The sequence below is a fragment of the Zingiber officinale genome, chromosome 2A, assembly GCF_018446385.1.
Source record: "Zingiber officinale cultivar Zhangliang chromosome 2A, Zo_v1.1, whole genome shotgun sequence".
NCBI classification, from domain to species: Eukaryota; Viridiplantae; Streptophyta; class Magnoliopsida; order Zingiberales; family Zingiberaceae; genus Zingiber; species Zingiber officinale.
The window spans coordinates 129,924,000-129,996,088 of record NC_055988.1 but is presented as its reverse complement, the minus strand read 5'-3'; the positions used below and the strand labels follow the sequence as shown (position 1 = coordinate 129,996,088).

General features: G+C 40.6%; 2 protein-coding genes across 3 annotated transcripts; both read left to right on the top strand.

Moving 5' to 3' along the window:
• Window positions 1-31,019: 31,019 nt before the first annotated feature.
• On the top strand, window positions 31,020-67,471 carry LOC122042318 (vacuolar cation/proton exchanger 2-like). 2 transcript variants are annotated; one of them, XM_042602359.1, is made up of 11 exons: window positions 31,020-31,033; window positions 40,682-40,784; window positions 57,594-57,661; window positions 57,743-57,771; window positions 57,876-58,072; window positions 58,144-58,356; window positions 59,048-59,179; window positions 61,309-61,422; window positions 61,530-61,583; window positions 61,966-62,082; window positions 66,230-67,471. In XM_042602359.1, the coding sequence occupies exons 1-11, from the start codon at window positions 31,020-31,022 to the stop codon at window positions 66,452-66,454; spliced, it is 1,266 nt and encodes a 421-aa protein (XP_042458293.1). In that variant the 3' UTR covers window positions 66,455-67,471. The 2 variants fall into 2 exon arrangements, with proteins under 2 accessions (XP_042458293.1, XP_042458292.1); XM_042602358.1 differs by lacking the exon at window positions 31,020-31,033 and having other exon boundaries at window positions 40,545-40,784.
• Window positions 32,055-35,269, top strand: LOC122042320 (transmembrane emp24 domain-containing protein p24delta9-like). The gene is made up of 4 exons (XM_042602360.1): window positions 32,055-32,325; window positions 32,412-32,621; window positions 34,685-34,761; window positions 34,888-35,269. Exons 1-4 carry the CDS (start codon window positions 32,101-32,103, stop codon window positions 35,030-35,032), a joined length of 657 nt encoding a protein of 218 aa, XP_042458294.1. The 5' UTR covers window positions 32,055-32,100; the 3' UTR covers window positions 35,033-35,269.
• Window positions 67,472-72,089: the final 4,618 nt, after the last annotated feature.

Genomic DNA, 72,089 nt, shown 5'->3' with positions numbered 1-72,089 from the left:
CGCTAATTATTCTCTTTTTGTTGTTAATTTTACTCTTTCTCATGATAGTTATTTGTTTTATATAAATGTGTCCAATGTTGCTCGGTTTGTTACCATGCAATTTTTCCCAACAGGTTGTCACGTCTCAGATCGTTTCCTTATGATCGGACGATATATATCAAGATTGATAAATATCGCCCGATATTTCATAGCGTAGTTATGTCTCTCCTAATTTAACACAATTTTATCATGATGTCCCTAATATTGGTCGATTTATTTCATTTGATCGGTTTACCCCTATGTCTTCATATGTCCTTTTTACGTATTAATTGAGTCTCACATGGTTTTATCATAGTGTATATTATTTGACTCATTATGATAAGCCTTTGGTCGATATATTTGGGTGATCTTTGTCTCGGCCGATCTATCAGAACCGTCCGATTCATATCTACAGACCTCATCCGGTATCCTTTAACCAAGGCCCGTCTGTTAACTAATATCTGGTGCTCAAATTTTGTTTTATTACACCTGTACCCTAGACTTATAATTGCTGGACTAATTTTTCTCTGTACTTGTCAGACTCTCTTAAGAATTACTTCTAGGGAAACTTCACACATTTTCCGAGGTAGATTACTTAACTTTGCTTCTTCCCCTTGATTTTATTCTTTAATATTATTACTCATTTATGACGATTGGCATTCTAAGTACCTTTTACTCTCCTTTTTCCTTCTGTCGTTTCTGTTTGGGGGTTTTAGCACAGGGTCAGAAGAGAAACAAGGGTTTACGAAGTTTTCTTCCGCTTTCCTCCATCTATTGCCTTCTTCCTTGATTCCTCTTTCATTCTATCGTCGCTCTATGGTCGTTTCTCCTCCCGCATGGTTTCTCTTGTGTGTTTCCAACCTTATAGATACAGAAGAAGTGGACTTGCAGGCGACCTATGATTTTCCTTCTTATATAATCCGTCCCGCTCCTCATGAAGGTCCACATCTTCCTCCTTTAGGGTGTATATCTATCTTCCGAGACCAAGTCCTATAGGGTTTTCGCTTTCCTCTTCACCCTTTTTTCTGTAATGTCAGCCGTTATTTTAATATCCCACTCAACCAGTTTGTCCCTCAATCCTTTTCCATTCTTATGGGTTTTATTGGGGTATCTAAACTGTTAGATTTTCCCTTGTCTCCACGTCTTTTTCATCACTTCTTTATTCCTCGTCGAGTGGATGTTGGTGTTTTTAAATTCCAATCTCGTCCCAAAGCTATTTTGTTCAACTGCATTCCTCCTCAAGGGGAATGGTATCATAAATTTTTCTATATGCGTCTCCCTTCTCCCCCTTCGTTTCCTATTCAATGGATACATGACTTACCTCCACTTCCTAGCACCCATGATCTTCTTGATGATCCCTCTGTTGCTTCTGCTCTATCTAAACTGAAGGGAGCAAAATTCAGCTTGCCGCATCTAATTGTGGAGGGTTTAATGTTTCCTTTCGGAATAGGCAAGATTGACACCCCTTTAGATGGATCCTTTGGTATGTAAAAACATCTCAATCCATATTTACTGATTAATACATCTCTTTTATAACGGTGTTTAATTCCTGTGTTTCAGCTGATGTTCTTCTTCCAGCCTTTATGTACAAGAATCCTGCCATGACTAAGTCTTTTGTGAATAATCTTGGAGAAGAATGGTTACGCGACCGCCGATCGGGTCCTAATTTTTCCACCTTGGGTTTACTATCTGAAGAAGAACGACGAGCAGAGGCTGTCACAGCCATGGACGAGGAAGAAGAAGAACCCTTTGTTACCTTGGTTAAAAGGCCAAATCTTACTGAGGCTTCTCCCTTTAGTGATTTCTTTGGTACTTTTGTGCAAACTCCTCTTGTCCCGGCGCCCATTTCTCTAGAGAGAGGTAAGGCACCGATAACTCCAACCCATATTATCTCTAATCCTGCTCTTAGGATGATGAGACCCGGTCTACTTATCCCTTCTTCTTCTATTATTTCAGCTCCCTCTGCTTCTGCTTCTGAGACGGCCGTTATCCCTTCTGGGTCCTCTATATCTTTGGCATTGGCCTTGCCTCCCTTGGCTTCTAGACCTCGAGCAAAACGGACACCTTGCCGGAGATCTTCTCCCGGTGCCATTCCCTCGACTGTTAGTGTTCCCACAACTGCATCAGCTCCCCCTACACTATCACCTTCTATTCCATCTAGCTCTTCCTTTGCTTCTCTTGTTTCTACTATTCCTTTCCCTTCTATTGCATCTTCTTCTTCTTTGCCTCCTTCCTCCTCCCTTCCTCGTCCTTTATTTAAACAGGCTGCGGGTTTACCTTCTCAATTGGGACAACCCTCTAGTCCATCTAGCTATGGCTCTGTGCAACTACAAGGTCTATTAGCCGAATCTTGGATGCAGGGTTACGAACAACTAAGAGGCCTTAGTCTTCCACATTGAGCTGATCGTCATAGTCATCAGGCAGTGGCTGTAAGTATTTCTAGTTATATGTTATCAACTTTGTACCTTTATTTTTAACTTACATCATCCTTTTGTTTAGTTTCTTGCCTCGAGTCTACATATCGACCAGCTACTTACAACTAAGGACCGTGAGAACAATAAATTAAAAGCTCAACTGGAGACATTGAAAGCTACTTCACCTTCTTCCAACAGCGATATAGCTCAGCTGCAAGAGAAAGTGACCTTACAAAATCAACAGTTGGGGACCTTGAAACAAGAATTGGAGGAGTGTCAACAATCATTGAAAGATAAAGAGCTTGCCAGAAGAACTTTAGAATTACAGGTGGATCAGCTACATTCTGGTCTTCGACTAGAGATGACTTTAAAAGAGAAAGCTCTCTCGGATGCTTCTCATAAAAGTCTCCTTTTAGAGAAGTAGAGAAGCTTCATAATGCCTGTCTTTATGACCAAACTCAAGACCTAGCCTCTCATGATTTCACTATCCTACAGGAACAAGAACAAAGGAAAGCTCAAGATGTCGAATTGTCACTGCTACAGAAGGAATTGGAGCAGCTTAAATCAGAGAAGGATGCTTTGAAAGATCAAAACACAAAGCTGCAAGCTGATTTCCAAAGCTATAAGGAGCAAGAGAAGAGTCGATGGGAGGAGTGGCGACTGACTTATTTAAAGTATTCAGCCATTGCCCAAGAATTTGTCCGCAGGATAGTGGGTGCTTTGAATTAATTCGTATCGGGAGTTCTTCAACAATTAAGAGAGAGTGGCTATCTACCCAAGGAACCTCCCTTCTTTTATAAATCGCGTAGACTTAACGAAGAACTGTCCGCCGATTTAAAAGGTCCTTTTCCAAATGTCTAAAGAGATTTGTTCATAAAAGACTTGTAATAGAAAAACTAGTAATGAAAAGAAGTGTAATTAAAGCTTGGTAATTAAGTATTTGCGATGTATAAAAAATTTTTGATACTTACTTGCTTCTTTACGATGTTTGTTTAAGAACACTCCTTCTGAAATGCTTTCGAACATTAAGTATAAACTTTATTCGAGAATTCCTTGTTCATCTCGTGAAGGTAAGCCTCATCTTGATGAATCCTTCTGCAGATAACATCTGGTGTGCTTCATATTTCCCAAAAGAATACATAATTTCAATTGATTTCTAGATAAAGAACTGTATAAAATTCCTGAGTTTCAAGCTGATCATACTACTCCAGGCGATTTTTAAGTGAAGACTTCCAGATAGATGGGCTTCTAGATGAATAATGTATCATATGCACAGAATCCCCTTTTGAATCCTGGCTTCATGTCTGGATAACCCCGGTCGATTAGTCTTTGAAATTATGAGATTTCTTGATCAATTGTGTCTTGTGATGGTTTAGAGTCTCCAGTTCCTCCCATGAAGACCCGTCCGAGTTATTTCATGGGATTTCCTGATCGACTGATGTTCTGTGATGGTTTAGAGTCTCCGGTTCCTCCCATGAAGACCCGTTCGAGTTACTTCATGGGATTTCCCGATCGACTGATGTTCTGTAATGGTTTAGAGTCTCCGGTTCCTTCCATGAAGACCCGTCTGAGTTATTTCATGGGATTTCCCGATCGACTGATGTTCTGTGATGGTTTAGAGTCTCCGGTTCCTCCCATGAAGACCCGCCCGAGTTATTTCATGAGATTTCATGGAAAATATGAGGTTTGTACTAACCTTATGACAGTTTTTTAAAGTCTCTAGGTTCTTGAGGGGAGCTGCGTAGACCTTTAGGGTTCCCCCTGTAGATTGCTTGAAATAGATAATGAAAGTCCTCTTGATATTTATAAATCTGTATGAATCATACTTATTTCCGTGGCGGTATTTGTCTTGCTTGACTTTTATTAAAGGAAATAATGTACATAAACTGTAGGTATACTTGTCCTTAGTCACCGAGGACCTCAAATAATTGTGATTTGTTTTTCCAGACACATTCTTGAGTAGTAGAATGCAATTAGGTTCGATAAGGCTGTAAGTGATTTGCACTCCAGGGACGCTCTAGAATTCTTCCATCAGTATCTTAGAGATAATATGAACCTGATGTGAGTTTTTCTATTACTTTGTAAGGTCATCCCCATTGTGGTGCTAACTTACTGACATCTCCGACATGTTTAATTCGCTTCCAAACCAAATCTCCTACTTGGAAAAATCTGGGGATGACTCTTTTGTTATAGTTTTGTCTCATCCGTTGTCAATATGATGCCAGACGAGTAGCAACTTTATCTCTAATCTCCTCTATTAAATCTAGCTCCATGAGTCGCCGACCTTCATTGTCCCCATCATATAATTGTCTTCCGTCAGATTCTACTCCCACCTCGATGGGAATTATTGCTTCTCCTCCATAAACTAATTGAAAAGGAGTGATTCCTGAAGCCTCTCGAGGCGTAGTACGATATGCCCAAAGAACGCTGGGTAATTCATCTACCCAACTACCTCTGACATGATCCAATTTGGTCTTTAAACCTCTTATGATTTCCCTATTGGTTACTTCTGCTTGACCATTACTTTGCGGATAAGCCACAGAGGTGAAATCCTGAGTAATGTCGTAACTGTTGCACCAGTCTAAGATTCTATCCCCTTGGAATTGCCTTCCATTATCAGAGACTAATTTATGAGGAATGCCAAATCTGCAGATTATATTTTTCCATAAAAATTTAATAACTGCATCTTCAGTAATTCGAGCAAGTGGTTCTGCCTCCACCCATTTAGAAAAATAATCCACCGCTACCAATAAAAACCTTTTCTGTGCAGCTGCCATAGAAAATGGACCTACTATGTCCATGCCCCATTGATCGAAGGGACATGCAACTATAGAGGTTCTCAATAACTGTGTAGGATGATGTAAGATATTTTGATGTTTTTGACAAGAAATACAAGTTCTCACCAACTTGTTAGCATCTTCATGTAAAGTAGGCCAAAAATATCCTGCTAGCAGAATTTTGCGAGCCAAAGATCTCTCTCCTATATGACTACCACATGAACCTTGATGAACTTCTCGTAAAATAAACTGTATATCTTCTGTGCCAATACACTTGAGCAAAGGTCTAGAAAAAGCTATTTTATATAATTGTTCTCCTACCATAGTGTATTGAGCAGCTCTCTTCTTAAATACCCTTGCCTGTTCTATATCACTGGGAAGAATACCTTGCTGCAAATATAATATGATTTGAGCCCTCTAATCACTTTAAATTTCTGCTTCAGCCTGTCTTTCAATACAAGATATTAACAGAGTCTGTTCTACGGGCTGATCTAGACTCCATGGCACTATAGCAGAGGCCAATTTAGCCAATTCATCTGCTATTTGATTCTCAGATCTAGGAACCTTTTGTATATTTACTTCTTGAAACTGGGACTTCAACTTATCAAATGCTTCAGCATATAACTTAAGCCTGTCATTATTAATTTTAAAATTACCTGATAGTTGTTGAGCTGCTAACTGAGAATCAGAATAGATAAGGACTCGAGTCGCCCCTATATGCCGAGCGGCCTGCAATCCTGCTATCAGGGCTTCATATTCTGCTTCATTGTTCGTAGCTCTGTAATTCAATCTGATGGAGAGTTGAAGTCTGTCTTCCCTTGGAGATATAAGAAGAACACCAATTCCGCTACCCTGTCTAGTTGAAGAACCATCTACATAAACTTTCCAAATGTCTTCTTCCTCAGGGCTTTGAATTTCTATGATGAAGTATGCTAGGGCTTGTGCTTTGATAGCTAAGCGAGGTTGATATTGAATGTCATATTCCCCAAGTTCAGTTGTCCATTTGATCAGTCGACCTGACGCCTCTGGATTGAGTAACACCCGTCCAAGAGTACTGTTGGTTAATACAATAATCTCATGTGCTAAGAAATATGGGTGCAACCTTCGAGCGGTCAACACTAGGGTATAAGCTAATTTTTCTAGTGTAGTGTATCTACACTCAGCTCCTTTTAATAAATGGCTAGAAAAATATACAGGTTGTTGTTCCTATCCTTCTTGTCTGACTAATACTGAGCCCACAGCGTTTTCATTAGCCGACAAATATACCCAAAGAGTTTCTCCTACTATAGGTTTAGCCAATACAGGGATAGTAGACAAATAATCTTTCAATTCTTGGAAAGCCTTATCACATTCCTCATTCCACTGAAATTTATTGGCCTTTCTAAGTATTTTAAAGAAATGGAAGCTACGATCGACCGACCTAGAAATGAATCTAGACAAGGCTGTAATTCGGCCTGTCAGTCTCTGAGCTTCTCTCATGTTGCGTGGTGGCTCCATGTTCTGCAGTGCTTTGACCTTGCTCGGGTTGGCCTCTATCCCTCGTTCAGACACCATATATCCCAGGAACTTCCCCCCTTTCGTGCCGAATAAATATTTGCTCGGATTTAATTTGAGTCCATATTGCCTCAATGTTTTGCAGGTCTCTTCTACATCCCTGCATAGATCAGCAGCTTGAAGAGACTTAATTAAGATGTCATCAACATATACTTCCATATTTCTACCAATCTGCTTCTGGAAGACCTTATTCATAAGCCTTTGATAGGTTGCTCCTGCATTTTTTAGTCCGAAAGGCATAACATTATAACAATAAGTACCTTCAGATGTTATAAAACTGACTTTTTCTTGATCTTCTTTAGCTAAGGGAACCTGATGATAGCTTTGATAAGCGTCCATCATAGAGTATTCGCATCCCGCAGTGGAGTCTACCAATTGATCAATCCTGGGTAATGGATAATAGTCTTTTGGGCAAGCTTTGTTAAGATCCCGGAAATCAATGCATACTCGCCATTTGTTTCCAGGCTTGGAGACTAACACCACATTAGCTAGCCAACTTGGAAATTGTACTTCCCTGATGTAACCGACTTCCATGAGTTTGGTTATTTCTTCTTTGATGATCTGGTTTTGTTCCGCGCTAAAACTCCTTTTTCTTTGCATGACCGGGCGGGCATCTGGGAAGACATGCAAGGAATGCTCCATGACTGTAGGAGAAACGCCCGAGACTTCTTTGGGAGTCCAGGCAAATACATCATTATTCTTCTTCAGGCATTGCACTAATTTGGCTTTCAGAGCAGGATTAAGATCAGTCGCGATATATGTAGTAGCTTCAGGTCGACCGGCCTAGATCTGAACTTCTTCCTTCTCTTCATAAACCAGGACGGGCTGCTTTTCCCGAATGGCATTAACCTTCATTCTTTGAATCTTTCGGGCAGTGTTAGCTTCAGTTCGAATTATTTCTACGTAACATTTTCGGGCTGTCTTCTGATCACCCCGCACCTCCCCAACTTGGTCGTCCACCGGAAATTTAATCTTCTGACAAAAAGTAGAAACGACCGCCCTAAACTCGTTTAAGGTTGGTTGACCCAGTATCACGTTATAAGAGGACGGAGCATCTACTACCATGAAATAAGATCTTCTTGTTCTCATCAAAGGCTCTTCTCCCAGAGATATGACCAACTTTATTTGGCCTAACGGTTGTACTTCGTTGCCTGTGAATCCATATAGAGGAGTAACGATCTGTTGAAGTTCATTCGGATCAATTTGCAGTTGATCGAAAGCCTTCTTGAATATAATATTGACAGAACTGCCCGTGTCTATGAAGGTACGAGTAATGGCGTAGTTGGCTATCACAGCTTTGATGATCAGGGCATCATCATGGGATATTTCTACCCCCTCGAGATCTCTGGGCCCGAAACTTATTTCGGGACCGGCCGCTCGTTCCCTACTACATCCCACAGCATGAATTTCTAGTCTTCGGGCATGTGCCTTTTTGGCTCTATTAGAATCCCCATCTGTGGGTCCGCCCGTAATCATATTGATATTGCCCCGAGCAGCATTGCTCATGTTTTCTTCCTGCCGAGTTGTCACAGCTTCAGAAGGTGCTTTCTCTGACACTTGGCTGGTACCGGCCGGGACTGGTATTGCCTCCTGCCGAGGCTCGACCGGGCGATATTCAAGTTTGAGTGGACTTTGCTGCCTGGGGTACTGCTGTCGATAATAGTTCTGCCTCTGATAACGCTCCCTATTAGCTCGTTTATTTCTTAAAACAAAACAGTCTTCAGTATGATGACTGCTAGTTTTATGATAAGTGCACCATCTCCTTGGTGCCTTTGGCTGTATCTCCACATGTTGTACAGCTTGTGGACGATACTCTGGTTGTCGATGGGGTGGATGAGTTATTCTAGGACCTCTTGGTGGAGGCACAGGGGCCGGAGCTTTCTCCTTAACCTTGGTAGGAGAAGAGGTAACACCCTCCTTTCTACAAGCAGCTTGAGCTTCTTCCACATTAATGAACTCGGTGGCACGCTCAATCAAGGAATCAAAATTAATAGGAGGATTCCTTACTAAATCTTTAAAGAAATCATTATCATTTAAACCTTGAGAGAAAGCGCTAACTAATATTTCAGTGGTAGCATTAGGTACATCAATATCTACCTGATTGAATCTTTTGATGTATGCTCGGATAGACTCTTTAGATGCTTGCTTAATTGAAAACAAGCTCCAAGGAGTCTTATGATACCTTTTGTTGCTGGAGAAATGGTGTAAAAAGACTTTCTTGAAGTCTTTAAATTTTCGAATAGACTTCTCTGGCAATCTCTTGAGCCAGCGCTGTGCAGCTCCTCCAAGGGTAGTGAGAAACATCCGACACTTCACCCCATCAGAGAATTGTTGTAATAATGCTACATTCTCGAATTTCAATAGATGATCTTCTGGATCTGTTGTTCCAGTGTATTCCCCGATCTGAAGATTTTGATACCGCTTAGGAAGCGGGTCATCTAGTACACTTTGAGAGAATGGGGAGATGACCTTCTCTGGTGAGCTATCACTAGTTATCATTTTGATCTTACGCTTTTCCCTATCTGGTGCTTCACCAGAGGACTCTTGGAACACAGGCCTCTTGCCCCCTTGATCCATGGGAGTGAGAAGAAAGGCTCGTGGATGCCTTGTCGGAGAAGCAGCAGCTGGAGGAAAATACGCATGTTCTTCTTCTTCCAGCTCCTTTCCTTTCCGATGCTCGGTAGTCGATATTGCTGGATGATGAGATGTTGGTAGAGTAGCTCCAGTGTGGGCTTGAAGTTGTTGTTGCTGCTGTTGTAAGGCTTTCTGAACGTGAGAATTGATGAGGAAATCCAAATCCTCATGACTGATAGTGAGTAAGTTTGATTTTCCGGCTTCTTCCATCCTGTAGTCTCAGATTCAGGTGAAGTTCCCACAGACGGCGCCAAATTTGATCCTGTCTGAGAAGCTGGGCAGGACGGAGATCCGGAAGAAGGAAACCCACCGCGCCGATGAAGAACAATGTCCGCCAAATGCCGATCCGAGAAACCCAAAGCGGATCGGGAAAAGTAAAGTCGCCGAAAGTCCTCCTCGCACAAAGACCTGATAACGAAGAAGAAATCCCAATCTGAAGAGGAGAAACCCAGATCCGAAGCTTCCAAGGCTTTCTGCACACAAAAGACCAACCAACACTATCGTTAGTGACCTAGGACCGGGGTGGGAATCCCTGGCTAGGCCCTCCGACGCTCAAGTCAGTGATCTTTCTCCGTGTGGAAGAAGGAAGAAGAAAAACGAATAGTAGTTGAGAAAATTAGGGTTATGAGTGTGTGTGATGATGTCAACTTACTTTGCCCACGGAGAGGATTCCTCTTTTATACCACTTCATATAACCTCCGTAGTCATGAAGTGGACCCCGGTTTGTTAGAGTTTGTTATGAGATGACATCAGCTATGTACTTGTGGTAAATGTCTTTTAAGGAATCTTTTTTGTACCCCAGATGTACCTTCTTTGTCGTTTAGTACCTGTAAAATAATATAAAAACACATTTCCCGCCAAAATATATAACACCTGTCATGGAGTCATGTATTGTGGATATCTTTATTAATTATCTTATTTGAAATATTTATCTCTATTCTTCCTCATGAGGCTTCTGTCTGCGCCCTTCTATGTTATTTATCCTACCTAGCAATAAGCCATATTTTATCAGGTATTTTTCCAAGGTGTTGGTCGACCTGGCTTATATTAACCTTCTTTCTTCAGGGCATGTCACAATCGATACTATTCTACATGCTTTCAAAAGTATCCCCCGGCCGATATTAGCCTTACTTCTTATGTCTCGGCTGATATTAGCCTACCTCCTTTGAGGTATATAGATCTTCCTCCTGGGAAGTATATTTCGGTCGATATAGCCTTACCTCTTATGTCCTGGCCGATATTAGCCTTCCTCCTTTGAGGTATATGGATCTTCCTCCTGGGAAGTATATTTTGGTCGATATATAGACTTACCTCTTATTGAGGTATGTCTCGGCCGATATTAGCCTACCTCCTTTGAGGTATATAGATCTTCCTCCTGGGAAGTATATTTTGGTCGATATAGCCTTACCTCTTATTGAGGTATGTCCCGGCCGATATTAGCCTTCCTCCTTTGAGGTATATAGATCTTTCTCCTGGGAAGTATATTTCGATAGATATAGCCTTACCTCTTATGTCCTGGCCGATATTAGCATTCCTCCTTTGAGGTATATGGATCTTCCTCCTGGGAAGTATATTTTGGTCGATATATAGACTTACCTCTTATTGAGGTATGCCCCGGCCGATATTAGCCTACCTCCTGGGAAGTATATTTCGGTCGATATAGCCTTACCTCTTATTGAGGTATGTCCTGGTCGATATTAGCCTTCCTCCTTTGAGGTATATAGATCTTCCTCCTGGGAAGTATATTTCGGTCGATATAGCCTTACCTCTTATTGAGGTATGTCCCGGCTGATATTAGCCTTCTTCCTTTGAGGTATATAGATCTTCCTCCTGGGAAGTATATTTCGGTCGATATATAGACTTACCTCTTATTGAGGTATGTCCCGGCCGATATTAGCCTACCTCCTTTGAGGTATATAGATCTTCCTCCTGGGAAGTATATTTTGGTCGATATATAGACTTGCCTCTTATTGATGTATGTCCCGGCCGATATTAGTCTTCCTCCTTTGAGGTATATAGATCTTCCTCCTGGGAAGTATATTTCGGTCGATATATAGACTTACCTCTTATTGAGATATGTCCCAGCCGATATTAGCCTACCTCCTTTGAGGTATATAGATCTTCCTCCTGGGAAGTATATTTCAGTCGATATAACCTTACCTCTTATGTCTTGGCCGATATTAGCCTTCCTCCTTTAAGGTATATGGATCTTCCTCCTGGGAAGTATATTTCGGTCGATATAGCCTTACCTCTTATTGAGGTATGTCCTGGCCGATATTAGCCTACCTCCTTTGAGGTATATAGATCTTCCTCATGGGAAGTATATTTCGGTCGATATAGTCTTACCTCTTATTGAGGTATGTCCCGGCCGATATTAGCCTTCCTCCTTTGAGGTATATAGATCTTCCTCCTGGGAAGTATATTTCGGTCGATATATAGACTTACCTCTTATTGAGGTATGTCCCGGCCGTTATTGGCCTACCTCATTTGAGGATATCTCAGCCAATATTAACCTATCTTCTTCGTTTGATCATCTCCTTTCCCTTCCTTATCGGGGACCCATGAAACCTAATCCATATCATCGGTATTGGGCTTCCTCGTTAACTCCGTCTCGTCTTGGTCGTAAATTGGATCACTGATTATTTCTATCTTGTCGTCTATATCTTTCTCATGAAAAAAATTATTCAAATTAAAATAAAATAACTTACGACTTTTAAGATCTCGAGCACTACGATCACAATATGAGACTTCCTCATCCGGAACCTATCTATCACAACCTCGACTATGCACTCCACTATCTTCAAGATCTTGAGCCGCTAGATGTTGCAATAACTTCGCAACTTGCTTCTGTAAATCCTCAATCATCATCACATCCTGGATATTACGATCATGGTGTTGGGCTTCCTCATTCAGAACCTACCTATTGTGACCATGACCACATCCACGATGACCCTCCATTGGATCTTAATGAGCTTTGATACCAACTGACTGATGCCGAGTAGAATATGTATATTATTATGGGGTGTGAAGTTACAGAGGGATTAACAAGAAAATAAGAGAGAAATACCAAAAAAAAAAAAGGAATAGCCTAAATTAGGCTTAAACCTAATATGAAATCAAGAGCGCAAAGAAAAATGTAGTCATAACGTAGATTAAGTGAAATCAGTTGATTCAATATCAAAATAACTTATCCTAAACATCATCTAATCATAGGTTTATATATCTCTCAAAACTCTAAAAAAAAATCTAAATGAAAAAAATAACCAACTAGACTTATTCCCTAAAATTTGGGATAAATTAATTAACAAGACTTATTCCCTAAGATTTAGAATAAATTAAATAAGAGGATTTAGTTCCCTAAGATTTAGGACCAAATTAAATTTAATTAAGAAAAAATAAACTAAACTTAATTAACATATTACTAATTAACAAATCTCAAAAGATGTAAATATGAATACTTTGGATTCCCTCCTGCATCAAAATCCTGGTCAACTGGGAGTTGAGCACTTAGTAGTGGAAGACCTAATAGGTAATAGGTGGTGGAAGTCATGGTGAATTAGATAGGAGCTACGTACTTGGTAATGGAAGTCTTGGTGGGTCAGTTGGGAGCTACGTACTTGGCGGTGGAAGTTCTGGTGGGTCAATTGGGAGATGCACACTTGGCAAAGGTAAAGTCCTAATACAATAAGGTAAGTTGAGTTTCGAAACCTCCAACTTGTGTTAGTATTTTTGTACTAACTTTGCATCGTAGGAAACTACTTGATGTTTCCGGGCACTTAGAGGGAGTCTGGGCGATAGAGTGGCAATAAGTTCTAATTGATCGAGTCAAGAACTTCTAGGAGACTAGAGTGAGGTGCGCGCGACCTCAGTGTCCGGGTGACCAGAGCAACTTCTAATCGACTGAAGAAGGTGTTATCCAGCAATCCAGAAGAGACAGTCAAGATATGCATTTGACTATGCTCCAGGCGTACGGAGGGAGTCCAAGCGACTGGAGCTCATGGAGCTATCCTGATCCAACATCAAAGTGAATCGATTTTGCAATAAAGCTAGCATGTTCTTGGTGATGAAATGACTTCTAATCGACCGAAAGAGTGTCACATCAATATTTAGTTGGGCTCTAAAAAGGAGAATCGAGGAACTTGTTTTTCATAATTCACTACTGTGAATCCTTCTTCTAAGTGCTCATATTCTCTCTTTTGTGTGTTGACATGCTGCATTCATGCTCATCAAGATCAACGGGTAAGCTAGGGCGTGTCATTTCTATTCCTTTTATGTTGTCATACATTTTCATTATTATTTGTTCTTAAATCAAGATTATTGTTAAAACTTTTCGGAAAGGAGATTGTTTATAAAGAATTTGTATATTTTATTAACTTGAGTCTTGCCATAATAATGACATCAAGTGTTATAAATATTGATTCAGTTTGATCTTGCATGTTTATATTTGGTCAAAGAAACTTGTTCTGCTTAGTTAAGTTATTTATCATTATTCAAAAACATATTTAACTTAGTTTATGCTTGTTAATCTTATTTCCATTGCACATTTTGATCGTTTGTTTATTTAATTGTTAAACTATCAACTCGTAAAATTGTACTACTATTCACCCCGATGGTATACAACTCGATCTTACACATAAATCTTTCCTATAAACATTCTATTTTTTTTTCATATAATAACTCTATCATACTCAAATATAATGTGAAAATCATGCTTACTCAGGAGTGATTCGAACATTAGATTATTTTTTTTGAATTTCTAGAATATACAATACATTGTTGAGGGGCATTCCTTTCTAGAAGTCATCTACAAAACTACTTTACTCTAGCCTTTGATGTTTGATGATCCTGTTCGAACCAAGGATCAACGAACGCTGGGGATGTGGCGCTCCTTGCTGGGTCCTCGAGTGCTCCGGTGAACCTGCAGCAAAACCGAGCCGGGAGGGGTGTCCCGGCGACGGCCCTCCGACGCTCAAGTCAGGCGAGGAATAACAAGAAGGTGGTCTCCAGATCAAGATTTCTCATACCTCCGGTGAAGAAATGGAGGCCTTATATAGACCTCCCGAAGAAGCCTGGGCGCACCAATCAAAGTAACCACCTGCCTTTGACCATGCCCAGGTATGGGTCTGTCAGAAGGGCCATGCCCAGATATGGATATGTCAGGAAGATGTCCATGAGGCCATACTGTTACTGTATCAACCTTTCCATGATGTGACGGCAAGGTCCTCCATCGTGCGATCTTGTGTGCGGCCTAATCATCAGACATGCTTTAGCTGATATCCCATATCCCGAGCCGAACGCATAGGCCGCTCGGCCCCCTTTGTGCCCTCGCCCTTATCTTGGCCGAACGGACGACCCGCTCGGCCCTTCGTTTCCAGCCGAGCGGCATCCCGCTCGGCCCTTTGATCCTCCTGCCTTGGCGTCGGAAACCCAAATCCTTGGATGGGTTATGTCTAGCTCCGCTCGGACTTACTCAGCTGCTCGGCGTGGCCATTAACCGCTTAGTCAGCCCTTCATCGGTCCTCAAGCTGAGACCCTTCAAAAAATGGGTCCCCCATTCTTACCGCCGGATCACTTGCCTTCCCTTCAAGTCTAGTCGAAGGAGGCAGTGAGTCCGACTGACTGGACTATATGTGTCCGAGCGGGCGGTCGCTGCCTTTCCGTAGCTTATAATATCCCTGGGGCCGTTCGGCCCTTCTGTCAAATTCAGTCGTTCGGCTCTTCATTCCGGTTGTCTTGTCGCTCAACATGGATGTTTGCTTGTCTAGATCTTCTCGAAAATCACGCAAATCTTCTCCATTAAGTCGAAGCATGCGCGGTATGGGCGAATTAATTGTGCCTGGCGACAGAGCGCCACGTGGCTCTTCTCGTGTGGCGGCGATGATCCGTACGATGGGACGCTGGTCATTTTAAAACGGACGGCTAGATGATGACTTCATCTTCCGTGACCTGCATCCGACGGACGAGGCTGACCAGCCTCGTTCGTATAAAGCCCTCGTCTTCGCCTTTTACGCCGCATTTTCTGTTTCATCGCGTATTCTCCGTCGAAGGTGCCCGCTGCTGCTGCATCATTCCGGTCGTCCCAGCTCTCGCCTCTTGTTGGTCTTCGGCTCTTTGGTGATCCTTTCTGTCTACCTTCCCTCAGTAAGCTTCTCCCTTCCCTTACAAGATCTTCTCTGCTCATTTCGCCCCTTTCGTTTCCCTTCCTTCGATTTCTTGCCATTCTTTCGCTTCTCCGAGATGGCAAGCTCCTCTGCACCCGCTGTTGGTGTTCATGGCCCTTGGTACCTGACCATGGAGAGTCGATTTGATGAGGAGGGTGCTCGGCGTCTTGTTCGAACGTATGGAATTCCCGATAACTATGAAATAGTCGTAGCCGACCCGACCGACCGACCACATGACCCGCCGATCGGCACAATCTATTTCTTTTTAGACCAATTCCAGGGTGGCCTTAGATTTCCTACCCATCCCTTTATTTTAGAGGTTTGTAACTATTTTCGCATCCCGCTCGGCCAACTTGTGCCGAATTCCTTTAGGCTGCTGAGCGGGATGATCGTCCTCTTCAAGCTGCACAGTATCCCTCTTGACCCTAAAATATTCCACTTCTTCTTCTACCCCAAACAATCAGTGGGGACTTTTATTTTCCAAAGTAGAATAGGCTTTAAATTTTTGACAATATCGACCTCCAACAAACATTGGAAGGAGTTTTTCTTTTATATCCGACTTCGGCGACAAGATTCAACCAAATGGCGAGACCCATGTCTTGACTCAGCCGGAGCTCGGCAAGTTCAGAAGCAATCCAGCCTATCTTCATGCGGTGAACTGGTTGTCCGGTCAGCGATACAAGATCGATCATCTGTGCTCAAGGGGTGTTGTATATTTTCGGATTGTCTCCGTTCAGGCAAATCTCCCGTCCGCATGAGTAAGGATTCTTTACTCTCTTAGTCTTTTTGTCTAATTGATTTTAATTTCGTTTCTGAAGTCATGTGGCGCTCTAAGGCTACCGCTCATTTAAGGCGGAAGTGGAAATTGAGGCGGCCACCAAGGAGCTCGTGGCGGGGTCTCATTCCAGCCCGTGAGGCGGGAGGGGGCGCGGTCGCCCACAAGCAGATCTTGCCCATCCGCTAGCAGAGGTTGATCCTCGGCCTCCGCCGAGCTGGGGGTCCCTCAAGTCGGGGATCCACCGCTGGAAGTTCGGCGAAAGCGTCGAAGGGACTCCAGCCTTCCGCCACCACAAGAGGGAGCACCACAGGTGCCGATCGGCGTAACTTCGCCTGCTCGCACGTCATCACAGATCGGGACTCCAGCGGCCTCGCCTACCGCATAGCCTTCCGGCTCTCCTCCCCGGACTCGTCGCCGTTTACGTCGGTTGGGCGAAACTTCCACCATAGGGGAGTCTTCGCAACAAGCGGCTGCAACTGAAGAAGCGCCCTCCGGCCATCCGACCATCAAGACCACCCTCCGATTCCCATCGGAGGAATATTTACTGTCTGTCGATCGGCCATCGAGCCCTGTTCACGAAATAACCTTGACGGGTCCGCTCGCCAAGCTTTTTGAGGACGCCCAGATTCAGGTTGCCCTCATGACGCCCAAGCAGCTCGGCGATAACAATATGCAGCAGGCCACACAGGTGAATTCATCTTTCTTCATGTGCCATGCTATTGTTTGACTCCTGATTTTATTATTTCCTTACAGCGTTGGGCTGAGCAAATCGCCACCAGCCACCGGCTGGCCGAGCTGGAGGATCTCCTGGAAAAACTCCAAGTATCAGGGGGTCCATCGGCCGAGCGGGAGAAACAAACTCTCGAGGCCGAACAGAAGAAGGCTGCTGATCTGGCTGCAGAGGTGGCCCGACTCGAAGACTTGGTGAAGAAGCGGGACGGGGACGTGAAACGCGCCAGTGGCCGGAAGAGGCGGGCGATTGCTGATCTGGACAAAATGAAAGTCGAAGTCCGGGCCCTAAATCAGCAGTCTAAGAAGCTAGAGGCCGATATGAATGCCGAGCGGGAGATCCGTGCAGCCGAACGCACAAAAGCTGAGATGGACTTGAAGGCTGTCCAAGATACCTTAACCGCTTCCCGAGCGGCACTCAAGAAATATAAGGAGGGAGAGTCAAGTCGGCTAGCCGCAGCGCGCCAGGAATACCTCCGCTCGGAGCGCTTTGGCGAAAAGTTTGGTGGCAACGTCTCCTCAACCTTCCTCGAGGCGGTCAAGGTCACCACGGCGTACTTTAAGAAGGGGGGGCATCTTCCTGCTGACCTGAGCATTCCCCCTCCCGAACTGGCAGCCATGATTGACGACATCCCAGACACCTTTTTTAATTTTGAGGATCCGGAGTGATGCGGGTTATTTCAAGTACTTTCTGTATTTCATCCGCTCGGCGGATGTAAAATTTTTGTACGTGTCGTTCGGCTCCCTTATGCGCCTTGTATTTTTTGTTTGCCTTTCGTTGCCCCTTTTTAATGCGTTGCTGCTCATTCGTATAATCTGTTGGGCTCCCCGGGTTTCCTACTAAACGACCGATCGGGTTAATCAATTGACTCGCTTCCTCAAAATCACTTAGCGCTTAACCATACTGCTTGCATTCAGTGCACGCGAAGTATTGGCAAACCGACGGCCGACCGGCATTAATCAATCTGGTACTTGTGAACGATCATGAGCTCGTCGGCGTGGATGTTTATAGCCGATCGGCGCGGCTCTCGATTTTTAACGACGGTGCTCGTCGGCGCGGATGTTTATAGCCGGTCGGCGCGGCTCTCGATTTTTAACGACGGTGCTCGTCGGTGCGGTTTTATAGCCGATCGGGCGGCTCTCGATCTTTGCGGGGCTCGTCGGCGCGGATGTTTATAGCCGGTCGGCGCGGCTCTCGATTTTTAACGACGGTGCTCGTCGGCGCGGATGTTTATAGCCGGTCGGCGCGGCTCTCGATTTTTAACGACGGTGCTCGTCGGCGCGGTTATTTATAGCCGGTCGGCGCGGCTCTCGATTTTTAACGACGGTGCTCGTCGGCGCGGATGTTTATAGCCGGTCGGCGCGGCTCTCGATTTTTAACGACGGGGCTCGTCGGCGTGAATAATCCATATGCCCCTTTTACCCAGCTTGGAGAACGTACTCCTGGCCGAACGGCTCAGGGTCTGCTTCGAGCATTTTGGCTCGAATAATTTATCTCCATCCGGAAGGTACTGGGTCTTTGATCCTCGAGCGCTTGGCTCGACCCATTTACCTCCGGCTTAGCGGCTCGTGGCCTTCGTTTCTTGCCAATGCCTTATATTTGTTCTCTTGATTCTTCATTTCTGCATTTCCAGTATTAGTTGAAAGAAGTACATAGGATGATTTACATTGGCACACCTCTCACCCCGCCCGGTAAGGCTGGAGGTGATTCGCGCTCCACGGCCTATCTAGCTGCCGACCGTCCTCGTCCTCCAAATAATACGCTCCCGAGCGGAGCTTTTCGATGATTTTGAAAGGACCTGCCCACGGAGCTTCAAGCTTGCCGACGTCGCCGATCGGCTTGACTTTCTTCCAAACAAGGTCGCCGACCTGGAATGATCGGGGGATGACGCGCCGGTTGTAGTTTTGCTTCATCCGTTGACGGTACGCCATCAGCCGAACGGATGCCTTTGCCCTCTCCTCTTCTACCAAATCCAGCTCCATGTTTCTCCGTTCGGCGTTGTCATCGTCGTAGCTCTGGATCCGGGCTGACTCAACGCCGACTTCAACCGGAATGACGGCCTCACCGCCATACACCAAATGGAATGGTGTGACTCCTGTCCCTTCTTTTGGCGTTGTTCGGATGGCCCACAAGACGCTCGGCACTTCATCCGGCCAACTTCCTCCCAAATGATCGAGCCGAACACGCAGAATGCGGAGAATTTCCCGGTTGGCCACTTCAGCTTGACCGTTGCTCTGAGGATAGGCCACGAATGTGAAATGTTGCTCAATGCCGTAGCTCTTGCACCAATCCTCTAACATCTTCCCTGTGAACTGCCGCCCGTTGTCGGACACTAGTCGGCGAGGGATGCCGAACCGACAAATGATGTGTTGCCAGATAAATTTTTTAACCATTTGTTCAGTGATCTTTGCTAGCGGCTCGGCCTCCACCCACTTGGAGAAGTAGTCTACCGCCACTAGTAAGAATTTCCTTTGCCCGGCCGCCATCGGAAATGGACCCACGATATCCATTCCCCATTGATCGAACGGACATGAGACGGCTGACGCCTTCATCTCCTCTGCCGGTCGGTGGGAGAAGTTGTGATATTTTTGGCACGAAAGGCATGTAGATACTGTCCGAGCGGTATCTGTTTGTAAAGTTGGCCAAAAGTATCCGGCCAAGAGGATCTTCTTGGCCAATGAGCGTCCGCCTGGATGACCCCCGCATGATCCTTGATGTACTTCCTGGAGGATGTACGCTGAGTCCTCCGAGCTTACACATTTCAGCAACGGGCGAGAGAAAGCCTTCTTGTAGAGCTGATCTCCGATGAGTGTAAACCGATCGGCTCTTCTTCTGAGGAGCCGGGCTGCACATTCCTCGGAGGGGGTGATGCCCGAGCGGAGGTGCTCTATGATGGGGGTCCTCCAGTCGCTTGGAAACGTGAGGTTTTCCATCCGGTCGATGTGCGCTACCAGCAGTACCTTTTCAATAGGTTGCTGAATGGCGACAGGCACTATAGAACTTGCTAGCTTGGCTAAGTCATCTGCTGCCTGGTTCTTCGTTCGGGGGATCTTTTGAACAAGGACCTCTCGGAAAGTGGCTTTGAGTTTTTCAAAGGCTTCAGCGTAGAGCTTAAGCCGAACGCTGTTGATTTCAAAGGTGCCAGAAAGTTGTTGAGCGGCCAACTGTGAGTCCGAATAGAGAGTCACCCGACCAGCCCCTACATGCCGTGCTGCCTGGTTGGTAGCTTTGTAATCCAGCCGGACGGATAGGTGCATCTTCTCTTCTTCAGGTGAGAGCAGCAATATTCCAATCCCACTCCCGAGCCGAGTGGAGGACCCATCCACATATATTCTCCACGTAGCTTCCGGCTCTGGCCTTTGCACTTCGGTCACAAAATCAGCCAAGGACTGGGCTTTGATCGCCGAGCGGGGCTGATATTGGATATCAAATTCACTTAATTCGGTCGTCCACTTGATGAGCCGTCCGGACGCTTCTGGATTCAACAGTACTCTTCCAAGGGGAATGTTGGTCATCACAATGATCAGGTGTACGAGGAAATACGGGTGGAGGCTCCGAGCGGCTAGAACCAAAGCAAAGGCCAACTTCTCGAGCCCGATGTAACGAGATTCAGCATCTTTCAAAATATGGCTTAGAAAATACACGGTTGCTCTTCTACCGCCCTGCTTTACAAATGCTCAGTTGACGACAGATACATATAAAGTGACTCACCCCCGATCGGCTTGGCCAGTACAGGCAGAGAATTTAGATATGTTTTCAACTCTTCAAATGCTCGGTCACATTCTTCATCCCACTGGAACTTGGTAGCCTTGCGCAGAATCTTGAAGAATGGAAGGCTCCGGTCGGCGGTTTTGGAGATGAATCTAGACAAAGCAGTTATCCGACCGGTCAACCTTTGCACTTCTCTTGTATTTCTTGGGGGCGGCATGTCTTGCAGAGCTTTCACCTTGCTGGGATTTGCTTCGATTCCCCGCTCGGTCACTATGTACCCCAAGAAACGCCCTCCTTTGGCTCCGAACAGGCATTTCTGGGGATTTAGCTTGATTCCGTATTTGCGCAGCGTTCGGAAGGTTTCTTCCATATCCTTGAAAAGATCGGCCGCTCGGGCGGATTTAATAAGAATGTCGTCCACATAGACTTCCAGATTTCGCCCTATCTGCTCCCTGAACACTTTGTTCATCAAGCGTTGATAGGTGGCCCCAGCATTCTTTAATCCGAACGGCATCACATTGTAACAATACGTGCCGTCGGCAGTCACAAAGCTAACCTTTTCTTGATCGGCACCTGATGATAGCCTTGGTATGCGTCAAGCATGCAAATTAATTCGCAGCCGGCCGTAGAGTCCACCAGCTAATCTATCCGGGGCAGAGGATAGAAGTCCTTGGGGCATGCTTTGTTCAAATCCCGAAAGTCAATGCAGACTCTCCACTTGCCGCCCGGCTTGGAGACCAATACCACGTTGGCCAGCCAGCTCGGGAACTGCACCTCGCGTATGTGGCCGGCCTCCAGAAGTTTTTCTACTTCCGCCCGGATGATGGCATTCTGCTCGGCGCTGAAGTCCCTTTTTCTCTGCTTCACTGGCCGAGCATCCGGTCGGACATGCAATTCATGCTGCGCTAGGCTTGGCGAAACCCCGGGCAACTCATGTGTCGACCAGACGAAGATATCATGATTTCGTTGGAGACATTGGATCAGTTCCTTCTTCTGTTCCTCCTCCAGATCAGAGGCGATAAAAGTTGTAGCCTCCGATCGGGTCGGGTGAATCTGTACTTCCTCTTTTTCTTCATAAATTAAAGAGGGCGGCTTTTCAGTGATGACATTTACCTCGATTCGGGGTGCCTTCCGAGCAGAGTTGGATTCTGCTCGGACCATCTCGATATAGCATCGCCGAGCTGCTAACTGATCACCTCGTACTTCTCCCACTTTGTCCTCCACGGGGAACTTTATCTTCTGGTGGAAGGTTGAGACAACCGCTCGGAATTCGCCGAGCGCCGGTCGTCCCAAAATGACGTTGTAGGACGAGGGAGAGTCGACCACCACGAAGTTTATTGTCCTGGTCCTCCTGAGCGGCTCCTCTCCCAGTGAGGTAGCCAGTCGGATCTGTCCGACCGGCTGAACTTCGTTGCCCGTAAACCCGTAGAGCGGGGTCGTCATGGGCAGTAGCTCGGCACGATCAATTTGCAGCTGATCGAACGCCTTCTTGAATATGATGTTGACCGAGCTCCCTGTGTCAACAAATATGCGGTGAACAGTATAATTTGCTATTACCGCTTTAATGAGCAGAGCGTCGTCGTGGGGCACTTCTACTCCTTCCAAGTCTCTGGGACCGAAAGTGATTTCCGGTCCACTTGCCCGCTCTTGGCTACAGCCGACTGCGTGGATCTGTAGCTGCCGGACGCCCGCCTTTCTAGCTCGGTTGGAGTCTCCCCCGGTCGGCCCGCCAGCAATAACGTTAATCTCGCCCCGGGAAGTATTGCTTCTGTTTTCCTCTTCCCGAGCGGGCGGTCGTGACCGTTCTCTGGACGCCCGGCGATTCTCCTGTCTCGGAGATCGGTGTCGATCGGGTGTCTGTTGATGTCGCCTTTCAGTGCGGGTCCGGTCAGCTTCATGGGTCCTTTGTCTCCTGTCGATGGGAGGAGACCGTCGTTCGGCATTCCTGGGAACGGGATTGGCCACGAAGGGAAGACTTCGACAATCCTTCGTGTTGTGCGTATTCGTCTGGTGGAAGGAGCAGAACATAGGGGTCCACCTCTTTTTTGGCTTGGGCCGAGCGGCAGCCACTTCTTGTACGTGCGACCTGGCGTGGGGGGATCGGATTGCTTCAGCTTTCGGTCCTCTAGGTGGCTGCTGAGCGGCGTGCTGTTTCCGCTCGGCATGAATAGGTGCCCGCTCGGTGGGAGTTTCCTTTTTCCGGGCGGCTTGTGCTTCTTCCACGTTTATGTATTCGTTGGCCCGATGTAGCATATGATCATAATCTCGGGGCGGCTTTCGGATGAGCGACCGGAAGAAGTCCCCATCCACAAGGCCCTGAGTGAAGGCATTCATCATCGTCTCCGATGTGGCCGTTGGGATATCCATCGCCACTTGGTTGAATCGCTGGATGTAGGCTCGAAGCGATTCTCTCGACTCTTGCTTGATGGCAAACAAGCTGACACTTGTCTTCTGATAACGCCGACTGCTAGCGAAGTGGTGGAGGAAGGCCGTTCGGAAGTCCTTGAAGCTAGTGATGGATCCGTCCGGCAACCTCCGAAACCACCGTTGAGCCGATCCCGAGAGAGTTGTAAGGAAGACGCGGCACTTTACTCCATCTGTATATTGATGGAGCGTAGCCGTGTTATCAAACTTACCCAGATGATCATCCGGGTCCGTTGTTCCGTTGTACTCGCCGATCGTCGGAGGCACGTAGTGCTTGGGTAGAGGGTCTCGTAGAATAACCTCCGAGAATTGACGATTGATCCGCTCGGGAGATGAGTCCACTCGGGGAGCTTTCCCCTTCCTGTCATCCCGCATTTCGTCTGAAGAAGAGCCTCTATCTCTTCGAGCTGGTGCGGCTTCAGGGGTGCGAAATAAGGCCCGATGGAATGCGACGGTGGCTTGAGGTGCTTCCGCTCGGCCACCAGACGCAGATGTTGCTTGTTGCTCCGGCCGTTCGGCTGATGCTTTTTGTTTTTGCTCCATAAGTTTGGCGGCCCTCATCTCGACTAGAGCATCGAGTTCTTCTGTTGAAAGCGTCACGGTGTGTTGTCGTCCAGCCTCGTCCATTGTTCCTGTTCGAATGCAGGTGCGTTCCCACAGACGGCGCCAATTTGATCCTGTTCGAACCAAGGGTCAACGAACGCTGGGGATGTGGCGCTCCTTGCTGGGTCCTCGAGTGCTCCGGTGAACCTGCAGCAAAACCGAGCCGGGAGGGGTGTCCCGGCGACGGCCCTCCGACGCTCAAGTCAGGCGAGGAATAACAAGAAGGTGGTCTCCAGATCAAGATTTCTCATACCTCCGGTGAAGAAATGGAGGCCTTATATAGACCTCCCGAAGAAGCCTGGGCGCACCAATCAAAGTAACCACCTACCTTTGACCATGCCCAGGTATGGGTCTGTCAGAAGGGCCATGTCCAGATATGGATATGTCAGGAAGATGTCCATGAGACCATACTGTTACTGTATCAACCTTTCCATGATGTGACGGCAAGGTCCTCCATCGTGCGATCTTGTGTACGGCCTAATCATCAGACATGCTTTAGCTGATATCCCATATCCCGAGCCGAGCGCATAGGCCGCTCGGCCCCCTTTGTGCCCTCGCCCTTATCTTGGCCGAACGGACGACCCGCTCGGCCCTTCGTTTCCAGCCGAGCGGCATCCCGCTCGGCCCTTCGATCCTCCTGCCTTGGCGTCGGAAACCCAAATCCTTGGATGGGTTATTTCTAGCTCCGCTCGGACTTACTCAGCTGCTCGGCGTGGCCATTAACCGCTTAGTCAGCCATTCATCGGTCCTCAAGCTGAGACCCTTCAAAAAATGGGTCCCCCATTCTTACCGCCGGATCATTTGATATTGTCGACTTGCCCATGAACAACTTTTCTCTATCTTTGAATTCTTTAAAGTTCTGGAGTAGTTTTTTGTTGGAGCACACATGTTTGGTGATACCAATATCAATCTACCACTATCTTAATTTTGAACCCTATAGTTCACTTCTGAGACCATAACACAAAGGTTTATGTCTGGCCCCTCATTCTGGTCTATAAGTTGACCTCTCGCTTCTTCCTCGGCTTCTTGCATTTCAAGGATTTGTCACAGACTCCATCAGAATTGTAGTATTTTCCAAGGAATTTCATCTTATTGATGTCTCATCTTGGTCCCACTTTAACCCTTTTTTTGGATGAACTAGGGGTCTTCCATTTCGAGATTTGACCATGCTCAACCACATTGGTTTTCACAGTAGTTTGAGATAATGGTCTTTTTTCTGAACTCTTGTTACCTTCCTTAATGCAAAATCTAATAATGAGTTCCTCGATATTCATCTTCTTTCACTTATGCTTCAAGTAGATTTTGAAGTTCCTCCAAGAAGATGATAACTTTTTAATGATAATGACTACCTGGAAGATTTTACTTAGCATCATATCTAATGATATTTTTTCTGAACTCTTGTTGCCTTCCTTAATGCAAAATCTAATAATGAATTCCTCGATATTCATCTTCTTCCGCTTATGCTTCGAGTAGTTTTTGAAGTTCTTCCAAGAAGATGATAACTTTTTAATGATAGTGGTTACTTGAAAGGTTTTACTTAGCATCATGTCTTCTAAATGAATCTCATGGAAGATCACTCGAAGCTCTTAAACTTGATTGATCACTATTTCAAAATCAGCTATCTTGTAGTCTAGGAATTGACCAATGATAAATTTCTTGACCCCTACATCTGCCATCTTATACTTCTGATATCCAAAGATTCCCACGTTCTTTATCCATTCTTTCATGCTATGAGCATTGTAAATGAACTAACTTTGCAATTAAGGATGTCATTCTAGCACAGGAACTTTGAATGATTTCATGCATCCACAACACTAGCAACTTGAACATCAGAATCATTTTCAATCATCTTGGGAGCTTCCTCCATTAAGAACTAGGCCAAATTTAGCATGGTCAAGTAAAAGAGTAACTTACACTACCATCACTTGAAGTTCAAACTAGTAAACTTCTCAGTTGGGGCTGAGGGGGTTTGCATGAGTTGAGTAGTTTCTTCAACACCATTAATGGTCATCTCAACAGAATAAATATGTTTTAAACTTGTTAGACGCTAGGAGCAATTATAAAACTATAAATGAAATATTGAATATAAAAGATCCTTGCTGAGATGAGCTTAACCTACTGAACTCAAGGCTGCTAAGATGGGAAGGTTGAGCTGTTAAGGAAGGCCTAGTTTAGGGGTGTCAAAAATGAATTTGACCGGACGACTCAACCCGAATTGATCCGAAAAAAATCAGGTTCGGGTTGGATATTTTCGGGTTCGGGTCGGGTTCGGGTTGGAGAGTAAAAAATTTTTGGGTCGGGTCGGGTTCGGGTTGACCCGGGTTGACTTAAAAATAGGGTTTTGTGGGGTTTTTTGGGGTTAAATCAAATTTTATTTTAAAAATTTAGATGTTTTTATGTATATTTGTATGATAATGATGGAGTATTGAGATAAAAGTGAAGAATTATAGGGAAATAGTCCAAAAAAATCGTTTTGAATCGAATTTTTGGGTTATATGGGTCGGGTTCGGGTTGGGTTAAAAAAAAAACTCAACCCGACCCAACCCGATCCGACCCACCCGAATTGACACCCCTAGCCAAGCTGCTGAGTTGGCCAAGTGTTAAGTGGCTAAGGGCTCAAACTGTTGAGTGCTGCCAAGCTGGTCAAGTTGCCAAGTGGTCGAGCTGTTGAGTAGCTAACTGTCGAGCGCCCAAGCTACAGGGTAGACTAAGTGGCAAGTGGGTCGAGCTACTAAGTGCCTGAGTTGCCTAGTCTATTGAGTGTCGAGTGACTGACTATAGAGTATGCTGAGTGTCGAGTAGCCCGAGTATGTCAAGTGTTGAGTTGCTGAGTAGGCCGAGTGTCAGGCTATCGAGTGGGGAGGTGTGCTAGCATGAAGATTGTGTTAAACATAATTTCTTTAAACAAATTTGTCTCCTCTAATGATGCTTAGAGGTTTTGTAGGACGTTTGTTTCTTAAGATATAACGACTTAATCACATTCGCAATCAAAAACTATTTGTATGTGGCGAATTGAATGTGTACTCAAACGCTATCATTAGGAAAGCAACTTACTGTCAAGTAGGGCTGCCTAGCAGGGAGGTGGAGAATGTGGAGAAAAAAGTTGAATGGATTTTTCACTATACGCTCTATGCATGCTCTCTCTTCTACCAAAGGTAGGAGCCTCATTTTATATGCTTCGAACTTTGGTGGCATTAAATCAACATTTTCATGGTCAAGTAGTGGCCATTCATTGTCTTCACTTTCTCCAATTGAAATGCCAGCATTTGGCCATCAATTGCCGATGGTCACTATTCGAGCGATTATAAGTCGATCATTAACCTCCGAGTGTTTCGGGTTGACTATTAGTATGTGATCCTGTCTGAACTTGGGTCAATGGACGTTCGGGATGTGACGCTCTCTGCTGGATCCTCGAGCGCTCCGGCGAATCTGCAACAAAACCGAGCCGGGGGGGGGGGGGGGGGGGGGGTGTCCCGGCGACGGCCCTCCGACGCTCAAGTCAGGCGAGGGAATAAGAAAGCGGCTCCGAAAATGTAGACTTCTGTACCTCCGGTTGAAGAAATGGAGGTCTTATATAGACCTCTCGAAGGAGCCTGGGCACACCAATCGAAGCGATCACCTGTTTTCGACCATGCCTAGGTGTGGGCCTGTCAGAAGGGCATCCATAAGACCATACTGCTACTGTATCAGTCTTTCCGTGACGTGATGGTGGGGCCTTTAATAATGTCATCTTGCGTACAGTCTAATCATCATGCCTTTGCTGACATATCATATCCTGAGCCGAGCGAATAGGCCGCTCGGCTAACCACTGTTCCCTCGCCACGATTCCGGCCGAGCGGACACCTCCGCTCGGCCATTCTATCCTCGGCCGAGCAGACACCTCCGCTCGGCCACTCGGCTCTGGTTCTTCTGCTTTGGCGTCGGAAACCCAAACCTTTGGCTGGGTAATCTCTGGCTCCGCTCGGACGGGACCCCATCTGTGGGTCCCCCATTCTTACCGCCGGATCACTTGCCTCCCCTTCAAGTCTAGTCGAAGGAGGCAGTGAGTCCGACTGACTGGACTGTGTGTCCGAGCGGGCGGTCGTCGTCTTATCGCTGCTGCTGATATCCCTTGAGCCGTTCGGCCCTCATGCCAAATTTATCCGCTCGATCTTTAACGACGGAGCTCGTCGGCGCGGATATTTATAGCCGGTCGGTGCGGCTCTCGATCTTTAACGACGGAGCTCGTCGGTCTTCCGCTCGGGGATTTATAGACGCCGGCTCGTCTCTCGATTTTTAACGTCGGAGCTCGACGGAGCGGATATTTATAGCCGGTCGGCGCGGCTCTCGATCTTTAACGACGGAGCTCGTCGGCGCAGATATTTATAGCCGGTCGGCGCGGCTCTCGATCTTTAACGACGGAGCTCGTCGGTCTTCCGCTCAGGGATTTATAGACGTCGGCTCGTCTCTCGATTTTTAACGTCGGAGCTCGACGGCACGGATATTTATAGCCGGTCGGCGCGGCTCTCGATTTTTAACGACGGAGCTCGTCGGTCTTCCTCTCGGGGATTTATAGACGCCGGCTCGTCTCTCGATTTTTAACGTCGGAGCTCGACGGCGCGGATATTTATAGCCGGACGGCGTGGCTCTACGGTTTAACGTCTGGGCTAGACGGTCTTCCGCTCGGAGGGTTTATTGACGTCGGCTCGTCTCTCGATCTTTAACGACGGAGCTCGTCGGCGCGGATATTTATAGCCGGTCGGCGCGGCTCTACGGTTTAACGTCTGGGCTAGACGGTCTTCCGCTCGGAGGGTTTATAGACGCCGGCTCGTCTCTCGATCTTTAACGACGGAGCTCGTCGGCGCGGATATTTATAGCCGGTCGGCGCGGCTCTCGATCTTTAACGACGGAGCTCGTCGGCGCGGATATTTATAGCCGGTCGGCGCGGCTCTCGATCTTTAACGACGGAGCTCGTCGGCGCGGATATTTATAGCCGGTCGGCGCGGCTCTCGATCTTTAACGACGGAGCTCGTCGGTCTTCCGCTCGGGGATTTATAGACGCCGGCTCGTCTCTCGATTTTTAACGTCGGAGCTCGACGGCGCGGATATTTATAGCCGGTCGGCGCGGCTCTCGATCTTTAACGACAGAGCTCGTCGGCACGGATATTTATAGCCGGTCGGCGCGGCTCTCGATCTTTAACGACGGAGCTCGTCGGTCTTCCGCTCGGGGATTTATAGACGCCGGCTCGTCTCTCGATTTTTAACGTCGGAGCTCGACGGCGCGGATATTTATAGCCGGTCGGCGCGGCTCTCGATCTTTAACGACGGAGCTCGTCGGGCTTTTAAGCCTAATTTGGACAACGTTTACCTGGCCGAACGGCACAGGGTCTTCGGAATTGAGCCTTTGGCTCGTACAATATACCTCCGGCTGAGCAGCTCGGGGCCTTCGTCGTCGAGCGCTTGGCTCCGATAATTTACCTCCGGCCGAGCGGCACGGGGCCTTCGGTTTTTTATGCCGATGCAAGGATATCGCACGCCCGTCCGAACGGCTTGGGCCTTCGTCCTTGAGCATTTTGCTCGAATAATTTACCTCCGGCCAAACGGCTCGGGGCCTTCGATCCTCGAGCCTTTTGGCTCGGCTAATATACCTCCGTCCAAACGGTACGGGGCCTTCGATACTCGAGCGTTTGGCTCGGATAATTTACCTCCGGCCGAACAGTCCGGGGCCTTCGATCCTTGAGCCTTTGGCTCGGCTAATATACCTCCGTCCGAATGGTACGGGGCCTTCGACACTCGAGCGTTTGGCTCGGATAGTTTACCTCCGGCCGAACGGTCCGGGGCCTTCGATCCTTGAGCCTTTGGCTCGGCTAATATACCTCCGTCCGAATGGTACGGGGCCTTCGACCTTGAGCATTTTGCTCGAATAATTTACCTCCGGCCGAACGGCTCGGGGCCTTCGATCCTCGAGCCTTTTGGCTCGGCTAATATACCTCCGTCCGAACGGTACGGGGCCTTCGATACTCGAGCGTTTGGCTCGGATAATTTACCTCCGGCCGAACAGTCCGGGGCCTTCGATCCTGGAGCCTTTGGCTCGAATAATTTACCTCCGGCCGAACGGCTCGGGGCCTTCGATCCTCGAGCCTTTTGGCTCGGCTAATATACCTCCGTCCGAACGGTACGGGGCCTTCGATACTCGAGCGTTTGGCTCGGATAATTTACCTCCGGCCGAACAGTCCGGGGCCTTCGATCCTTGAGCCTTTGGCTCGCCTAATATACCTCCGTCCGAATGGTACGGGGCCTTCGACACTCGAGCGTTTGGCTCGGATAATTTACCTCCGGCCGAACGGTCCGGGGCCTTCGATCCTTGAGCCTTTGGCTCGGCTAATATACCTCCGTCCGAATGGTACGGGGCCTTCGACCTTGAGCATTTTGCTCGAATAATTTACCTCCGGTCGAACGGCTCGGGGCCTTCGATCCTCGAGCCTTTTGGCTCGGCTAATATACCTCCGTCCGAACGGTACGGGGCCTTCGATACTCGAGCGTTTGGCTCGGATAATTTACCTCCGGCCGAGCGGCACGGGGTCTTACCATCGAGCTCGGGGCTCGGCTAATATACTCCCGGCCGAGCGGCACGGGGTCTTACCATCGAGCTCGGGGCTCGGCTAATATACTCCCGGCCGAGCGGCACGGGCTTCCCATCGAGCCCTTGGCTCGGTTTATACTCCCGGCCGAGCGGCACGGGCTTCCCATCGAGCCCTTGGCTCGGTTTATACTCCCGGCCGAGCGGCACGGGGCTTTTAGCTCGAGGAACTATAATAAATCTTACAACGAAAAGAGGATAACTGAAGAACTGACCTGCCGACCAGCGAGGGTTCTGACCCAATTCCTCGACTCCCGAATACCCGTGGAGTGATGAAGAATATATATACTTGTCGAAACGCATCATGGCTCCCTCGTCGGACCGATATCGGGGCATGAGTTACTCTCACTTGAGTGCTGGTCGGACCCTTATTTTGCCCCCATTTCTAATGCTTCTCCGGTCGTTCCTCCTGGGCCGCTCAGATATCCGCTCAGCTTGAGCCTTCTGTTTCTGTTGCTCCACGAGCTTAGCTGCTCTTGCCTCAATTAGAGCGTCGAGTTTCTCCTGGGAGAGCGTCACGGCGAGGTCGTCCAGCTTCGTCCATCTATTCCGCTCGGATACAGGTGCGTCCAAACCTGGGTCAATGGACGCTGGGGATGTGGCGCTCGCTGCTGGATCCTCGAGCACTCCGGCGAACCTGCAACAAAACCGAGCCGGGGGGGTGTCCCGGCGACGGCCCTCCGACGCTCAAGTCAGGCGAGGGAATAAGAAAGCGGCTCCGAAAATGTAGACTTGTGTACCTTCGGTTGAAGAAATGGAGGTCTTATATAGACCTCTCGAAGGAGCCTGGGCACACCAATCGAAGCGATCACCTGCTTTCGACCATGCATAGGTGTGGGCCTGTCAGAAGGGCATCCATAAGACCATACTGCTACTGTATCAACCTTTCCGTGACATGATGGTGGGGCCTTTAATAATGTCATCTTGCGTACAGTCTAATCATCATGCCTTTGTTGACATATCATATCCCAAGCCGAGCGAATAGGCCGCTCGGCTAACCACTGTTCCCTCGCCACGATTCCGGCCGAGCGGACACCTCCGCTCGGCCATTCTATCCTCGGCCGAGCGGACACCTCCGCTCGGCCACTCGGCTCTGGTTCTTCTGCTTTGGCGTCGGAAACCCAAACCTTTGGCTGGGTAATCTCTGGCTCCGCTCGGACGGGACCCCATCTGTAGGTCCCCCATTCTTACCGCCGGATCAGTATGTTTGTTACCCACTTAAAACATTCATAAAAAATAATTCATTTAGCAAAATATTAATGGATCTATTTGAGTAATTTTTATCCTAACCGATCTAATATTTAATTTACGTAAATTATACTCACACATAAATCAACTGAATTTAATATAATTCGAATCCTAAATTTGCATCCCAACAACGATGCATGTGAGAGACCATCTCATCCTATAAAGTCACATCTAAAGTTAATAATATAGTCTCATTTTTTGTTTTTGTATGGTTGGCGCAGAGGTATTAGAATTAATTTTTAATAAGTATAAAATATCACGTTAAACTCTCCCATGTAAAAAATAATTATACTATGACAAAATGTCAAAATTTACCGTTTAGGTTTAGAATGAATAATATCCCATAATTATTTTAATGTGTTCATTTCCAAAAATTCCAACCTGCTTCGCGATTCACGAGTCACAGCAGAGTAACAACCAGTGACAGCGATGGGAGAGAGAAGCACGTCCACAAGTGGAGCAGGAGGCCTCTTCCTGGCCTCCCTGCTGTTCGCGGCGGTTTCTGCCACCGCCCTCCGCTTCGAGCTCGAATCAGGCTTCACCAAATGCATCTCCGAGGACATCAAGCTCCACGAAGTCGCCGTCGGCAAGTACTCCCTCGCCAGCCTCTCCGATGACGTCCCCCTCCCCGACTCCCACAGGGTCTCCGTCAAGGTCGCCCTTCCACTTCTTTCCAAACCTATTCCATCCCCGCGCCTGTTTGATCTATAGCTCCTTACCATTGGTGGATGGATCGCTAGGTTACCTCACCGTACGGGAACAGCATCCATTACGCGGATCAGGTGGATTCGGGCAACTTCGCCTTCACCTCGAACGAGGCTGGCGACTACCTCGCGTGCTTCTCGGCCCACGACCAAAAGCCCCCCGTCAGGATGGCGGTTGAGTTCGAGTGGCGGACCGGCTTTGCCGCCAAGGACTGGACTGGCGTTGCCAACAAGGGGCAGATTGAGGTAAGGAAATTGCATTCCCTTTCCTTCTTGATATAATGCACTTCAAGTGTTGCAGAACTCTTTAATTATTCTATTGTTTCAGCTCGTACGAAATAGATATGAGCTTTTCCTAATCTTGAAATATAAATGAACTTGATGATCTCAATGTGCTTGAATTTGAATGTGGATTTTATAGAATATGTTCTGATTGGAGCAAACAAGAATAGGTTTTCCTGCTAGCTAGGCTCATGTAGATATTACATAGCACAAGATAGAGATCGTCAAACCACAAAGAACGATGCTATGATTATTTCCTGGTGGTGTTGAAAAGTTATGTTAAGAAGGATCATGGTAATAGCACATACAGTTTGTATAAAATGCTCAAGGTGCCCTCAGCCTGGCATGTGAGTTTCTATTTTAGGACCTACATCATCCCATATATAGATGGTTCCTGTTTAGGAAGCTATAATAGTACGAGCTGAGAAACAAGATCTTCAAAACATCACCACTGTGGTTTTTGTGTAAGAGTTCATCGATCATGGATGCAAAATTGATGTCAATTCTTCTATGCAGCTGTTTTACTGAAGCTCAAATGAATAACTAAATCCTCCTGGTTTTAGTCATGTTACTATCAAGTGAACTACTCACGCATTGGGATCAAGTGAGCTACCCACACATTGAGAACATGATTACTTGTATGATTAAGTTTGGGTTCCCTCCCTTGTCATAATTGATACAGTTTTCTAGTCATTTTGGAGGTTTTTTATGGACAATGTATTGCTAGCAGAAGGAGCTTATCCTAACTAAGCTTTAGCCTATGAGGCCATGACGGATTTGGCTTTGCAAAGGATTACTAATTTGGATATGCAAGTGTGAATCTAGCATCCTCAGTAACGTGATCATACATTGTGGAGTGGATCAAATCTGATATGAAACCCCTATCATCTATTGAAAGTCAAGTCACTTTCAGAAGATGCCCAAAAGGTGTAATTGCACCTAAAAGTGTACTCAATTAGTTATGAGGGATAAGGCCCGGCGTCAGCAGTCTGGCTGTATGGAGTAAGGACAAAGAATCCAAATGCTTTTGCAACAAATTCAGTTTACACTTTAATGCGCGAAATAAAGAACAAATTCAATTCTTACTAGGGAAATATATGAAGGCTATATTTGCAAACCAGTTGCTTCAAATAACAAGCCAAAGTGGTCACCTACTAATGTTTTTTGGATGTCCAAATTTGCTATGTATTGCAGGGATTCCTATTAGGACTGATACAGACCATTACAGAAGTTTGAAACTCCTCTGAATGTGGGCAGAGATCTAAAAGGAAAAAAATCTTTGTTTTCATCATGACCTGGAATATGCTTCCATCTACCTTGAAATACCCCACCTAGTGATAATCCATTAGAAGGCAACATTCAGAATCACAATAACGAGAAATACTACAAGATAAGCAGTACTATACAACAAAATATATTTTTTATTTACTTCTACAGAATCAGAAAATGTTTTAGCATATAAACAACAACATAAAGGGCAGCCCGGTGCACGAAACTCCTACCATGCGGGGTCCCGGGGAAGGATCCATTGTACACAGCCTTACCCTGCTTTTTGCAAGAGGCTGTTTCTAGGATTCGAACCCGTGACCTTTTGGTCACATGGCAACAACTTTACCGTTGCGCCAAGGCTCCCCTTCATATAAACAAGAACATCTCGTAAAAATTAAAGAAAAGCTCATCTGTATAAAAGAAAGTACCTCATGCATTGTAAAAACAAAATGCTAAAAGAAAGAAAATAAGTCAAAGAATTTGCTTGACAAAAAGTAGGAGAAATCATGAAAGTTCTTGTTTATAGAGATAAAAGTGATCTTAAAGATCTAAATATTACTAGCATGTAACCTTGCTTTGATTTCAATAGAAATATAAGATCCATAGAGCTATCCCAAAATGATTGAGACTAGCATGGCATGAAGGCAATCAATGGTTATTTTATTATTTACTTTATCAGGAACCAATACGGTTCCAAGTACAGATCTCAACAACAATCATTTTATTACGATGTTCCAATACTTCGTTCTCGTTGATAGGCTATGGAACTGGAGTTGAAGAAGCTGGAAGATGTCGTGAAGTCCATCCATGACGAAATGTTTTATCTCCGCGAAAGGTAAACATGCTGTTTTAAGCCTGCTTGGGCTAGTTTTCGTTGGTTACAATTTTTTTTTTTCAGCAGCTGAATTTCGTGATTATAGTACCACAATCAACTTAGTATCTCGGTGGCTTTGTGGTGCAGAGAGGAGCAAATGCAGGACATGAACAGATCGACTAACTCAAGGATGGCTTGGCTGAGTTTCCTTTCACTTTCTGTCTGTCTTTCAGTGGCTGGCTTGCAGCTATGGCATCTGAAGAAGTTTTTCGAGAAAAAGAAGCTTCTTTAATCATAGATTTTTGCCCTCAGTTCCTTCTTTACTTGCGTACATGTATCAATAATATGGTATCACGGACGTTGACGACAAGTTAAACTAGGAACCCTCCTGTTTTGAAACGAAATGAGGATCAGCCCAGCAAGTTAACTGTGCAGCTTCGAATCAATCTTGATTGTTGATCAATCAATTGCTCAAACTGGTTTGCACTTGGTCCCTTTGTTCCCAGTCATATAAGTTTTGTTTGTTTCACACCTGAGTCTATGCCATAAGTAGGTTTTAACCAATTCGAGTCATGTCGATCGTAGTCTAAACTTTGGTCATATTTATCTTATTAACCCAATTAGCTTGGTTTGATTCTATTATGACTTGGTCAAAGTTCGGATTGAGTTTAGTTAAATTATGATTGATTTAGTCCAATTTAGGTTTAATCAAATCAAATTATGATTTTCTTATGCTTATCTTAATTAGGTTGACCTAATCAGGGGTTTGACTTATCCAAATAGGATCGAACTTATCTAATTTCACCAAGTTAAAATTACCAGATGTTTATCATTCGCAGGTCTACTGAAGACACTAGCGCTAGTGTTGCCAGAGGAAAAAAAAAACTAGTTTGTATTTTTGAATTTATATATTTTTTTGATGCTTAATGTGAGTTATCTTGTTTTGATGTATAATATATTTGATGCATTTAGAAGAAATTCGAGTTCAAGTTATTTAAATTTTATTTTGAATATATTAATATTTGAATTATGTTAAAATAATCAGACTATTATGCGTTTGAATTTAGTTCGAAAATTTATTTTTGAATTTAGTAATTTTGAATACGAATATTCGAGTCTGATTCGAAAAGCTAGTAGTTTGCACCCCTAAAATTTCAGGCAATTACTAGCGTTGCTACCAAACAATATTGTAACATGGTATGTGTCGCACGGGGTTTAAACTTCAAGGGTTGATTTCGGTTTATCGCTGGATTTTGTTTCAGTTTATTACGAGTTGTTTTTTTTTAATTGATTTTCAGCAAAAATCTACTACAATCGTATATTTTAAAGGTAAAAATTAAGAAAACCTTCTTTTCTTCTAAATCACGAGAGTATCTCATTTTAATTTTTTTTTATTCAAAAGAGTATTTTATTTCATTGTTATATGTATAATTATTTAATTATTCTTTAATACTGTTGTCTGTCTAAATTTTGAGTCTGTCACATGTATTGTAACGGTTACGAAATTATTGTTATACTTGTTATAGCAATTGCACTTTTATAATTATTATAAGGTAAATATTAGATGAGTAAATTCAATATACATGGTAATAATTCAATTTTCATAATTTTTATAATAACAATAATAATTATAGTTTTATAACTATTATAATATGAATGATTTATAGTAATTATGAAATTGTATTTGTCATAGCATAGCATGAATATTTTTTAATAAGTTGAGTATGTATTAGACCCGACCCCGGGCCGGGTCTGGCCCGGACCCGGCCCGGGCCCGTAACCAGGTCAACGGGTCGGTTGCCCGTTGACCCGGTTCGCCGGGCCGAACCGGAACCGACCCGGCAAGTTGCCGGGCCGGTTCCGGTTCATTGGGTGTAAAAACCGGCGGGTTGAACCGGCGTTTCAGCTGCAAATTTTTTTTTTTTTTTTTAAACGGCTTGAACCGTCGATTAACCAGCAGTTCATAGCCGTTGGAACCGCCGGTCAACCGGCGGTTCGTAGCCGTTGGGAGAGTTTTTTAGGTATTTTTTTTCAACGGTTAGGATCATTTGACCGTTTTTTGATCAATGGCTATGATTTAGTGTCCGTTACTATCAAAACTCTATAAATAGAGAGCTCATTTCATCATTTTTCACACACATCTTCTCTACTCTTAATCTCATTTTCGTATTCTCTAATCTCTATGCGCTTTCGTTTTCAATTTTCAATTACAATGGAAGGAGGCTGCGGAGGTGCATCATCTCGAGCTCGGAAGGGAAAGCAAATAATGAATCCGCGGGAGGAGGACCCCAACATTCAATCCACCGATGATGAGATCGAGCATCTTCCGAATCCAACACCCGAAACACAAGGAAGTACCGATGCAATTACTTCTAAGGTTCGGGAACTTCCTCCTCTAAAGTCTTCTATTTTTACTAAACATTTTGAGAAGGTCACTCTTGCTCAAGAAATGTACACAATGTTGATGCTTCCTACAAATTCCAAGCCGGCGGCGGCTATGGGTCGTTGAAACGACATGTAGAAACGAAGCACCCGACGGAATATGGACTCGACCGTTCTCAAACACAATTATCAAGATTTTCTTCAACTAGCGGTAGTACCGATTCCGGTTTATTTTTATATTCGGATAATAAATTAAGAGAATCATTAGCTAAATTTGTTTCCGTAGAACATCTTTCTTTTAGTTTTGGATCTAAATGCACATTTGAAGATTTTTGTAAAGAATCTCTTAATCCATGTGCTAAACGTGTTCCTAGGACTACACTTACTCGTACAATTAAAAAATTAGTAAAACAAGGAAAAAAGAATTTAATTGATGAATTTAGTAAATTAGATAATAAAGTTTCTTTATGTTCCGATATTTGGAGTGATCATTGGCAAACACATTCGTATATAGGTGTGACTTGCCATTAGATCGATAACTCTTAGAACCTCCAAAAAAGATTATTAGCTTATAGAGTTTTTGATGAATCACATAATGCTCATAATATCGCACAATTATTATGTTTAATTTTAGAAGAATATGGTTTAACTCATAAAATATTTTCAATATCATTAGATAATGCTAGTTCTAATACCGCTTGTATAGATGATCTAAAATTTGTTTGTCAACCTATTATTGGAGGTTTATTTTTTCATATTCGTTGTGTATGCCATGTTTTAAATTTATGTGTTCAAGATGGTTTAAAAATTTTAGAAAGTTATATTAAACCAATTAGAATTGTAATTTCTTATTTATGGTCTCATCCATCTATAATGAAACAATGGGGTAGGTTTTGTAAAATTAATGGAATGAGACCTAAAAAATTTTCACGTGATGTACCAACACGTTGGAATTCAACATACCAATTATTACAAGATTCATTTCAATATAAAGAATTATTATGTTCATTTTTTGCACAAAACACTAATACTAATATATATTTATTTTCACAACAATGGAATATTTGTAGTAGTATTTGTGAAATTTTAAAAGTATTTAATGATACAACCGAACAACTTTCCGGTGTTTATTATCCCACTGCTCAATTAGTTTTAGAAAAATTTTCTAATATAGTATTAGTTTTAAATGAACATATTAATAATGAATCTTTATCTCCTTACATCTTAGCTATGATAACTAAATGGGAAAAATATTTTTATTTAATTCCTGAAATTTATTTAATTGCATTTGCTTTAGATCCTAGATTTAAATTAGAAGTTTTACAAGAAATGTTAACTTTATATTATGATGCTTTAATTCCAATTAAAGATTCTTCTTCCCTGATCCAGCTAATATTATATATAATGTTAGAATTTATTTATATGATATTTATAATCAATATTATGCAAAATATGGAACACAAATTAATATTTCTGAAATTCAACAAACTACTAGTAGTAATTTAAAACTTACAAAAGCACAACTCTTATTAAAAGAACGGATGAAACGTCCACGAGAATCCTCAAGTTCCATACAGGAACTTGAGAATTATTTTATGACTTCTTTTGATTTTAATGAAACAGATAGCGAAAATTTTTATATCTTAAAATGGTGGTCACAGAAGGCTCAAAGTTTTCCCGTCCTCTCCGTAATTGCCAAAGAAATTTTAGCTTGTCCAATGTCAATTGTTACTGTGGAGCATACATTCAATGTCGGCGGCAACATATTAGATGAACGACGATCAACTTTGTCTCCCGACTCCTTGGAAGCCCAAGCATTACTGGACGATTGGACCAGAGCGAAGAAAAGAATCCAAGGAATGCAACTTTCAGATGACGAAGTTGAAGATTTTGATACTGAAGGAACAAATACGACAGGAACAGGAAATGGAAGTGAATGAAAATGTAAAAGGATAAAAAATGTAAAAGAACTACGTGGGATTTGATTCCCCTAAAGGGATACGTAGGCAACTTAAATAAGTGCAAGCCCTTTGTTAAATAAATTTTAATTTCTAATTTTTAATGTTTAATGTTTAATGTTTAATTTTAAATTTTAAATTTTTTTAACATATTAATCTTGAACCGTGACGAACCGTGAATCGAACCGTGAACCGTAACCGTCTTGGGCGGTTAAGGTTAAGGGTCGACCTGTCTGGAACCGTCGAATCGGCGGTTTTGAACCGTGGTCAGGTCTAGTATGTATAGATGAATAAAATTAAATTCAAATTAAATAATTATATGTGATTGTACACCAAAAATATGACGGTTTTGTGATAAAATAAAATAAAATGCGGTGGTAAAAAACACACGTCCTTTGCCTTGCTTTAAATGCATTCATTTATGAAAGAATAATTTCTTGAATTTCTCACTTTAATTAATAATGCTTAAGTAAGGATCTTCCACGTGTACAGCTTCTAATTATAGTGCTTCCCTCCATCCTTGCGTCGAGTATCCCTTCCATTTTTTTTTATTTCTTTTATTCCGATGGCTTTCTATTCCAGAGGTTGTGCTTCCCCCCAGATTTGATCTTTCGGTTGCAGGCATTGCTTCGAAGAGACGGAGGTAAACTTTTCGATCTTATCGACATTGCTTTGAGGATCTGGTGTGTTTCTCCGTCTTGCTTAAATCGAAATGAATAATGCGAGCTGGATTTTCGAATGGCTTGTGGAGTTTCGGATCGACTACATGATGTTTTGGTTATGCTGCCGTCTTGATTCTTAGCCTTATCTGGGATTGGTGGGAGCGTGTTGCGTAAGTTTTGTAGTGCACTAAGGGTGGGCATTGGTGAATTCCATTTCATCGATTTTTTTCCCCTAAATGCGAACTAGAGAAGGATCTGAACTCTAGAACTAGTAAAATGACTTAGGCAAAAACGAAAGACAAGGATGAGTTTGAGACTTGAACCGGGTTTGCTGGTTGCTACAGTAAGTTGTCAGTTTCTGTTGATGATTTAGCTTGAAAGATAACTATCCTAACTTGAATCCAATATCAGTTAGGACCTAATTGCCTTGATTATGATGGTTTTAATTTCATGGTTTGAATGTATTTGGGGAATTGTTAAGAGTGGAAGACGCACGAGAAACTTTTCTCCAAATGAAAGGAATGGGTTTGTTCATGACACTAGCTCCATTTCAGAGGTCCTGATTTCTTCATTAGCATGTCAAAGTTGACACCTGGAAGGTTAGATGCATGCTTAGTTTGAATGTTTGTGCATGATTATGGAAACTAGTCAAAGAAAAAATTAGTTAGTAATCGTGGCCCAAAGGTCAAGGACTTAGTAATGATTCTTCATCATTTATAATCAATTTCTACTCATATTAAGGAGATTAGATGTTTAACTTTTTTCTTATTATAACTTTAAATTTCTCCATATGTAGGTGACACCTAACAAGATGATGGATGTTGAACTCCCAGAAGATGAAGGTACTAGTACACCGCTGAGTGTAAGGAATATGCAGACATTTGAGCACGTTGGATCATTTGCTGCTGTTGCTCAATATAACCCTAGGAGAACAAATAGGATTCTAATGAGTATTTACACAGTGCTAGTCAAGGCGAAAACCAATGTGCTATTACCTTTTGGACCTATAGCCATCATGCTTCACTATCTTACTGGAAAGCAAGTAAGTATAGCTCGTCAATATTATTGTATTAAATACCAAGTTATCCTCTTCTGTACATTGTTATTCTCAAATCACACTAGTGATGGTTATTCTTTTTGTTTTCTTCTAGTAATGATGAATCACTAATCCTTAGGAAGGTTGTCTCATGATGCTTTGTTGTATGCTGGATCCGGCAATTTTAACTTGTTTGTGCTAATATATATAGCAAAATCACACTTTACTTGAAGCCTGGTAATTTTGTTGATAGATCATGGTACAAATGTGTCAAAATAGGATACAATGTAGAGTAGTCCTATTTGCCCAATTATTCCTTTCCCTACCTCACCTTAGAGTGATGGATGGAAAGAGGATATGATTAAGTTGAACCTTGATGTAGGGAAGGTAGATAAGGTTGCCAATGGGGCAAACTCAGGATTTTTTTGTATTTTTTCTCTTACTACTTAGAGTTCAATTTCAGATTATGCTTATGCAATTGATATAACTAAGCTTTTTCAGGTTTCTAAGGACTAGAGAAGAAATTTTGTTCTTGGAATATGCATTAGAGAATACAATCAGAGTATTTGTTAGTTGTCAAGACCTAAAGAGCTTTGTTCCTAGGTAAGGGAGGAGTTTCTCATTGATAACAATATAGCAAAATCAAATTTACAGGGTAACACGTAATAGGGTAAACACATATAGCAAAAATAGAAAATAAACATGTTTTATCAATATTTTTTTTAGTTTGACTACATGTTGACATTATATATGTAAATTCATGCTACAAGAATAACACATGGGCGTTTTTAAGGGTTATGCAGAGTTTGTGAGGATTATGTAGGGGGTTTTGCAAGGTTTACATGGGGCCTTTTGTGAGGTTTATTGAGGGATTTTTGTGAAGGTTGGAGGAGGGTGACACAAGTGAGATTAATTAAAACCTAAACCAAACAAACAAATTATATTATTGTCTAATAAAATCTCAAATTTTCCCCCCAAACTCAATCCAACACAAATACCTCATCTCCTCAATCAAAGAAAATTAATATCTATTGTCTAGAAAAAATTTCAGTGGTCTCCTCTTGATTTTTATATAATTTTTTTATAAAGTCTAAAATAAAAAAATATATAAAATTGGAAATTTTAGTATTAGTGCTACTACCTATTAATTTCTTTTAACAAACACTTGTGAGTCATGCAATACTACTTTGACCTTTTTATAAGTTTGCAACTTAGCTTTATTTGATGTCGTCTCAGTAAAATTTGTAGGTAACTATGTAATTTCTAATACCATAATTTTCAAACTCGGTTGACTCCCACTTATTAGTCGACTCCACTTAGCAGGATAAAGACTTTGCTTGTTATTAGTGGTGGTTGATCTCCACTTATATTCACCCAAATCAACTAGCGTTTATCAACATCCTTTTATGGCATTGCTTAGACTACCAAGCCTTTTTTTAATGTTTTATTTAGTACTATATCATACCTTGTTAATGCAAAGTAATAATAAATAATATAGTTAAATAAAAAAAATTATTTAAACTAAGTAAACACAATCCATTATTTTTAAAAAAATAACAACAAGAACAATCAAGCATTATCCCACTAGGTGAGGTTAGTTATATGGATCCTTTTACGCCATTGAGCTCTATCTCCTACTATATCATCATCTATACTTAAATAAATTTATCTTGTTTTATTGTTGCTATCTTTTTTTGGTCTTCCTCTTTCTTGTTAGATATGTGTGTTTGTCATAGTTTCACATCGCCTACCTGGAGCATTTATTGGTCGTCTAAGTGCATACTTGTACCATCTTAAACATGTCTCTCAGAGTTTTCCCTCAATAGATGCAACTCCGACTTTCTCTCTAATGCTCTCATTTCTTATTCTATCCATTCTCGTATATCCACACATTCACCTTAACATTCTCATCTCTACAACTCTCATCATCTGCTCATGTGCTCGAGTCATAACCCAACATTCAGCTCCATATAACATAGCAGGTATAACTGTGGTTTTGTAGAATTTTCCTTTAAGTTTTAGAAGTACTTTACGGTCACATAAAACACCCGACACTCTCCTCTATTTCAACCATCCTACTTGTATTCTATGTAAGACATCTCGCTCAATCCCTCCATCGTTTTACAAAAAATGATCCTAAATATTTAAAGTTATCAGTTTCGGACAACTCACCATCTCTTATCTTAATAATTATCTCATTAGGTCTAATATTACTAAACTTAAATTCCATATATTCTATTTTTATTCTGCTAATCCTAAAACCTTTCCCTTATAGTGTGTCCCGCCAAGATTCTATTTTAGCATTTACTCTTTCACGTGTTTCATCTATCAAAATAATATTATCTGCAAACAAATACACCACAGTACTATGTCTTGAATGTATGTAGTGACTTCGTCTATAATTACTGTAAAAAGATAAGGACTTAGAGTTGATCTTTAATGTAACCCTATCATTATTGAAAATGCTTCAGTTATTCCACCTGAAGTCTTTACTCTGATCGCTACATTCTTGTACATTTTCTTGATTAGTTCAATATATATTACGTTAACACTTTTCTTTTCTAGAATTCTCTATATAATTTCTCTTGGGACTCTATTATAAGTTTTTTCTAAGTCAATGAATACCATGTGAAGATCGTATTTTTACTCCTGATATTTTTCAATTAATTATCTAAGAAAATGTTAGCTTCTATTGTCGGTCTTCTAGGCATGACCCCAAATTGATTTTCAGTCACCGTGCTTTTCTTCTTTAATCTTTTTTGTATTACTTTTTTTAAAGTTTCATGGTATGACTCATTAATTTAATACCTCTATAGTTTGTACAATTTTGTACATATCTCTTATTATTATACAAGGGAACTAGAATACTTACCCTCTATTGATCAAATATTTTTTTCATTTTCAATATCATGTTAAATAATTTTGTATGCTATTCAATACCTTGTTTCTCCAAACACTTTTATACCTCTATCGGAATATCATATGGTCCAACGATTTTTCCATTATGCATCCCATTTAAACCTTGTTCTACTTCTAAAGTTTAAATTCTACGCTAAAAATCTAAATTTCTATACTCATTGAACATACTAAATTACCTAAGTTGGTCACCTAAACCTTCATTAAAAAGTTGATGAAAATACCTCTTTTACCACTCTTTTATTTGTCCATCGTTTACTAGTACCCTATTACATTCATCTTTAATACATTTTATTTGGATAAGATCTCGTCTTCCTTTCTCTCACTTTGACTATTCTATAAATGTCTCTTTCCCCTTCTTTTGTATTCAATTTTTGATATAATTGTTTAAAAGTTTCATTCTTTCCTTCATTCATTACTTTCTTAGCCTCTTTCTTTGCTATTGTATATTTTTTTAAGTTTTCCTCGTTCTTACAAATATATAATTCCTTATAAGTTGTTCGTTTTTTCCTTCACTTTCTCTTATACTTTCTTATTCCACCACTAAGATTCGTTACTTAGTGGTGCATATCCCTTTGACTCACCGAGTACACTCTTAGTTACTATTTTCAACTTTGATATCATCTTATCTTATGTCGTATTAGAGTCACCATATATTTCAACTAATACTTTTACTTCTACCTTCTCTTTTAATATATTTTGTTTTTCATCCTTTAACTTCCACCACTTAATTTTAGGAGTCGTATATATTTTCTTTCTATTGATATTATGCTTGAGGTGTATATCCAACATTATTAACTTATGTTGGGTAATTAAGCTTTCTCTAGGGATGACTGTGTAATCTTTATAAATCTTTTTATCCTTCTTCCTAACCATAAGAAAGTCAATTTACGATTTATTATTCTCACTTTTGAACATGACTAAGTGTTCTTCTCTTTTCTTAAAAAATGTATTAGCTGATACAAGGTCATATGTTATCGTAAAATCTAATATAGTTTTCTCTTTTTCATTTCTTGTTCCAAACCCATAACCCCCATATACCTTCTCATATTCCTCATTTTTCATTCCAACATGCCCATTTAGATCACCTCCTATTAAAATCATTTCATTTGGCAGAATATTTTGCAATACTTCATCTAGGTCATCCCAAAATCTTGATTTGGTAGCTTCATATAATCCTACTTACGGTGCATATGTTGGTTGATACTTGGAATATCGTACCGGTTCCCCTGTACAAAAATTTTGTACAAGTCCTGAACCATTCCTAATAACCTATTGTGTTCTTTAGAAATTAAATTAGGAATCACAAGCGAAACTTAACATTATTGATTCCAAATTTAACTTATCTATTTTTAGAGGTTTAGACTTGGATCGCAAACGATACTTAATATTATTGATCCAAATCCACTCATGTTACAAATTCAATTAAATATTAATTTCAGAGATTGGATTCCAGGTTAAACATAGCGAGGCACTAGGCCTTCTTGGGTATAGGAGCATCCACCACTTCCTAAACAAAGCCTTTCAACAAAATTTAATATTTAATTTCCTTATAGTAACCCTAGGTTTAACCAAAAGGAACAATCGAATCACAAGTTCGAAAAAACAAAAAAAAAACACAAACTCGAATCACAAATTCGAAACCTAGAATCATATGCCTCTTGTGTTTGGTATTTCAAAATCCATACAAGAAAACTAGTATGATGCAGAATAGAATTACTAGCTATACCTTTCTTTGTAAGCAACAACCTCTTGATCTTCTATTGTATTCCTCTTCTTATCTCAGACGTCGTGTGGGCGACGATCTACCGAGACGAGAACCACCCAAGCTTCCTTCTTCTCCAAGCAAGTTTCGGCCACCACAAGAACTCCAAGAGAAGATGAGGTTCGACCACCACCAAGCTCTAAGGGATGCTAAGAAACAAGACCTCCTATCTCTCCTTCTTCCTTTAGCAAGATCCGGCCACCAACCAAGCTCCTTGAGATGAAGATGCCCCCGGCCAAGGAAGAAGAATAGGAGAGGGAGAGGAAGAGAGGGGCCGACCACCAACCAAGAAAGAGAGAAAATAATAGAAGAGATATTGTTATGAGGTGAGACACCTCTACCCTCTCTTTTATATTCCTTGGTCTTGGCAAATAAGGAAAGTTTTATTAAAACTTCCTTATTCTCTTTGCCAATGAAAGGAAAGTTTAATAAAATTTCCCTTTCAAACTATATATGGCCACCTTAATCTCTCCAAACAAGGAAAGTTTTAAACACAAAATTAAAACTTCCTAATTTGTTTCCGGAAATTTTTAAATAAAAATTTTTCTTTTGAAAATTCCCTTCATGGTTGGTCATAAAAGGAAACTTTTATAAATTAAAATCTCTCTATTAAAATATGTGGATGATTTACAAAAAGAAAAGTTTTCTCTAAAATTAAAATCTTCCTTTCAATCTACAAATAAGGAAAGATATCAAATCTTTTCTTAATCATTTGTAGAAACTATAAAAGGAAATATTTAATTTTAAAACTCTCTTTTAAATCATGAGGATGGTTACAAAAAAGGAAAGTTTTATCAAAAATTAAAATCTTCCTTTTAACTACAAATAAGGAAAGATATCAAACCTTTCACTTAATCTTTTGTAGAAAACTATAAACGGAAATATTTAAATTTTAAACTCTCTTTTAAAACCATGGCTTCCACATAAGAAAGATTTTAAAAAATAAAAACCTTTTAATTTATTGTGGCCGACCACACCAAGCTTGGGTTCAAGCTAGGGCCGGCCACCTAATGAAACCAACCCACCTTGGTTTGGCCGGCCCTAGCTTGGGCTCCAAGCTAGGCTTGGCCGGCCACCTTAAGGTGGGTAAGAAGGTGGGTATGGGTGGGTATAATACTTTATAAATAAGAGGTTACGATAGAGACCGAGAGGAGGAATTGGTTTTGGTCTCCCGATGAAATTAAGCTTCCCGTGTTCGCCCCGAACACCCAACTTAATTTCATCAATAATAATTCATACCACTAAAGAATTATTATTGAACTACCGCACCAATCTCAAATTATATTTTGGGCTCCTTCTTATCATGAGTGTATTAGTCTCCCTGTGTTTAAGATATAGAATGCCCACTAATTAAATGAGTTACTGACAACTCACTTAATTAATATCTAGCTCCAAGAGTAGTACCACTCAACCTTATCGTCATGTCGAACTAAGTGCACTTGCAGGGTTTACATGACAATCCTTATGAGCTCCTCTTAGGGGCATCATCAACCTAGATTACTAGGACACAGCTTCCTTCTATAATCAACAACACACACTATAAATAATATCATTTCCCAACTTATCGAGCCTATTGATTTATCGAACTAAATCACACCTTTGATAAGTCAAAGAAATAAATATTAGATATATGTGCTTGTTATTATATCAGGATTAAAAGCACACACTTGCATAATAACAAAGGTCTTGTTTTTTTATGCAGCCAGTATAAAAAGAACTTACCTTAAATGGTCCAGCTCAATACACTCTGAGTGTACTAGTGTAATTTTATAGTTAAGATAAACTAATACCAAATTACACTACGACTATTCCAATGGTTTGTTCCTTTCCATCTTAGTCGTGAGCTACTGTTTATAATTTATAAGGAATTGATAACATGATCTTATGTGTGTGACACCATGTTATTTACAATATAAATTAATTGAACAACTACACTTAACATATAAATGTAGACATTTGACCAATGTAATTCTTTATTTCAAAAATAAATGTTTACAAAAAGCTAGACTTTTAGTATACACTCTAACAATCTCCCACTTATACTAAAAGACTATGCTGCCATAAAAACTGTCATACATCTGATTCTCATTCCTTCAACATGCCCATCAAAAGCTCTTGCCTTAAGGACCTTAGTGAAAGGATCTACAGGTTATCACCTGATGTAATCTAGGCGACAACAACTTCTCCTCGTTATACGATGTCTCGTATTGGGTGGTACTTGCGCTCTTATGTGTTTACTTGCTTTATGGGCTCGTGGTTCCTTCGAGTTTGCTATTGCACCATTTGTTATTACAATATACTGTAATAATTTTGGGCAAACCAGGAATCACATCTAAGTCCATCATGAAGTTTCTGAGCCATACAGCTTTTATGACTGCCTCAGAGGCTGCCACATACTTAGCTTCTATGGTGGAGTCCGAAAAAACATCTCTACTTAACACTCCTCCATTGTTATGGCTTTACCTTCTAAAGTAAACACAAAACCCCCGAGGTTGATTTATTATTTGTCCATATCTGATTGGAAGTCAAAATCCGTGTAACCCACAGGAAGCAAATCATCTGCTTGGTAAACCAGCATATAATCTTTAGTCCTTCTCAGGTATTTTAATATATGCTCTATAGCAGTCCAATGTCCTTGTCCAGGGTTACTTTAATATCTACTAACCATATCCATGACAAAACAGATATCTGGTCTCGTGCATAGTATATATTAGGTTTCCTATAGCTGAAGCATAAGGAACTGCCTTCATTTCTTCTATCTCTTTTGATGTTTTCGGAGACGTCTCTTTAGATAAAGCTACTCCATGTCTAAAAGGTAGAAAACCTTTCTTGGAATCTTGTATGCTAAACGAGCTAGGATAGTATCGATATACGAAGCTCGGGATAAACACAACATTCTTTTCTTGTGATCTCTTATTACTTTGATCCCGAGAATATGTGCGCATTCACCCAAGTCCTTTATATCGAATTGCTTGGACAACCATACCCTTACTTCCGACAACACTTTGATATTGTTTCCAACTATCAAAAATGTCATCTACGTATAGTACAAGAAATACCACCACGTTTCCATCACACTTCTTGTATACACAAGACTCATCCGGACACTGAATAAATCCATACGACTGGATTACTTCATTAAACCAGATGTTCCAAGACCTTGAAGCTTGCTTCAATCCATAGATCGATTTAGCTTGTACACTAGATGCTCTTTGCCTTTTTCAATGAACCCCTCTGTTGCTTCATATGGATGTTTTCTTCAAGACATCCGTTAAGGAAAGCTGTCTTGACATCCATTTGCCAAATCTCATAATCCATATGAGCAGTAATAGATAAGAGTATCCGGATAGACTTAAGCATAGCTACTGGCGAAAAAGTTTCCTCATAATTGATTTCCTCTTTCTGAGTATACCCTTCGCAACAAGCCTTGCTTTGAAGGTTTCCACCTTCCCGTCTGTCCCTCTTTTCCTTTTGTAGATCCATTTACATCCAATAGTTTTTACACTATTTGATGGTTCTACTAGCTCCCAGACTTTGTTAGAATACATAGATTTTATTTCTGAATTCATTGTTCTTTGCCAAGATTCTGCATCTATACCTTGGAGTGTTTCGTCATATGTTCGGGGATCAGGTTCATGTTTACCTGGGACCAAGTCCGACGACTATTCCAAAAACATGAATCTCTCAGGTTGCCTTACAACACTCCCACTACGACGAGACACTGTCTGTGGTTGTGTATCATTTGTGATACATGTTGCAATTTCTTGTGATATTTCATCTTGCACTGTTGGTACTAAAGTAGGTGTGTCCTCTCGTATTTCTTCTAGAACAATTTCACTCATGGGCCTATGGTTTATTACATAATCTTCTAAAAATCGAGCATTGGTGCTTACAATGATTTTCTGATTTTTAGGATTATAAAATAAACCACCTTTCGTTCCCTTAGGATATCCCACAAACAGACAAACTTCTGTACGTGATTCCAACTTGTCAGTATCTCCATTCAGCACATGTGTTGGACTACCCCATATCCAGATATGACTCAGACTAGGCTTACGCCCATTCCACAATTCCATGGGAGTAAAGGGTACTGATTTAGAAGGTACCATATTCAGAATATACACTGCTGTTTCTAGAGCATATCCCCAAAATGTATTTGGTAATTCTGAATAACTCATCATCGATCTAACCATTTCTATAAGAGTCCTATTCCTTCGTTCTGTCACACCATCTTGTTGAGGTATACCAGGTGTAGTCAGTTGGGATTGAATCCCCACTTCTGATAAGTGACTCCTAAACTCTCCTAAGAGGTACTCACCACTACGATCTCACCGTAGAGTCTTGATACTTTTACCTTGACATTTCTCCACATCAGTCTTGTACTCTTTGAACTTATCAAAGCATTTAGACATGTGGCGCAACAAGTAAATGTACCCATATCTCGAATAGTCATCTATAAAAGAGACAAAATATTCGAAACTATCTCTTGCCTGGATAGACATAGGACCACATAAATCAGAATGAACTAGTTCTAACACATCTTTGGCTCCATACCCCTTCGACTTAAAAGCTTCTTGGTTATTTTTCCTTCCAAGTAAGACTCGTAGGTTGGAAAGTTTTCCACTACCAATGAACCCAAAAGTTCATCGGCCATTATCCTTTGAATCCTACTCAAGTTAATATAACCTAGCCTTAAATGCCAAAGATATGATTAGTTCATTTCCGAAGGTTGCTTTCTCTTAATAGAGTTAGAAGATGTGTTATTAATTTTCATTTGTTGCATCGTGGGAGTTATTGGATTATAAATTGTCAACCAACGTACCAGAACAGATAACTTCCCTATTTATCTTGATAACACCTTTGTTATCATAAATAGATAGAATATCTATCCTTGTATTATTTATAAACTGAAATCAAGTTCTTTCTAAAACTTGGTACGTAAAGACAATTTCTTAAAACCAATATTTTATTCCTATAAACATCTCCCACTGCAACAGCTGCTACTTCTGTAGCATTGCCCATGTATACAGTGATGTCTCCTTCATGTAGTTGTCGGGTTTCCTGAAACCCTGCAATGACTTGCAGACATGATTAGTGGTTATCATATCTACACGCCAGGTATCGGTAGATAACACCACTAATCATGTTCCAACTACTAGAGAATAAGATATACCTATATTGTTCTCTTCCTACGAGGACAGTCCGTCTACAAATGTCCAGACTGTTTGCAAATGAAGCACTTGCCTTTCGGCTTCTTCATTCCTGCTTTTAGTCCAGTACCTAGAGATTATACAGTCTTGCGTGTCAGCCCGATTCTAGTGTTCGAAGAGTTCCTTGAGATTGTACATCATGTCTTGGCCAATAGGCATGGTCTGATGCTGATGTTGTAGCACATTTGATATAAAAGCCAAATGTAACTCCGCGCCATCTCATCTGCCTTGACTCATTTCCTATGATACTCAATCTCCTCTTCACTAGAATCGTTATTAGACACATTAGAGCAGGTCTCTAACAGTACAAACTTATAGCCTTCAGCAGTTAGGACAATGTCCAGGTTCCTTTTCCAATCTATGTAGTTGGGATCAGTAAGTTTGTTCTCTTTCAGTATAATAGCTAGTGGGTTGAAAGTCATCCTAAGAGTTACAAAATAAGTTTTAGTCAAGACTCTAAATTTAGAATAATATTGATTCCTCAAACAATACTATTTAAATTTACCAATACCTCAAAACACCGTGAATTTTGCATGTCACGTTAGTGTGGACGTATACAAATTCAAACATTTGTAAGAGGAGGTTTTACCCATTAATTTTATTATCTTGTCACCCTAACTTTATGACAAATAAAATTAATAGCTGGTTTTCCTTTGGACATGCAAATAATAGCAGCGACTTCGTTGGGGAGGATACTATTAAATGCGCCTAAGTGTATATCATTACTTGATACTTAGTCCATTAAATAGGATTGTGCCCCTTCAGTTGGAGAAGATCATACGCTCCTAAATAATTTCCTATAACCACCCATAAAAAAAGTTTGATCTAGTGATCTGCAAACAAACTCATCCGTTGTGGAGGGAGGCACTCAGAGCCAACATGCAAGTTTGTTGCATCACTTACAAACCAGTAATGGAGACCGTGGAATTTATTTACTAATCCCTCTCCCACTTAGTTATTTAAGGTGAGGAATTTTAACATGCACACACACATCACAGCAAATAAAGCAATAAATATGGGAAAATAATTTTCCAACTATTATGGCATTTTCCATCACTGTCCTCCGTGTGTTGCCAACTCTAGCTACTGCCATCTTTAGCCACCGCAATCGGGTCTAGTCGTCGCATCTATCTTGCTTCTTTTTCCGCTGCGCCTCTAGTCCACAAAAAGTACCACGCCTTACAAGGATACGATCCACGACAAAAATAGAATTTTACATATATCGATCCTATATTCCACAAAGGAATGTACATGTAATCTAGATCGAAACAAAAATGTAAAATCCTAAAACTAATACAACTCCTGTGTATTTAATATATACAATCATGCATACACAAAAATACCCTTGACATGTCCAAGGGTCCAATCACACACAATATCTATAAGCGCTATAATAGTTAGAGTCTGTAACCACAGAGTTAGCACATCCTACTATTATCCTGCCTAAATTATGTATGGCATGTGCATAATTAAACTGAAAACCAAACACACAGAGGCAAACCCTAGCTCTGATACCAATTGTTGGTTGATACTCGGAATATCGTATCGGTTCCCCTGTACAAAAATTTTGTACAAGTTCTGAACCATTCCTAACAACCTATTGTGTTCTTTAGAAATTAAATTAGGAATCGCAAGCTGAACTTAACATTATTGATTCCAAATTTAACTTATCTGTTCTTAGAGGTTTAGACTTGGATCGCAAACGATACTTAACATTATTGATCCAAATCCACCCATGTTACAAATTCAATTAAATATTAATTTCAGAGATTGGCTTCCAGGTTAAAAATAGCGAGGCACTAGGCCTTCTTGGGTATGGGAGCATCCACCACTTCCTAGACAAAGCCTTTCAACGAAATTTAATATTTAATTTTTTTATAGTAACCCTAGGTTTAACCAAAAGGAATAATCGAATCATAAGTTCGAAAAAACAAAAAAATACACAAACTCGAATCACAAATTCGAAACCTAGAATCATATGCCTCTTGTGTTTGGTATTTCAAAATCCATACAAAAAAAACTAGTATGATGCAGAATAGAATTATTAGTTATACATTTCTTTGTAAGCAACAACCTCTTGATCTTCTATTGTATTCCTCTTCTTATCTCGAACGTCGTGTGGGCGACAATCTACCGAGACGAAAACCACCCAAGCTTCCTTCTTCTTCAAGCAAGTTTCGGCCACCACAAGAACTCCAAGAGAAGATGAGGTTCGGCCACCACCAAGCTCCAAGGGATGCTAAGAAACATGACCTCCTATTTCTCCTTCTTCCTTTAGCAAGATCCGACCACCAACCAAGTTCCTTGAGATGAAGATGCCTCCGGCTAAGGAAGAAGAATAGGAGAGGGAGAGGAAGAGAGGGGCCGGCCAACAACCAAGGAAGAGAGGAAATAATAGAAGAGATATTGTTATGAGGTGAGGCACCTCTACCCTCTCTTTTATATTCCTTGGTCTTGGCAAATAAGGAAAGTTCTATTAAAACTTCCTTATTCTCTTTGCCAATGAAAGGAAAGTTTAATAAAATTTCCCTTTCAAACTATATATGGCCGGCCACCTTAATCTCTCCAAACAAGGAAAGTTTTAAACACAGAATTAAAACTTCCTAATTTGTTTTCGAAAATTTTTAAATAAAAAATTCTCTTTTGAAAATTCCCTTCATGGTTGGTCATAAAAGGAAACTTTTATAAATTAAAATCTCTCTATTAAAATATGTGGATGGTTTACAAAAAGGAAAGTTTTCTCTAAAATTAAAATCTTCCTTTCAATCTACAAATAAGGAAAGATATCAAATCTTTTCTTAATCATTTGTAGAAACTATAAAAGGAAATATTTAATTTTAAAACACTCTTTTAAATCATGAGAATGGTTACAAAAAAGGAAAGTTTTATCAAAAATTAAAATCTTCCTTTTAACTACAAATAAGAAAAAATATCAAACCTTTCACTTAATCTTTTGTAGAAAACTATAAACGGAAATATTTAAATTTTAAACTCTCTTTTAAAACCATGACTTCCACATAAGAAAGATTTTAAAAAATAAAACCTTTTAATTTATTGTGGTCGGCCACACCAAGCTTGGGTTCAAGCTAGGGGCGGCCACCTAATGAAACCAACCCACCTTGGTTTGGCCGGCCCTAGCTTGGGCTCCAAGCTAGGCTTGGCCGGCCACCTTAAGGTGGGTAAGAAGGTGGGTATGGGTGGGTATAATACTTTATAAATAAGAGGCTACGATAGAGACCGAGAGGAGGAATTGGTTTTGGTCTCCCGATGAAATTAAGCTTCCCGTGTTCGCCCCGAACACCCAACTTAATTTCATCAATAATAATTCATACCACTAAAGAATTATTATTGAACTACCGCACCAATCCCAAATTGTATTTTGGGCTCCTTCTTATCATAAGTGTGTTAGTCTCCCTGTGTTTAAGATATAGAATGTCCACTAATTAAATGAGTTACTAACAACTCACTTAATTAATATCTAGCTCCAAGAGTAATACCACTCAACCTTATCGTCATGTCGGACTAAGTCCACCTGTAGGGTTTACAAGACAATCCTTATGAGCTCCTCTTAGGGACATCATCAACCTAGATTACTAGGACACAGTTTCCTTTTATAATCAACAACACACACTATAAATAATATCATTTCCCAACTTATCGGGTCTATTGATTTATCGAACTAAATCGCACCCTTTGATAAGTCAAAGAAATAAATATTAGATATATGTGCTTGTTATTACATCAGGATTAAGAGCACACACTTCCATAATAACAAAGACGTTGTTCTTTTATGCAGTCAGTATAAAAAGAACTTGCCTTAAATGGTCCAGCTCAATACACTCTGAGTGTACTAGTGTAATTTTATAGTTAAGATAAACTAATATCAAATTACACTACGACTATTCCAATGGTTTGTTCCTTTCCATCTTAGTCGTGAGCTACTGTTTATAACTTATAAGGAATTGATAACATGATCTTCTGTGTGTGACACCACACACTATGTTATCTACAATATAAATTAATTGAACAACTACACTTAGCATATAAATGTAGACATTTGACCAATGTGATTCTTTATTTCAAAAATAAATGTTTACAAAAAGCTAGGCTTTTAATATACACTCTCACAGCATATACGCTAATTATGTTCATAGGTTCTGTCACCACTATTATCTTAAGGGCTATAATTTTATCCCCTTTGGTTTTTTCTAACTACTCCTACAACTTCATCCTTTAACGAACTATCTACAACAATTCTCACTTCATTTCTTGCTTTACTCTTTCCTGTGTACCATACTTAAAACTAAGTTCTCTATCATCTTTATCTTCTCGCCTACCCATTTTGTCTCTTATACACACAAAATACTAATTCTTCTTCTATTCATCGTATCTACTGTAGGATCGAGATACGCTAGAGGGAGTGAATAGCGCTGGTGACTTCTTCACGTTCGTTTAAAATCGATCGAGTAAAATGATAGCGGAATAAAGACAAAAAGAAAGAAAGAGACAACGCTAGCACACCAAGAGTTATTTAGTTCAAAGCCTGTGGCGACTCCTACTCCAAGGTTTGCACATGAGAGTGCTTTCGATGGGAAAATACTAATCAATCCCATGATTACAAGAATAATTACAACTTTAGTACAAGTAATTTGAATAACAACAATACCAACAACTTGGAGAATCAAATCTTGAGCGCAGTCATCGTCGGAGCATCTTTCGGGCGTTGAGGAAGCGTGTTTTGAGCAACACACAGAAGCGAAAGTTGTTCAAAATGTTGTTCTTGAGGTGTTGGTCGAATCCTCCTTTATAGCCCACTCCGAGCGCCTGGAACCTCCCCGGGCGCCCCCAAAGGGCTGACGTGGTGTCCTCTCGTCGAAACTCGATCTGTAAAAATTATCCATCCCCAGGTGCCCAGACCGTGACATAACTCCGCCAATCAGTGCGCTCCAGTTGTCCGAGCATATCGAATTTTGGTCATCTGGGCACCTGGAGCAACTCTGGGCTCCCGGACCACGAGGGCGCCTGCCAGGCACCCTGCTCCAGACAAAGCCTTCTCGAGTGCCCGGAGCAGCTCCGGGCACCCAGACTTCGGCCACCCGGACTAGCTTTTTCTTGCAACTTCATTTTCTACAAAATAAAGTTAGTCCAGACAAAACAATATAAATAAGATATGATTTTGACAACATTCGGATTGTCCGTCCTGACTCTGAGTTTCGTTGAAACTCTAGGTCGGACCGATGCCTACTGTTCCCTCTTCGGGAAACACGTCCTCACCTACTCCTCTCAAGAGAAATTACCTTTTGCCAGACCGGTCCTCCAGACCGTCTGGACTTTTGTTCAACGTCCGAGACTTCAGGTCTTCATGCTGAACGTCTGATCCATGACCCGTCCAGTCTTCCACTTGGTGTCCGCGACCCTAGGATTTTCACTTAGAGTCCTCGATTCTAAGATTTCTCCCAAGGTCCTTGATCCACCAAGACTTCGCCCAGTCCCTCGGACCAGGACTTCGTTTCCTAACCACAGTTAGGACTTTCCTTTACCTAAGATCACTTAGAACGTTCCTGCACACTTAGTCACACTTGTTAGATCACAAGACATTTTAACGTTGAACCCCTTTGTCATTATCAAAACACAGGTTCGATCGTCTGGTGCTCCCTGCACCAACATTGACTATCTCCAATGATTTATTGGTGATGGTTCCTATGTTGCATATTCCAAATCTTTGACTATTAATTTTCCCATCATATTTATTTTTATCCAACTTATGGTGTGAAAACTTTTGCCTATTTAACACTACACCCAAGTTCTCATGGAGATATAACGGTCCTTGCCGATACGTTACAGTGAACTTTTGCATATTATACTCGAGCTCCAGAGATATAGCGGTCCTTGTCGAGATGTTATAGTCGAACCTTGCAACGTGTTCCTTCCAGGAAACAACCTAGCATTAGTACAATAGTTTAATGGATCCATTCATTAGACATGTGCCATAGTTTTAACGCTAACTGGTAACCTAACGCAACCCTCCTCCTTTATCCGGGTTTGGGATTGGCCTTTAAAAAAATAACCTTTGCTAAAAAATTAAAGACTGATGATATATTTATTTATTATCCTAGTGGTATTGTTTTTAAATTTGCTTATGTTTATTACTAGCAATTGCTAATCTAACAATCATAAAACATATACAAGTCCTTGAAATTAAAGTTAAATATTTGTAAGGCTACACTTTTGCAGGTGGCTCATTACTAGTGCAAATCTTTTGTAGTAGTTATTGATGGTTTGGCAAAACACTAAATGAAGCATATCATGCATATTTGAATAGAGTAAAATATGTAAGTTTTAACTTAATTTTGCTTAGTCCTTTCAATTAATTTTCTAATTAGTTTATGTTTTAAAATATTTTGAAACCAAATTTTGCTTTTTTCCTTTCAATTAATTTCCTAATTAGTTTATGCTTTAAAACTTTGACATGGCTCCTGAAATCATCTGATCTATCCAATTTTATCTAGCCAATATTTACGCCCATCTGGATTATACAGATAATAATTCTTTTTTTTTTATTGACCTATTTCTATACCATAAGCTAGCTCTTGTTGTTTAGGTATTTGAGTTATCCTGATCAATATCAGTTTGTTGTTTCAAAGGTGAAAGCCAGACTGCTCTAGCTAGATGAGACTGATTGTTTCTCCATCAATGTAGTGATGCCATGTAAACTTAAGTGGATGGAAACTTACTGTGGTTCATAGTTAATTATGATTCTTTGACTGATGAAACTAAGCTTCATACTGAACCTATTATTTGTCGTGTTGAAGTGGAAAAACCAACCTTCCTTTTCATGAAAGCTGTAGCAGTACATGGAAAGATTATGCTGCATTTGGTTCTTATGTTGACTTTGCAGTTTGACACCAATATTTCCAAATTCAGGGATGGGTTTTCTTTTTCAGCTTGATTGGAATCACACCTTTAGCTGAGCGTTTGGGATATGCAACTGAGTAAGTTGGTTTTGTATGACAAATAGGGTTCTCTAGTATAACTCTTCTTATGTTGCATACTCATTTGTTATTATTTTGCAGACAGTTGGCATTTTATACTGGTCCTCTAGGTACATCTGTGTCTCCTACTACACTTTATTGCTAGATTTTGTGCAGATATTATTTCAATGTGGCATTAGTATATCTTTTAATAATGTCATGTTACCAATTGCAGTTGGAGGCCTTCTGAATGCTACATTTGGAAATGCAACTGAAATGATAATATCAATATATGCATTGCATAACAGAATGATTCGTGTTGTTCAGCTATCTTTGTTGGGCTCCATATTGTCAAACATGCTTTTAGTTCTGGGATGTTCTTTTTTCGCTGGTGGAATTGTTCATTGCAACAAAGCTCAGACCTTTAATAAGGTAGCTATTAGTAACAAAGCTATGTCTTATCAAATGAGATCTTGATTACATTTTTTTTTGGTATGAAACAGGCTTCAGCCGCAATGAACTCAGGATTGCTGCTCATGGCAGTGATGGGCCTGATGTTTCCGGCAGTGCTTCATTTTACTCATTCAGAACTACATTATATAAGATCAGAGCTAGCTCTTTCAAGATTCAGCAGTTGTATCATGCTTGTGGCTTATGCTTGCTACTTATTTTTCCAATTAAAGGGTCAGAACAATGCCTACAAACCAATTGATGAAGTACGTTGTAAGCTCTAATTAAAGTCTTGGAATTGTAAATTCAGAGAAGCCTTTGCTGTTAGATTTATATTATTATTTTATTGTTGTTTCAAGATGGCCTGTCTCATTTTTGGCATGAGGGAGATTGTTTTTATTATGTAACTTGTTACAGCTTTAAGACATAAGGTGTGGAAAGACATTTCATTTCCTACTATAGTAGGAAACTTGGACCAGCTATATAGTTAATAGGATAGTTTCCTGTGGTTATGCTCACTGTATATTGTTTAAAAATTCCCTAGATGCTTTATGTAAAACTCAATGGAGAGGATAAGATTCACATAGCTGACCTCCAATAGTTGGGACTGATAGGCTTTACTTTGATGATAATAATAATGATTTTACCTTTTATTGAAATTTTGAGTGATTTTAAAAGAAAGATTTCCCCATGTGCTTGCTGTCGGAGGATCTATTTGGAGAAAGTGCTCTTATACTTGAGAAAACTTTAGCTCATTATTTGAGCTTCCAATTAATTCTTGTACTCTTTTGTATTTTTCTGGAACTTGGTTTCCTATTTGGTCCTAAGTTCTGATTGTGTGAGAATTGCAAAGTCAAAACATCAGTGTCCGTGATCAATATATTGATTAATTTGACTTATCCATTTTTTTCCTTTCTGTAAGACTTATCATAATGATTGGTTAAACAAATTGTGTAGGAAGAGGTACAAAATAAGGATAGTGATGAAGAGGATGCACCTGAGATTACTCAATTAGAGGCAATATTCTGGCTCGCAATCTTGGGTATTTGGATTTCTGTACTTTCTGGTTACGTTGTGGATACTATAGAGGTAGATGCTTGTTTTGTTCCTTTGATGCTTGTACAAACATATGAGTTCATTTGTTAGTTGTCCATCTTCCTTCATCCAATCTACTGTCAAACTAATGCAAATATGATTACATTTGACATTAAAAAGGGCAACCCAGTGTACAAAACTCCGCCAATACGGGGTCCTGGGAAAGTGTCTATCGACAATAATTTTACTGTTACGCTAAGACTCCCCTTCATTGCATCTGGCATTATGGCAATGCATCATCTCAACTCTCTGGCTGCTTCATCTTCAATATTGAAGTGATTGGGCATTTGGTGCCTTCCTACTGCTAGCAATTAATGGAGATTTAATAGCTCAAATTTTTCTTTATTGAGTTAGAATGCTCTCTTCTTATTTCTGATTGTCCCTCATTTCCCTTACTATGCTTCGATTCCTCTAGGTGCTAATATTTGCACATTTTTTTACCTTTAATGGCGATATAAATGCTGAATTTGACGACCCTAGTCCAACCTCACCCTTGGCAATAGAGTCAGTGTTCTATTATATATACACATATAATTTATATGTATGATAGTTAATATGATGTATTAGCAACCAAAGTTGTTAGAAGCCAAGCCAACAATATATTATGAGCAAGCAAGCAAAAGATTCAATAAAATAACTATATTTTCTTAAAGAATTGGTATAGTGAACTTGATACATTATACAACCCATTAATTACTTACATTGTCAATGTCAAACTACTTGACTTAGGTTTGCAGATGTTGCTTAGAACCAAAGGAAAAAAAAGGTTGTGACCCTTGAAAGGAAGAGCTAAGATAAGGAGGAAGGGGGAAGAAAAGGGGAATGCTATCAATTGATAGATCTAGGTCTCCAATGGAATATTATCCCTTAGAAAGATTGGAAGGTGCATAAATTAGTCAATTTCAAATTTCAATATGGGTCGATTGAGTTGGATTTATTGTTAAATATAATCAATACATTCTATAGTTAGACAAGTTGTTGGTTAGAGTTGAAGAGGTAAGGGACAGAGGGAGACAAAATAAAACTCTAAACTAGCATAAAATATTCACTTTGCATATCTCTATACTAAAAGAGATATAATCTAGTGAAGGATAAAATTCCTATAAGTATTTCAGACTAAGAGGTTGGATGATGTTAAAAGACTAATTTAACTTTCTTCGAGAAATAGAGGATTGCTGATTTTAAAGGGAAAGTTTTTAAAATGAGAGGACAATGATTTATAAAGAATAAAACTTATCAGTTATTTCTAAAGAAATTCTTAAGACAAGCTAACAAATGTACCTCAATTTCTTTTGTCAATATGAATTTTTTGATATTTAATAAAATATAATATGAACTTTCTTAGGATTTTTTAATATTTTTTTGTTATCTTGTATATGAGATAGTTTTAAATATCTTATGTTTTGGCTTTTTTTAGTAGTTCTATTATAACCATTTTCTTTTGATTCGATATGATGGAGACTTCACTTCTTAATTTTTTATTTTGATGAATTGCATTACACAGAGGAGATGCTAAATAATAGCCCTATATCTGTATTAATTTAGATAATCTCCCTCCCAAGTACAGTATGTTACAACATAGCCTTGGCCATTATCTATGCCATTCTCAAGTTTTTGTTTAAATGGTTAGTCATTTTGGGTATTAAAATGGAATCCTTTCCCAGGGCACCTCATGGGAAATTCTCATCTCACACTACAGTATAATCAATTTTTGCTAGTAAATAATTTAGAAATTGAAGGATTGCTTGAGGGTAGTAGAGTCTATCTCGACAAATATTATCAATGTATTTCTTAAGATAAATCATTATTATGGTTAACCTTATTCCCTCTGAGAATATCACGAGGCTCGCTTCATCCAAGGAGCTTCAAATTTTGCATATGATTTTGAAGGAAAATATGCACTTCCTTCCCCACACACCTAGATGGTTACGTTTCACCATGAGATCTTTCTTTCATGACTCAATTTTGTGGCATATTTTTGGACTTAACAAGTCTAGTTACAAAATACAAGTTTCTAATCTTAAAATAATGTAGTTTTGAGGTCACTACCTCAGCATAGGTTTTGATCAAATTGACAACTACACTTCTGGATTATGTAATTGTTTTATGCTAATCTCTATCAGGGAGCTTCCGAATCCATGAACATGCCTGTGGCTTTTATCAGTGTTATTTTGCTTCCTATTGCTGGAAATGCAGCTGATACTAGTGCAATAATGTTTGCCATGAAAGACAAACTTGTTAGTATCTAATGACATGTCAATTATTGTTTCATTTGATTTCCCTGGATCTTGTTATTTCCAGTTGGTGATTTTATTGCTTTGAATTTTTTTTTTTGTTTCTGCAGGACATCACATTGGGTGTAGCTGTTGGATCATCTACACAAATATTAATGTTCATGGTAGATAACTTGAAAACTCCTCGGCATGGGACATTGCATTTCCTTGATGGCAAGATCTAGCTTTGTTGTTTGGATAGCAAGCATGATATATTTATTGCCTTTTATTCATTGCCTTCTCTCTTAAACTAATTATTTATTTCCTTTTATACGCACTTAAGTATCCTTGAAGATAATCATATTCTTTTACTCATTTTGCCCCTCTATTGATTGCTTGTGTTCTTGGTTAATTTTTTCTGTATATTGTCCCTAGATTAATGCATTCTTTTACAACAATATAATCATAGTACAAGCTTTAGTATAGATCCCTTGCATTTTGTATGAGCTATTGATATTAGTACATATCTATTCCAAATCAATGATTTCGTCCTTGCTGGTTTTGCAGATTCCTTTCTCGGTTGTCGTTGGTTGGATGATGGGAAAGCCGATGGACTTGAACTTTCAATTATTTGAAACAGCCACCCTGTTTATGACAGTATTGGTTGTAGCATCTCTGTTGCAGGTCTGTTATAGTTCTTGAGTAGTTTTCTTATAAATTGATTTGTTCGCCTCTTTAATCTGTGTGTTCTTGTTATCTTGTTCTTGTTAGCATGATTAGGTTCCTTTTTTCCATCTGCTGATAGATCTCATGTGGTTGCTATACCAGTGCCTCCCTAACAAAAATGATAATCTATTTCAATACACTTGCTTAACATATTGCGTTTAGAAGTTCTCACTGTAGAAGGCCATTACTTGGATCATTTTCTGCAACAATTTTTCATATGTAATCTTCTTGTCATCTTTAATCTTTGCTATATCTATTCCATGATTTAAAATCTGGTACTGTGTATGAAACAGCCAAAACATATTGTTCATCAAAACTCAATATCACTCAGTGTCAAAGTTCAAAATCGCAAGTCTTATCATAATTTCGATCTTTCACCAGAAACGTACTGTTCCCGTCTTTGGTCATCTTTAATCTTTGCTATGTCTGCTCACGCGCACTAGTTTGTGTATACTGGGGCAGCACGCTTGTCACCATTTTTTCCTAAAGAAATAATATATTAGAGGTGTATGCAAACTTAATCATAATGTCATTGTCCAAGCTATATTTGTTTCTCTTTATAATTTATATATTAGAAGTATATGCCAACTCAATCATAATATTATCCATGTTGTCAGTGTTTGGCCCATTGAGTTGTCTGACACATTAGTTAACCGGACCACTTAGCCCACTTAAAGTTTCCCTTTCCGTTGCACTTGATGTGATTGACTGATGTGTACGAATTCAAAATATATAGTTATCATTCAATAATAAAATATTGATTTCATGAGGATTATTAATTAAGTACTAATTGACTTCACAACGTGAGTTATCTAGACAATTGAAAAATAATTCAACCACTAATGCTTGAAAAGAGAGAAAGATTGAGAGAAAAGAGAGAGAGGGAGAAAGTAGAGAGTAGCGAGAGAATGAGCGTAAATGAATGAAGGATAATAGATTCTAGGATTTCGATTTCGTTATAATGCTAGTTAATGTCCCTATGTATTGTTCATCTACCTAACTCCATGCTTACATTCTTATAAGTTTTTTAACTAAAGTCCGACACAACCCCATGCAGGCTGTACCAGAGAATTTATCCAAATCCTAACGACATTAAATAAAAAAACAACTCTAGGAAGTTCGGTTAAAGGGATACCCTAGGGTCCCCGGTCATACAATCTCTAGAGTTCATCGATTTATTTCCTAACGATAGATTAATGCAACTAAGTAGAATAGGTAACCTATAAAGTCAGATTAAAGGGTCACCCTCTGTCACAGGTCTCTTGGTCATACAGTTCTAGATTACACAAGTCGCTTCCTAACATTAATTTGGGAGAAACCCTCTAACTCTAATTAGATACTCTTTGGTAGTGAATTGATTTCCTTACAAGAGGATCATCCTAGAAAGTCCACTTAAAAGGTTACCCCCTGTCACAAGACTCCACGGTCATACAAGCTAGTATTTCTCTACAAAGTGACAAATCAACCACAATTCACATGCATATACCACACACATATTTCGTCAAACATGTACAAGGCACAATACACAAGAATAAGTCATAAACACTTCATTAAATAAGAAAATATGCAAATACATAGTTCATATAACAACATCGCATCACAAATACCCCCTACATCCTAAGAATCAGAGGATCTACTCAATAGAGAAGGAAATACAACCAAGAGACAAGAAGTAAAGTCATCTACAACTCAAAACATAAAGAGAAGAGAAGGCTTATCCATGTAGCGTCGGTCTTCTTGGATACAATCCTTGCTCCAGAGGTCGATGGATCGACGAAGATGAAACTTCTAAGGTTCCTCCAAGGGGGAAGAACCCTTCTTCAAGGAATGAGGTGGAACCCCAAGCCAAAGATGAGTGAAAAGGGAAGAACCCTTGCCTGGGCCGTGTCACGGTCGTGCCTTTTGGCATAGCCGAGGCTTGAAACGGCTCTGCTAAAGGGGCACGGCCGTATGATTTCACACGGCCTCCCAATGAATAGGCTCTGGATGGGATGCACGACCGTGTGATGTCAAACTGTCGTATCTCATGGAAACATCTTTTAGACCATTTAGACGTGGTTTTCTCTGGTTGAAATCTTTCAGCAAAGTTATAGATCTTGAAATTATCTACATTTTGGTATCTAAAACAACCCGTAACTCTAATTGAGCAAAAAGTTATGATCTTTTTACTTTCAGTCTACAGTGTAGAAAATTCCACACAGCCGTAACTTTTTCCAGACACGGCAAGGCACAACCAAAGCTTGGAAAAAACTTGATTGTCACATAGCCGTATCTCATAGGCACGCCCCAGGCCTTTTGGAAGCTCTAGACTCCGTTTAAGCTCCGTTTTCCGTCAAATTTCTTCCATAGGATCATGCACGTGTCAAGAAACATGGCTAGAGCGTGTTCCTTGATTAAATCTCTAATTTGAAGGTCTTTTGAAAGCTTCTTCCTTCATATATGTTTCGTATAAGCATGTTCCTTCCTCGGACTTCACGTTTTAAAGCTTTTTATTCCATTTTTGTTTCGAAATATGTCTTATCAATCAAAATATGCAAAGATCAGATCTCCAAACAAAAAGAATGGAAATAAGACATAATAATAAAATAGAATACAATAAATATAGATTATATGCATAAAATATAAATAGATACGCGTTAAAAAATACTTAAAAACATATATAATTTATGCACTCATTGACTTGTCTAAATCATGGGGTGTGCTAGACCACCTAAACTACCTAAATGGACTAATTTCAACTGCCCAATCTTCTCAACTTGCTCGGTGGGGCAAAATTAGTCCTCAATTCTCTTAATTTGTTTGGATTGACAAGATCGCCTAGTTGATCCACCAATCTACCCAAACCACTTGATTCACCTGGCTAGCTTGACTACTTAGCTTGCTAGATTAGCAAGTCTGCTCAAAGTGCCTGCGCCACCCAACAAGTTTGACTTGCTTGGATTCCCCTATGCGTCCGATACACTTGAACTTATTGACCCAACTGCCCACTCAAATCAATAAATCATTTGTCCACTCAAACTAACTAGATAGCTTGGCTCATCATATCCTCTGAAACTTATTGAACTGCCCAAATGTACTAACCTCTCAAGTCTCTTAGCGCATTGTCCCACCTAGACAACTTGGCTTAATCATCCTGCAGTACCCAATTTTCCATCTAACTCAATAAGCCCTTAGCCCTCCATTGTAATTTACGTGTCCTTTGGCCTCATCTGTGATCTCCCACTCCTCGAGATGGCCTAGTGGCTAACGCATAAAGTACTGCCAACTTGAGGTCTGAGCTTCAAATCTAGGCATAAGCTAAGATAAATACTTCCCTTATACGTCATTCATTATTCCAAGACTAGTAGTCATCCGTAATTTACCTCCTTCGTATTAGTCTTAAGACGGATTGACAGGGACACTCGGGTGAGCGCAGTCACCTTTTGCCAACTTATCTTCTACCCTCCTTGGAGATAGGAAAATATTTTCCCCTCCATATGCCAAGCACACAAAAATTTCTTTCATTCTAAAAAAATTTTGGATAGAAATGATTCTAGAAAAATATTTTATACAACCTAACATTTTAGGGGAAATGATAACATTGAGAAAGAAATTCCACTTTGCTCACTTTAAAGTTTTAGTTAGTATTCTAAGCCGTGACATTCAAGGGTAGCATCTTATGATGTACAAATTTCAAAGTTTTAGTTAGTTTTAGCTGTGGATGCTGCGATAATTGTTGGTTTTCAAATTCTTAGTGGGATAACAAATTTCAAATTAATCACTTTTTTCCCATATAACAATTTTCAGTTAGCTCCAGCTGAAGACATTAAAAACATTGTGCTTTTTTTCAGTCATTACTGTTAATATTGCTTGACAATATATCTTAATAGAGGATGACAATCTCTTCAATGTCTTGGTGTTATCTATTCTATTTCTCTTTCGTACTTGATTTGTTTCAAATATAACCTCTAATGTCTGCTTTGTTAGTACTTGAACTAAAACTTTTCAACATTGATATAAAATGGTAAACTTCGATCAAAATTAGATAAGAAGTACAGCTTTACACGCACAGCTTTGTGCTAAATTTAGACCAACAATACAACTTCACAGATGACATTTCTTGCAGGAAGGTACTTCAAACTATTTCAAGGGGTTGATGCTTATTTTATGCTACCTCATTATTGCTGCGAGTTTCTTTGTACATATTGATCCTGCACCAAGTAAGTGGATCATAACTAGTATTCAAGCCAATGTAAATAGAGACATGAACTGGAAAAGTCATGTAATGTGGCATTGTCCTTCAGCTCTCAGGCAACAAAGTATGATGTCCCAAGTGAGCTTGGACTTATAAGTTTTGCCAAATCTGACATCATGTTTACTACAAAATATTGCCATTTATCAGCATCCATGAAGGCACATCATGCGTTTATTCATAGTCGGCTCTCCTCTTAGTTATGCTTGTCAACATTTGTGACAAGATGCTTACGGAATGGAAATTTATTGCTAAATTTAGGAAATTGTTGATTAGAAGACTGACTTACAGAGATTGATAAATTCTCCATCAGTAAACGAATGGTTTTCATGCAGGTGATGTTCCATGATTGAAGCTTCCGATATCTGTCTTTGCTTCAGTTCACATTGGATTTTGACAAGGTAGTACAGAATTCAATACTGGAAGACATGGCAATATGGATAGTGAGCAAAATACCCAGAGGTTTTCTATATTTTCGTGGATCTAGACCGCTCTGTATCCCAGCCACGAGGCACAATAGGATTGGGGGTGTAGTCGTTTCAGATCAATTTTGTTGTAGTCATTTTTACTTAGTCTTGATTGTAGGAGACGAACGGCCTGCCAGGATCCTCACGATTGAGTGATTATTCATGTAATATTGTAAGATTTCTTCCATGCTCAATTGGTCTTGTTATATCTTCAATGAAATTAGCTAAAATTCTACAAAGTAGGTTTTCGGCAAATTTAACTTGATTTGAGTTTTTCAAGTTAAACTCCGCTGCTGATGAATCAGTCATGACCGATCCCAAACTCGGATAAAGGAGGAGAGTTACGCTAGGTTGTCAGCCAGCGTTAAAACTATAATAAATGTTCAATAAATGAAATTATTAAATTATTGTGCTAATGCTAGGTTGTTTTCCGAAAGGAACGTGTTACAGAATCTGACTATAACGTCTCGGCAAGGACCGCTACATCTCCAGAACTTGGGTGTAGTGTTAAATATGCAAGAGTTCACGTTCCAGGGTCTGATCGTAACGTATTGGCAAGGATCACTACATCTCCATGAGAATTTGAATGTAGTGTTAAATAGGTAAGAACAAATATGATAGGAAAACAAATAGTCTGAGATTTGGAACATGCAATATAGAAACCCTCGGAGCAGTTGTCGGGCGCAGCAGCTTTGCAGCAGAGTCGTAGCAAAAGCTTGGAGCGGTCGGAAGTTCAATCGGATGTGCGGTAGCTCATATAGATGTTGTTCTTCAATGCCTTCTCGAGACAACCTTATAAAAGGCATGGAAGGCGCCTCCAATGAGGCAAGTTTGATCCCGAACGGCCCGACACTTATCCGTTGCGATGGCAAAAGTTTATCCTGTGGAAGGTGTCTTCCATAGCCATAGAATACGTCTTCTATGAACAGTACGAAGGCGCCTTCACTGCTTGAAGGCGCCTTCGAACACTGTTCATCCAAAGATAATTTTCTTCTTTTTTCCCTACAAAACAACGTTAGTCTAAAAGTACCCTGCAAAACAAGTATTAGGACAATTTAATAATTATACATAGTAGTAATTAGTTCCTGTCCTTCCAGGACCAGAAACTAGTCAAAGTCTCATCTTAGGGATCCTAAATAGACCTAAACTGGATCGACGCCTACTATCCCTTCAACCGGAACGCGTCCTCACTTGGTCACTCTCCTCCAGTGACTTATTTTAACTTACCAATTTGCTAGACATCCTGTCAGCCCGCCGACCTGTCTGGACTTCATGCCAACTATCCGGTCGGCCCATTGATCTAGCTGGACTTCTTGCCAAATATCCAGTCTGCCCGTCGACCTATCTAGACTTCATAACAGATATCTGGTAGGCCCGTCGACCTAGCTAGATTTCGTACCATCTATCCAATCGACCTGTCGACTTAGTGGACTTCGTACCAGCTATCCGATCGGTCCATCGACCTAGTTGGATTTCGTATCAGCTATCCGATCGGCCAATCAACCTAGCTGGATTTCCTCCACACTTAATCAAGTGGTTAGATCACAACAAAATCTAACTTAACTTACTTGTCATTCATCAAAACCCGAGTTAGACCATTAGTGCAAAACCGTATCAACAATCTCCCCCTTTTTGATACAATGACAACCTGAGTTAAGTTAGGGGAAAAAATACAAGCATAAATAGACACATGATATGGTTTAAGTTATTCAGATTTCGATTTATTTCAACTTAATCCCTTAACCCTTCTCCTTTGGCATTCATCAAAAAAACATGAATAGACATAAAAAAAGTTTGCTAGAAAAAATAAGAAAACATTTTTTACAATGTCTCAGGACTACTTTGAGGGAGGAAAAAAATTGCATAACCATAAAATTTTTTAAAAATATTTGACAACATATGTTAAAATATGTTCAAAGATAGTTTTGAAAACACTTAGTTTTAAAATGATAAAGAAAATAACTTATTTAAAAAATACAAAAATAAATTTTGAAAAGAACTTTTTCAAAAAAATTTCAAAGTGTTTCAAGACATCTTGTAAAGCAGAAAAAATTTTAAAAGGCATTTTGCAAAATAAATTTTAAAACATTGGATATTAGGATTTTCACAAGAGAAATAAGGTTGAAAATATTTTTAAAATCTACTAACTTGAAAAACTTTAATGTTTTCCAAAAAAAAATTTGAAAATGCTATGTTCTGCCAAAAAAACTTTAAAATATTTAAGGTTAAAGTTCTTTAAGACAAAAGTTAATATACTAAATGTTGCAACATTTAAAAATTATTTTAAAGTAGTTTGAAAAAATTGAGATAGTTTTCAAAATAATTTTTCAAGATATGTAATAATTTTAAAAATGGATTTTTTAATGGAATGTTTTCTAAATTTTGTTGACTTATTTTTTCTCCCCCTGAACCTGAGATTACTTTAAGATAATCTAATCAGCTATAAATTGTCCTTAACTGTCTAACCGTTAGTTACTAACTAACTATTAGAAGATAGCAGCGGTGTTCACTTGGTTAGTCAGGTTAGGTTTTTGTATCCAGTTAGTATTTGACTAACCTGGATTACTTAACTGATTGCTGTAGATTTGGTATTTAACTCTCAGACTTATGTTGATGCACTAATATAAGCATCTTAAGTCCAGGCAAGCTGCCTATGCATCTCACCCCTTTTTAAGTTTGGAATACACAACAAGGTAACCCTAATGTGTTGGTGAGATGCTCAAGTCCTAAATCTATAGGAGCATGCTTTCTATGGGTTCGATCTAGACTAAGGCTAAAATTAATTTTGAAAATTCTAAAAATAAGGAAATTTTGAGAAAAATAAATAAAGAATTTTACCCTAGAATTTGGAAATGTTGAAAATAATATTGAAAATATTGGTCTAGTATATTAAACACATTCCTGATTTTAATAATAAAAAAAAACAACTAACTGAAAATAGTGAGTCAAGTCATATACAATGCATGATAATATATGTAACACGGTTAGGTTTGATCATCATCAACAGGTGGTGGTAGGGGTCGCTCAGGAGCACACAAAGCTTGAAGAATCTGCTCGAATATGGTGGTCATGTTGTCTCTGAGGGAAGTAAATTCAGTGGTCATCTCCCCTCGGAGTGTGCTAAATTCATCTGAGACTGACTGCTGAAGCTACGCGGAGGACTCCTCAAGTCGAGCGAGTTGATCCTCGACGGATAGAGAAATCGAGAGCTAAGTCGAGGTCAAAGGCTAGTCCGAAGTTGGAGCATACCCAAATATCTCCTCAGCCGTAAACTCTGGTCACTCCTCTCCCTCAACTGGAAAGTTATCTCCGGCCTCGACTGGTATGGCTAGCTGCAACCCACCTCTCCAGGTTAGAACCCCCTGAGCAGTGATGTCTATATGCACTAGGGCTAGATGACACTAACCAAACTCGTCATATGCACTAAGAGAGCTAGGCGTATCCTGGGTCATATCTACTCCTATGGTTGAAAATATGTATGTCAGGATGTGACAATAGGGCATATGAATCTGACGCCTAGTGACAAGGTTGGATGCATGTATGATATTATGAAACATATGTAATGCAATGTCAATATCTAGTTGCTGATAAAGGGTACATAAAAAGGAGTGGGAAGGTTGCATCATCGCAACGTCGCGAGATGTAATTAGCAGAATGCATGTGGTCAGGATTCGATATAGAATATAATCATGGACCCTAAGAGAGAGTGACCTAAAGTCAGTCACTGTAGGTAGTCTCTCTTCCTCTTCCCTAAAGAAATACATATATATGATATCTAATGTAATCTAGGAGTAGAGCTCGCCAAATGACAGATCCCTACTAGGGTAACACAAAAATGGGCATGCTGACCTCCTAAGTCCTAGATTATCATATAATAAGGTAGGGGAAAAGTGAAAATCTTTTCCACCAACTCTGGTAGAGTAGGTCAGGTCATCTATCTTTTCTAAGTTGTTATAGAACTGAACACACAAATCGAGATTTACTGCATGACTGCAGTAAACCAATTTATCTAACTGGTAATGCTCAATGACCTGTGTGATAGGGGTGCAATACTAGGTAAAAAAGGTCCTATTCAAGTACCTAGATTTCAATGGAACATACGTATGTTGTAAAAAGAACACTCTAAGCTGCTCAGTAGGGAATCTAGCATCAGTATATGGAGTATTGCTAGGCCTAGGGGGGGCATATCATCTTTTCCTAATTTATACACATATAAGCATAAAGAGATAAGAAAAATGCATATAAACTAAGAACTGAAGGGATATATTGAAGTAAGATATACCTAGGAGGCATCTTTAAGGTTTTGGGGATGAAAGAGTGGAGAAACTGTGGCTGGAAGGTGCCTTGTTGCTGCCGAATTCGCGAACAGAACTCGGTTCTGTTCGTTGAAAAAAACAATCGAATGCGCCTTCAAGCTTTATCGAAGGTGTCTTTACTAGGTTATAGAAGGCGTCTTCAAGCAGTTGAAGGCGCCTTCCAACGCTTAGGCGGAAATTTTCCCGCCTCTCCTAAGGGCACCTCCGATGGTGTCGGAGGCACCTTCAGGAGGCACCTTCAGACATTTTTTTTAACGTTTAATTTAGGTTTAAGTTTAATTTTTAATTTAATTTATTTTTATTTTTAAGTTTAATTTTAATTTTAATTTTAATTCTAATTCTAATTTTGATTTTAATTTGATTTTAATTTCTAATTTTAATTTTTAATTTGATTTTAAATTCTAATTTTAATTTTTAATTTGATTTTAAATTTTAATTTTAATTTTACTCTTTAAATTTTAAATTCTAAGTTTAATTTTAATTTTGATTTTAAGTTTTTAATTTTAAATTCCTTAGTCATCTCATCCGGTCTATATTTTCAATCAGGGAATCCTATGATTTTGTGAGATGAGTTAAGTTCAATTTTTAGTGTCGGGTTTAACTTTGTGTTAGATTCATGTTTAGCTTTGGACTTAACAAATAGACATTCTTTGGATAAACTTCTGGCTATGGTAAGCCACTTGGATATCATTAGAGTAATCATGTCTTCGAGATTTTCCAAATAGTCTTATCCACTGAGCTTAGTACAAAATCTTGATCTAATTGGTTAGGATCCGTAAGGGGTAGTTTCAGTTAATTCCACTAAGTCAAAAGTACCATATTGAAGTCATATCTTCCTAGACATACATAGGCAGAGTTTCCCTTAACCTACTATCATCCAAAATTTCATCAGTATCATTGGTCAAGTTAAACTTTTGTCCCTATTTAGACTATTCCTAAATACTCATCTAG

What these genes read in the sequence shown, in the direction of transcription:
- LOC122042320 (XM_042602360.1), top strand. Translation starts at nt 32,101, where the DNA reads ATGGGAGAGAGAAGCACGTCCACAAGTGGAGCAGGAGGCCTCTTCCTG. An exon ending in CCAACAAGGGGCAGATTGAG is followed by an intron (nt 32,622 to 34,684) that starts GTAAGGAAATTG and finishes TCTCGTTGATAG; the next exon opens with GCTATGGAACTGGAGTTGAA. An exon ending in ATGTTTTATCTCCGCGAAAG is followed by an intron (nt 34,762 to 34,887) that starts GTAAACATGCTG and finishes TTTGTGGTGCAG; the next exon opens with AGAGGAGCAAATGCAGGACA.
- LOC122042318 (XM_042602358.1), top strand. Translation starts at nt 40,554, where the DNA reads ATGATGGATGTTGAACTCCCAGAAGATGAAGGTACTAGTACACCGCTG. An exon ending in CGTTTGGGATATGCAACTGA is followed by an intron (nt 57,662 to 57,742) that starts GTAAGTTGGTTT and finishes ATTATTTTGCAG; the next exon opens with ACAGTTGGCATTTTATACTG. An exon ending in TTGCCATGAAAGACAAACTT is followed by an intron (nt 61,423 to 61,529) that starts GTTAGTATCTAA and finishes TTGTTTCTGCAG; the next exon opens with GACATCACATTGGGTGTAGC.